Source organism: Camarhynchus parvulus, chromosome 2, assembly GCF_901933205.1.
Source record: "Camarhynchus parvulus chromosome 2, STF_HiC, whole genome shotgun sequence".
NCBI lineage: Eukaryota > Metazoa > Chordata > Aves > Passeriformes > Thraupidae > Camarhynchus > Camarhynchus parvulus.
Window position 1 is genome coordinate 132,270,074 of NC_044572.1, and position 72,089 is coordinate 132,342,162.

At 37.9% G+C, this 72,089-nt stretch overlaps 1 protein-coding gene across 1 annotated transcript; it reads right to left on the reverse strand.

Moving 5' to 3' along the window:
- Positions 1 to 360: 360 nt before the first annotated feature.
- On the reverse strand, positions 361 to 50,256 carry LRP12 (LDL receptor related protein 12). The gene is made up of 7 exons (XM_030966844.1): positions 50,066 to 50,256; positions 21,336 to 21,392; positions 14,288 to 14,423; positions 12,642 to 12,844; positions 6,920 to 8,021; positions 5,961 to 6,093; positions 361 to 3,577 (listed from the first exon to the last, which is right to left on the reverse strand). Exons 1-7 carry the CDS (start codon positions 50,142 to 50,144, stop codon positions 2,714 to 2,716), a joined length of 2,574 nt encoding a protein of 857 aa, XP_030822704.1. The 5' UTR covers positions 50,145 to 50,256; the 3' UTR covers positions 361 to 2,713.
- Between the last annotated feature and the right edge of the window lie 21,833 nt (positions 50,257 to 72,089).

A 72,089-nucleotide genomic window follows, 5' to 3' on the forward strand; every position in this document is an offset into this window, starting at 1 on the left:
CTCTTTCCATGTTTAAATAACTTTACATGAGGAGAAAAATTGCCTCACAATAACCTAGATTCTTCAAAGCTGGCGGATGAAAGTGATTTATTACAGAAAACAAGTTAATTCTACAGTAAATATTTCTGACATTTTTTTCAAACTGCTCTAGTATTGTAGCGCAGCTAAATCAAGAATCAAGTAAACAAAACACTAATTCAAGCTCCCCAGCATTAAAAGAAACAGGGTAATAATGTCTTATTGAAACCCTCAACAAAACCAAACAAAACAAATGCAACCAATCACTCATGCATTACTCAAAAGAAAAATCAATCACTCTTTTTAATATGACTAAGGAAAAAAAATCACTGCAACAAATTCACCTCATACAAATATGAATTTTATTTACAATTTTCAAATTATCAATCAAATCCAACTTCTCAGTTAAATGTGTAGCATTTTTCCTTTAAAACAAATTAAACATTGTGTTCTTTTTACATCTGCAATACGGAGTCCATAGGTACATGCTATTTGGGGCATCTAATGGAACAAATTTAGATCATTATGTGTGTTAAACACTGAAGGTATTCTGTGAAGACTCTTTCTTTAAAATTTATCTGCCTCAGGGACAAGCATTTCCACAACCATTTTCTAATGACAATTAATCAGGAAGGTTTAAAAACCCAGTATTTTATACCAGGACATACTGTTCACATGTACTTCAGGGTATGTTACCATGTTCCTATTGCAAAGCTGCCTGCTCTATAAGCAATGCTACTGAAATCAGACTAGAGATTACCCACAGATTTAGATATTATTCAATGTGAATAAAAATGGCCATTGATGACTTTTACTTGAGTACGTGTAATTATGGGCCAACTTGTACCTGATCTGGTACCAGTGTGATGTGATCTGTTCTGAAACTTGAAACCGCATGGGTTGTTATAATAAAATCTTTTACAATTGTATTGCACATAAGGTTCCTCAAAAGCACAAATCTACGTCATTGCATCCTGAACTCAGAATTTACCTGCTAACCCTCATGAAAAAATCAACCAGATGGTAAAATTGTTTATTTTTCTCATCCCAGTGTCTGTGAATGAAGAGAAGAGGGAGAAGATATATACACTTTGGAATCCATTCAATTGTTCCTTCTGCATGTGATTTGTACTTCAGAGATGAGGATTTAAAAAAAATAAAAAGCCAGACAGACCTTGGATTTATCTTTAAAAGTACCTCAAAAACATAACAAAATTCAATTTAATTTTGATACATATTAAAATTTTAGTCAGTTCTGCCCGACAGCATAACACGACAGAAATGCACAAGACTTTAAACATGCTTTAAAATGACATTCAACAAAGTATTTAAAATTTAATAAATAGCATACAATCACACACAAATACATTTCATACTGGATCTTTAAGCCTACTAAAAACAGACTGGCAAAGAATAAATAAAACAGTAGTTGACAGTTTTGTTTTTAAAAGGTGTAGTTTCTTGTTGTCACACTAGTAGCCACATATTAACCTGCTTATCAGAAAATTGGAAGTTACGAGCTTTTTTCCTCACTGATCTGTTTTGCACCAACATGTAATATCATAAAAAAATACACTAAAAGGGTTTTCTTTTGGTTTTTTTTTAAACAACCAGTCTGCAACTGAGTAAACCAGTTTTTAAATACAATGAATAAATAGGGAATTAGTAAAGCAAATTCAATTGCAACAAAAACGCAACACCCCAAGAAAAGAGCCATGGAAATATATAGCCGTTGCAATATTAGACAATAATAGTACTTAAAGTGATAGTGCTTGTGCACTAAGCTCATTAGAGACCTTAATATGATTTTAGTGCAAATCCCTTGAGACCAAACAAGCTTTATAACCTACAGTATTAGGGAAAGATCTATTACCAGTTGGAACTTATTCTGTAGTGTATTTGTACATATTGGATATTTAAAGAACTAACACATATTGTAATATCTTCGGCCCTTTTTTACTTCAAATCAAAAAGACTAATGACTGGGGATTTTACATACTATTTGGCTTGTACCATAGTAGATTGCAGTTTAGGAAAGTCAGTGCTAAAAAAGCTTTTGCCATCACTTTATCTATTATGCCTAAATTTCATATATCATTACATTTTGTACTTCTGAAAGAAAAAGAATACTCCTGGAGAAAGTTTCTCCTCCCTTTAAGTAAGTTCACATTATGATGAAATTCAAGAATATTTAGACAAAGTGTTGAATAAACTCAAAGAAAAGTACATATTTTACATTAACAATTCTTACCATATTTAGTATATTAAGTTACAAGTATGTTGGCAATAATACAACAGAGTCAGTTCCTAAAGGAAAATAATTCTGTACAAATTCACCTGTTAATATGGGGTTAACAAGGCAGCCACTAAGTCTTGAGCAGCCATGTTTCAGGTTTGAACTATAGTACCAGGATAAACTAAATTTGAAACTAATGGGGAAAACTTCAGTTTAAAGAGTAATCCAATTATACTGGATACACACATTGTGTATTCAGAGCCATTAAAATGTTCACTCTTATAGTTCCATAATGTCATCCAGTATAAGAAAAGTTTAATCAACCACACAGGCTAAAATAGCTTTAACATAATCTTGTCCTGGATTTTTTAAAACTAAAAACTAATTTTAACTGTGAAGTACAAAACAATGACAGATATTGCTCCAACTTGTACACAATCTTTCCTAAACAATCCGTACCTAGCAGAGTAATAATGCCTCATCGTCACTAGTTTCGTTTTTCACTGTTGCCTCTAAGCAAGTGTCGGGTATCTGGGCAGTGTGTACGATGCCACAGCTCTCACAGGGGCCATCTCGACTGCATGACCTTACACTGTGATGTGCTGCACTGTAAGGCTGTCTAAGCCCTGGTCCTTGATCTGAGCTGAGATCAAGTAGAGGTCTTGAACAGTCATTCATGTCAAAGTCTGATGCTACATCAGAGACTGGAATTAACATTTCAACATCATCATCCTCTTCTCTTCCACTTACCCCATTATCAAGCTGTCTCAAAGGACTTTGGTTCTGATTCACTGAGCTTGATCTCCCTAGAGTAAAGCGTACCCAGCGCAAGCCTTGAGTCATACGGCTTAGTGCGCTCGAGAGCTGGTGGCGTGCGGGACTTGTGCTTGGGGGCTCTACACTGGTCACTTCTCTTCCACCATCCGTGCCGCTGCTGCTGCTGTTCTGAGCAGAGGAACTCCCACACGCTCCCACTGTTGCTTCTATTGCTGTTGCAGGAGGGACTTTTTGAGGCAAGGTGGCAGCAACACCACCAACTGCTCCTGCTGTGTCTCTTCTTTCATTTTCTGTGTCTGTATCATCAGATTCAACTGAAAACAAACTTCTGTGAGTATTACTTCTTTCACCTTCTCTACTAGTACTTTGGCTGGCAACATCATCTCCATCCGCTGAGACCAATGCCAACGACCCAGAATGACGTGACCTCGCAAAATTAAAAATTCGATTCCAAATGTTACTTGATCTGCCAGCAATAGGAAGTCTGATTGAGGTAAATCCAAGCTGAGATCGTACTGCCAGCCTGAGGTTTTCCAGAACTGAAGCCTAAATAAGAAGACAAGCAACAATCAAGCATTGACAGTCTGCTGGTATAACTATTAACTATTGTGCAAAACAGCATTTAACAAATCTAAATGTAGAATCTTAAATATTACAAAATGTTGCATCCTTCTTAACAAGGATCTGGTGTATGTAGCAAAAGGCTATTTAAAAAAAAGGCTATTTTAAAAAGTCATGACAAAAGTCTAGATGCTCTAGAGGAAAAAACATTATAAACAGGCAAATTAAGTGGAAATACATATGCAAAGGCAATAGAAGAGCAATGACTTCAATACATGGTATATTTCTACCCTAAAAAAGGATCTCTAAATAAAGACAATGTGAAAACAAGGCACTATAGTCTGGATATGGAACACAGATTAAAGAAAAATACAACCACACGGCCAGTAGAGCACGCATACAAGATCTGTTACAAATAGTCTTACCAAAAAGGTAGTCACTGTGGATTTTAGAGTACAACACATAGAAACATGTCCCAAAAAGTTTAGGATTTGTAAACAAAGTCTTCCAGAAAGATTTAACAAAGGTGGCCACCTTCTTTATCCACTACCATAGGGCTACCTCAAAGGGACTAAATTAAGTATCTTCTCCAGCAGAGGCTTATAGTTTGATTTTTCCCCCCTTTCTGATACAATCAGTTAATTTCAGTTTCAAAATGCTTTAATGCTTCTGTTTAAATAAAATTATCTTATGTGCTCTAAAAATAAATTTCTCAAATTCAGTATACATTTTCTAGTTATCCAGCTACTGAAGAATGCATGCCTGAATTTCCCTGTTTAAAATCCCGTATAACTTTTCAACTGTTAGGTAACATAAACATAAGAACACAAACTCCTTCGTCTTGGAGATCCCTGACTCAAACTTAGAGAAAAACTTTGCCTCATCTAAGTAGCTCCATTCTCAAATAGGGTAGATCATCTTCCAGATGCCCATCATTCTAAAAAATAGTCACAAATGTGTTTAATTAGAGAATAAAGCCCATATTCACAACTTTTCATTAAGATTATGGCAAAAAAAGTAGAATATTCTTCAGAAGAGCCATTCCCTGATTAAACCCTTAACATACATGCATGTATTTCCCTTAATTTATAAAAACTGAAATTCAGTGTTCTCATGCTGTCACCTTCATCTCTCTTCCACCATCCTTCAGACAGTGCTTCTTCAGGAAGCACTGGTTTGTTCCAAGTTACCTGTACTAGAGGACTTACACATCTGGGCATGACAACTGCACTGTCTCCAGAGACTTGTAAACACAGATCCATCATAAACTGGTGAAGGTTAATTTTTTTGGAAAAGAGGAACAGCAAGACAAATTTGTAAAAGTACAGAACTGGTTTGAAACAGGAACATACTGATCTTTATTATAACCACAGTAACCCACTGAAAAAACAAGGGATTATACAGTGTTCACTACAGACCATTATTAGATTCATTAATGAAGTTCAGTGCTAATTTAGCTATCCAAAAAACCTTTACAATGTTTCTTTAAAGCCTCTCATGCCAATTGCAATTTATTTTCCTCTTTTCCTCTTATATTTATGGTAGATCCCAGCTGCTTGTGAACATGTGAGCCATGAAAGAACATGTGATAGTCACGCAATTTTTTCTTACCATAAACTTTGCTGTATTAACTGCAACACAATATAATTAATGCCACCTCAATTGAGCACACCAGGATTCTCAGACTAAGACTTCTATTTCTCACGAGAGCTTTATAACTGAAAGACATTTTTTAACTCCTTGAAAAGTTTTTTGAGAGAAACTCATTTATCAACCAAGTAAGAAATGCACTAATCATCCACCTCTGAATCTGGGTGACTAGAAACTATTGACTGCCATTTACTGGCTTTTGCTTTATTACTCATGATTCTTTATTATTCACGATTTTTTATTACTCATGATTCTTTATTCATTATAATTTTATATTATATGACCCTCTGTCTTTCCCCATCATCTTGTTATGCACAGCAAGCATGAACATACCCATACACCGTACATGTGAACTACCATTCCACATTAGAAGTCTAGGTCTTCTTTCCCAAATTGCAAAGTGCCATCTTGCAATCTTTACTTTCACAAAAGTAACAAAGAACATACACTTAGATCTACCAATCTACTATTTTTCATGCAAGAGGGGGTTCTATAGTATGCATTACTGACATTACCAACATAAGAAAGCCTGCAGAAGAAACTGTGGTGTTACTATACCATTGATTTTGTTCAAGGGCTAATCATTTGTATAACACTATTGACTTGAAAGGAGGAAAAGGAAATGCTAAAGAGGAAAAGAAAGCAGATGAAAGTTAAAATATTTTTATTTCAGTCTCCCTAAAATTTAAGGGGTCTGCCTGCTCGTTTAAAATCTTACCTGATTTGGGGAACAAACAGGGAAATCTTCAACTGGTGGAATTAAACCCTGGGCAATTAATTGTCCATAGGATGGAGGAGCTTCTCTTCTTAACAGCTCAGCCTCAACCCTTGACAAATGAGTTTCAAATGACCTTTCAAAGAGAGAAGAAATTTCTGAATACATAAGACACTGATTTTTACATATATATATATATGAACGAAAGTACATCAGACTATTATAATCTGAAATAAAAAACTTCAGAAGATGTTTTGCTAATTTAATTGAAATTTAATTGGCAAAGAATATAAAGTCATTCCTGTGAATCTGTCCAGCTGAAATGAGAGCAAAAAAACAAACCCAACAATAAATTTCTTAAAAACAAACAAACCAGTCCAAAACTATGAGCTAAATATAAAAAGCACCACAAGTAACACTTATATTATTGTACAAGATTGAAGGATATGTAATCCTGGTATGAACTAGCCTACAAGAGAAGAAACATGCTGTTATATACAGAACTGTGACATAAATTGCAAATTAATTAACTGCAGTTTCCCCACACTTCCTTTTTGGTAACACCACCTGAAAGCTTTAACCCTCTGTAGTGAAGTGATCAGAATACTTCTATCCCCTTTTCTTCACTAGGGAAGTAGTCAGCCACTGAAACAGGCTCCCCAAGAAACTGGGTCACGGCACCCAGCCTTCAGAGTTCAAGAAGCTTCTGGACAATGCTCAGCCATAGGTCTTAGCAAGGCTTAGCTTCAGATGTCCTGCAAGAAGTAGGGAGTTTGACTTGATATTCCTTATGGGTCCCTTCCAATCTGATAAAGTCTATGATTAACAAACTTCTTTTTACTATCAAAGAAAAAGGAGCAGTGTCTTCACAAATCATGGGCAGCAATATCCGTATGGCAACAAAACTACTTCAAGTACAAACGAAAACACCAAAATATTTAATAAAGTTGAGTTCTACTTACCTTCGCTCAAACATCCTGAGTGAGTACAATTTACAAGTACATCCCAGTGCAATGACAAGCAGCAATCCACAAATAAGACTCCCAATGACAGCTGCAGTTATCACTCTAGTGGGCACAATGACTGGGCAGTTCTCTTCGTCACTGCCATCACCACAATCATCTTGAGAATCACAAACCCAGCTCTCAAACACACAGCGGTTATTTTTACAGTGAAAATTGCCTGGCTGACAGAAGAAACAATTCTTTTCATCCGAACCATTAGGGCAATGATTCTGGTAGTTGCAGCGATCTGAACGAGGGTAGCAAACACCATTTCGAGAGCAGGGAAACTCATCTCTTTGGCACATGGTGCAGTTGGTTTCATCCCTTCCATTTGGACAGTGCCAGTAGCCGTCACAGCGTTGCTGCTCTGTGTAGCACCCCCAGTTCCCACCGCATGGGATTTCCCAGGGCAAACAGAAGCCATCAACTTGATACGTTGCATTGAACCCTCTTGCAGCATTCACTTTGTCAGCACAAAAATGCACTCTTATCTGTCCTGAGGATGAAACAACTGTGAGGGGGGCATGAGAGTCAAATGCTGTCAGTACACGCAACAGTCTCCGTGGATTCTCCTCCAACCCATCATATATTTTGACATAGTCTCCATAACCTGTACCATCAAGTTTAAAATCGGTGAATCGCAAAATTACTTTGCGATGATCACCAGTGTCTATCAGCCAGGTGCAGTTGCTGCCAGGTGGATAGAAGTCAGGATAGTTGGGAGAACTGAAAGTACCATAGAAGTATTTTAACCACTGTCCACATGTTGGCACATCACAGTCTATTTCATCTCCCAGGTCAAGACAATCAATGTTACCATCACATTTTAAAGATTCTGGAAGGCAAGTGTAAAGCTTGGTGAAGCGGGAAAGACACTGGAACTGATTGGGTGCACAAGGCTGAAAGGAAGAAGCTGTCGGAGGATTAGCTTTGGCACAGATTTCCTCGTCCGAGTTGTCTCCACATTCATCCATATCATTACATTTCCAACTTTCTGGAATACACTTCCCATTAGCACAATGAAACTGGTCACAATCGCAACTTGGTTCATCCGATTTCCCTGAAAGTTTAAAAAAAAAATTTCTTAGAGTTTAGCACTTTATGGTTTGTGTTGTGTTTTATTTGCTGTGCCAGGTACTTCAGAAGGGCAAAGCAAATGCCTGAAGTGCCTTTAAACCATGGCAACTTTCAGCAAATTTCAAGACAAAACAGGTTTTTCAAGTCAAAATTCCATCAACACATCAGCGTGAACTTTAACCCAAGCAAGAAAACAATGCTCATTTATAGCTATTGAGAAATCTGACATCAAATATGCTAAACATAAGTAAGAAAAACACTCTCTCATCTATCACTCAAAATACAGAAACATTTTTGTGCTGCAGTACTGGTTATCTCCTCATATTCTTTCCCAGAAAAGCAGTCAGACTGTCTCCTGCTTTTGGATGGTCCTACTTTATACCAAAGGATCTAAGGCAAGAGAGAAGCTGACAGCTGAAGACTACATTTTACCACCAAATACAAAAAGAAACCTCTGCCCGCTCCTGTTCCCACTGTTTGTTCCTGTCTCTCCTGCAGCAACTAAGATGGGAGTGCAGCAAATGCAAAAACATATACATGCCTTTACTTATTAAAGTTCCAGCCATGTTGAATACAGAAGCATACCTGAGATCCAAGTTATTTCAGCTCTGCAACAATTCAGCTGAGTCAAACATTGCTGCATAATTTTCAATCAGTTATTTCTACAAACCATAGTACAGACTGTAAAATTTGCTATAAAACAAACTGTCATGGTCAAAATATTTAAAACAAGTCTGCAATGCAGATGGTACTACACAACAGTAATTCAGAAAATAAACTAGACAAAGATACATTCATTCTAAGGAACACTATACCTAAAGTTTTAAAAAGGAAACAGGAAAGGAAGCATGATAAACTCACTGAAATCCTAATGCTCCCAGGAGAAGCATGGTTTATCTTTTTTTACAAGAGAACAATTCAGATTGGAATGGAGGCCATCTAATAAAATCATCTGCTCAAAACAAGGTCAACTGGCGTTTGATTAGGCTCTTCAGGGCCTTCTCCAATCAAGCATTTTTAAAGTTCCAGTGCTTTGCTATACAACATGATAAAAGTTTTCACAGCTAGCTTGAGTTTTTCTTGCTGGAACTAATCTGCTATGATAGGTCAAGTCATATCACAATTTTGTTCTCTTTTTTTTTCTTTCTTTAATACTTAGAAAGCATTGAAAATAAATGCACTAACTTAAAATAATAATTTTTCTTTAGAGAAGTACAACACAATTATAAAATTTCACCAATGCTTAGGCTTTTAAAAAGTGAATGCATGGAAAAATGAAATCATCAAGAGTGATAAATGTTATATGTACTGCTGAAGAATGTTTAAGTCTACAAATTTGCTTTCAGAAACTGAAGAATGAAAGGAGAGCAAAATGTATGTGTTGTCAGTGACTAATTTTCAGAACATGTTCATTTCACACAAAAAAAAAATCCAAAGAACAGATGCAGTATAAATGATACCATCTTCTTGTTCTGTTACAGATATGTAAGTATTTATAGTACACTCAGACAAACATATGGTTGACAATACTAGTATGGCAAAGTTGGAACCTTGGCCTTGAATTTAAAACCTGTAAAACTGAACTGCTAGACTAGTCCTACCTAAATTGAATGACTAAGCTCCATAGGTAGAGGTAATAGAATAGTAGGTAGGAGGTAGTAGAATAAGAGGTAGGAGAATACACATCATTGAACCTGTTCAAGTACTGATTATAATCTAGCTCAGTCCTTATGCATTGCAGAACCTGGAAGAGGTTGAGAAGAAAGCTGTAAGACTGAGTTATAAATACTGGGATGGGAATGTTGCAGTAACAAAACAAGACACAATTTCAACCCAAGCTCTTCCTTCAACAAGCTTTTAAACATCCCAGAAAAGAGCTGTGATACTAGATCCCAATTTAGCATTTTTAATCACCAATCCTGCAATCCTTACATGAAGAAAATTTATCTATGAATCAAAAATCAGTGTCTTAAAATGATAAGAGATGTACTAAATAAGACTAACTTTGGGAGCTGCGCCACAAAAGACTTAAGCACAGCACAAGATCATTAGCAGCACCCATATACAGTTGTAGCCAAAGGACTAACACAATTCTTCCCTGCATTTACAGTCGCCATTGACCTCTGTGCTTTTAGTAACTTTGTTATCCACTCTACATCACCATTAGGAAACTCTGTCTCATTTCAACTCCCATAATTTAAAAGGCTGATAAATAAGTAGTTGGAGGAAGAAAGAGGGAAGAAAGACCAATAAAAGTGGCCCAAAATTGATTTTCTAGTCCAGTACCCTTCCTACCTGTAAAGCTTTTTTCTTTCCTATTACTGGTTTAAGTTAAATATGAATATTTACCTATTATTTTCTTTAAACAAGAATTAATTCAAACAATTCACAAGACCTATCTTCCACAACAGATTTTAAACATGGGGCTCCCTAATGGTCACTTTTGTACTTAGAATCTGTAGTGTTTTGATCATTCCAGCACAGATAGGCCTAACTTGCATCCAAGTAACTGATGTATTACTTTTTTCCCCCCTTTTTCTACGATGACTTGCCAAGTTTGAGAGTAGCCTTAAAAACACTGAATTAAATAATCTATTGAGGTGTTAATCTGAGCACTCCTGCATGATGCTGATGAGAAGAAACCAAACATAATGGCACAGTTGAATGCATAACAAATGCATTAGCATTTCAGGAGCCTTTTTTGACACTCAAAAGCAGAAATGACCAGATGATTATTAAAGCAACTGTCAACTCTTCACCTATATACAGGATAGTTTAAAACATCAGAAGACTACTCTGATCACTGAAACACTACACTTACACCTCAATTGTGCAATACTTCCTAAGTATTGTATCAAATATAGGGAGCAAACTCAAGCCAAAGTTTCAGCAAGGGTTGTTTGTTAAGAAAATGAACAAATCTCCTCAAAATAAAACTTATTTCTTTAAAAAAAGACATTTATAAACATAAGATTAAAGTCTTAAGCACTCTAATCTACAACACAAAATAGAAGAAATCAATTAACAGAAAAAACTGCTTGTTACTGAAAATGTTAGAGCTTCTTCCAAGAGGGGTTACATAATGAAATTGTCTCAAGATTAGAGAAAAAGAGAGGAAAGGATTTGGAAAGAGGAAAAATTCTACAAAGCCCATGGCTTACCTCCCCTACCCATTCCACACTTTCATCCAAGGTATATTTCCTTCTCAAAACCCCTCAGGAAGGAATGCTGCCTTTCCTCTGCACCTACTTCAAGAGGGAGGCAAAAAGGGCAGAAGCTGATGCCTGACACAGGTAGCAGTGCTCACCTGGGCCACTGGCAGAAACGGCAGCACAGGATGACTGACCGGCCAGTGGTTTCTTCCCTGCTCCCTGACATGTTTTTGGTGAGACAGTGCACAAAACCCAGGTAGAACACTGCTCTGAAAGCTGGGCCAGCATCAAATGCAAGGCTGCATTACTTCCCCAAGACCTGCTAAAGTGCAAGGAGATAAACCACAGCAGGAACTTTTTCGTAGACTTGAGAACAGGTGATAGAGAGGGATAAGCCTGCTTGGAAACTTGTTTGTGAGAGACTGACATAGTGGAAGAAGCTACAAGGTAAGAAGAGTGGAGAGTAAAAACCAGGAGCTTAGACTAGAGGAGATCAGGGGTAGATTTACTGAATCTTGTTGAAACAGTTTTGATGGTGGGTAGCACTGGATATATTTACAAGCATGAATTGTTTTATGGAGGAGTCAAAAGTCGGTGTGCACAGAAATCTGGAGCAGGCCAGTGAGTGGATATAGGCACACTTGGAGGGAGTAAGGTAACATGAAATCACTGTGAAAACCAAGAACAATCTAATCCAGTATTTGGGATTATCATGATGTAGAACACCGTAATCATGCTATTACATAAAACTGTAGTATCTCTTAAAGCCAGGAAAAGTTTGGAACTAGTCTTGACCCATGCCTGGTTTCCTCCTCTCTCTTGGCAACCTTTAATAGAACAAGAATGGCTCACAAAACAGTCTCAAACTATTACTACTGATAACTAGTTCTTATCACATCCTGTAATTACAAGAAAAATTTTGCATGTACAGAACCATGTCTGCACTTGGTTGGAATCTATCAATGGGGAGGAGTTTTTATAGATTTATTTTCTTAAAAGATAGTATGCCTTCTGGAGATGGGAAAAATGATGCAAATTCTGTGAGAAATGTCAAAACAAAAAAATCCTGCCATTTATTTCCTCTCTCACTGTATTTATGATACCCAGAAGCTTACCCAATTACTTCAACAAATTAATTTTTTGTCTGGTGAAAACATTTCAAATCTTACTATGTTTAAAGAACTTCCAGGTGCCTACTACTACTGGCTAATCTTTTCTTCCCAAATATTACTCAATTTGCTTATTGTTACTCCTACTTTGAATATTCAGATTGTGCATGGGATCAAAATACATTAGCTAATCCGTATTTTCTCTGATTTCAATAGACCTTGAAGTGACTACAGGAAAGACCCATACTCAGTACTGCACACCCTGTTATGAGGAAGTAATTCTTGAAATGGGAAACAAAAAGTGAAACCATAAAATTATACAAGGTATCACTTGAAACATACCAGCAAAGTAGGCTAATCTGAAGCCTTTTCTGGAGATGCTATCATCTGAATGAAACCTTATCCAAACATGATCCTGTGAAGAGATGTATGGTGAGGGAATGGAAGAGCCACATGCTCTAAAGCCTTCAATGTTCTTGTAGCTTCCAATTGTTAACCAATCTGAGCTGCATCGTCGAGATCCCTGAACATCAAAATCTTGAAAGCTGAAAAAGAGAAAAGGTCAAAATTGCTACTGAACTGAATATAACACAAAAAAGATGCTGAATGAAAATTAGATTGAAGTTCTTTTTGAAATAAATACTTCTTCTTCTGAAATAAAAAGAATAGCTTCTCTCCACCCATGTAGAAATAGGGTTTAACCTTGTGCTGATACTTTTATATTATGAGGACAGCAAAGATCTATTCTGTCTAACAAAATATTGCATCCAACACTTAAGGAAATGCAATTTTGCTACAAAAACACACACTGTCTTAATCTAAAATTCTGGTAATTAAATTATTCTTATGTGTCTTATTTAATGACTTTCATACACTACTAAGGGATTTTAACTCAAATTTCACCAGAATTTTAGCTAATGCTACATTTATGGCAGTAACCTGATTTGACATTATAAATACAGCTAAATTGTTCAGAATTATGTTTTCAGATAAGACTTTCTCCCAGCTACACTACTTGGCTACCCTAGCATTAGGTCATGGACTGCCATGGTATGGCTGCACTCAGTCAAGACAAGCTGCCATGGTAATGACGTGTGAGGGGGAGACTGTGCAGAACAGGTCTGCACAGACAACAGAGCACTATCAGAACTGAAATGTGGGATGTATGAGGGGAAAAAAACAACATGAAAGAAAAAAGAGTTTTATTAAAAATAAACAGTATGATAAGTTTAGAGAGCATTCTAGTAGCTGAACAGTTTTACCTACTTTACGTTGCATTTATGCTAGTCAAATATTTAGTAGAAAGACTGTTTAAATTAAGAGGCAGAATTTAAACAAGTAACTGATGTCAAAGTAAATACTTCATAAAGAAGAGCAGTTCCTTAGGTCAGCAAGTCTGAACTGGAAACTGAAAAAAAAATATGCAGGTAATGCAGTTTCATAATCAAGTCTATGAAGCACTACTAATTTGTATGTTGATACTAAAAGAAATCAGTAGTCAGAAACGAACTGATGAGAACTTGAATCCACAAGTTTTTTACATTACTACTCTAGAAAAGTTACAAGATATGTGAAACTCTGAGGAACTTCCTGCATTAGCCTTTCCTAAGCTGCTATCTATTGACTTGTTATTTGTCTCTAACATTTTTAAGCACACCAAGAGACCTCAGAGCAATGAAGCATTACAGCATTTAGTCACCTTTACTTACACACTTTTTAATGAAAAATTCCTATGTTTCAGACACACAGAAAAAATGCATTTAAATGAGCACACCAAAATTTTTTCTAGTCAGTGACTGTCCAGCTAAAAACAAATCCTACATGACCGTGTGCAAGCAAATCAGATAAAAGGAAAGGCAAAACCCAGACAGAACTGAAATCCTTCACTTACAGGAAGGAAGAGGAAACTGGTATGTGTACAACTGGCAGCTAAAAATGTCTGGTTAGTACTTCTTCCACCCACATGGATATTACAGGAGCACTGTTACCTTATAGTAATGATCTCCCCTGGGTTGGCATGGATGTACCAGCTACAGTTAATTCGGGCAGGATACTCAGAGGGCCACCCTGGACTTGTGATTGTCCCACTTGGTGATCGAATTTGTTCTGGAATATCTCCACAAGCTAAAAAAGACATAAATATTGAAAGCAACTTGATTAATTCAATTTTTTAAAAAGTCAGCAGGACAAAAAACCCCACCCAACCAATCATCACCTAATCAGGGAGAACAGAGTGAGTTAGATGACATACCAATTAAAAAACCCACAGCTTCTAAAGGAGTTTGTAGTGGAACACGCTGGCCAAAAGATGTTTTCCAACACTACCAGTGCAGCAGTTTGCACTTATGTCAATTACTATTACAGATTAAAAAAGATTATTCTATGTGGACTTTTACAACTTTATTAAGTTAAAGATTTTTTCATTTTAAAATTTATTTTTAGTCTTTACAAAGATTCAGTTCAATTTAACCATGTATTAACACCTTTTACTGACAAGTGTATTAGAAGGTGAAAAACAAATTAAAGCTAAATAATCAAGCAGCTGGAATTTCCTGTCTTAGGCAGACCCAGTGTTTGACCATCAATTAAATACCTTCTCCCTTCCGGTTCTTGGCATGGAAATGATCTCCATACACATGATTCCAAATGCTTGAAAGGAAAAGAGCACTTACTGCAGCAGAGAGACCTGCATAACTACATTTCTGATAATGGACTAGAAAGTTTACATTTATGGGTCTAATTATATGCAACTGAAGTAACTCAGTCATTAGTAGTCTTACTTGATTATAGGTGTAGCTTCCTGCACTGGCCTTAACTCAGCTGCTGCTCCTTCCACAGCTGGAGCGTTCTTAATTCTTCTGATTTTATTTGAAGTATGTACTTACACTTATCTTTCTGGATTTTTTTTCCTGTTTTGCCCCCCATCTTAGCAGCCTCATATCCAACACCTGTCATATAGCATATACACAACCTTCACATAAACAGAAAGGCTGGAATACTCTCACCGCAGAGCTTCAAATTATGAGGAAGTCTCAGTGGTGAGAAAACACATTAAAAATAACTATGTGTTTTTATTTTTCAATTTTATCACTAATATTCCAAAATATGCCAAGCTGTCAAAGTTACTGGTAGCCCACTAAGTTACACAGAGTAGTTTGAACACAAAACCTATTACATATAAGGAAGCACTTCCATTATTTTCTGATCATCAAAATCTTTTAGAATTCGAATTTGATGAAAATAGCCATTTAGAACTGATGAATGAACAAATATGAAGAAGAATGAACTGCATTTATAATACAGTGGAAAAGTTGCAATAATGTAATTTGAATGAACTGCATTTATAATACAGTGGAAAAGTTGCAATAATGTAATTTGTTGACAGGTTACTTTTTTCTATTTGTATACACAATCAAGCTTTTAAAATAATTTTGCAATACTATAGGGACCTGAAATGATAAAAAGTTAAAATCTTAAATTATTATTACTTTAAAGTATTTTTATATGGAATAAGAAATACACTTTTAATATTTTAGAAGGACTAAAATACAAAAATGCTGACTTATATCTGAATTTTCTATATTAACTTGAATACCACAGAAAAAATAGAACTCAGGAAATGTTCTATTTTCCTGGATATCTGTAAGAGAACAATGCTTTAAATAGTTTTTCACATGTTTTTAGAGCTTTAGTCATGCTTTGCAGTTAAGTATTAACATACCTTAACTGTAGGACACAGGAGCTGCCCTAATATCTCGGAATGAAAGTCACAACATACAGGAAGATATTATTTCATTTGAATATGCAATCATTCACTTTCTTTTTAATTTTTAAGCAAACCCTATAGGTGGTGCTCTAACACCATGATAATTTGGAACACAGCTCCTGTGTAAGTTATCTTTTGATACTTAACATTTGTTCAGGCAATAAATGTCAGGACTTGAAAGAAAAGCTAGTTATTCAGTTGTAAAAGTAAAATAGCAGTTTTAACAAAAACCAAAAACCATACAGAACAAAGCCATGTAAAAAAGCAGAAGAATCTCTAAGACATTTTGTACCAAGCTTGCAAACGCTGGCAACACATCCATATACTACTTGGTTACTACTGAAATAGTCCCCAACTTCAAAAAAGTTGCCCAGAAGTAAAATTTACGCTACAACATACACCTGCCACCAGATATTTCCAAACTGACAGACAAAATTTTGTAACTGAGAACCTCTAAAGAAGCTATTAAGTTTACCTGACAAAGGAAACTTTGCACTAAAATACATGAAAAAAAAATCCATTCAGCATGGGCTCATTCAGTTTTAAAGTGTTCACCTCCAAAAACATTAATATGCTAAACCCTACAGCAGTACAAACAGTAACGTATTTGTACACAAGCGTGAATGGAAGAAATTCCACATGGAAATCCTGTATAACCAAGGTAGTACTTTCAGAGCACATGAAAGCTTTCAGTTTTACTCAGGATTTTTTTATCCTTTGCAGAATCAACCTTATCCCTGTAGTTTCCACATGCTTTTATTAAAATGTCTTTTTCTCTGTTTCCAGTAAAGCTCACACTACAGAGCTGAGAGCAAAAGACGATCATTTGCAACAGCACCCAACATGGGGAGAGAGAGGCAGACTATGGAAGGCATAAGGAAGCAAGAATGACCACAGGCACAATAATACAGGGTGAACAAAACTGTACAAGTGCTGTAGAGGAGAAAACACTGAAGAAAGTATTCATGTGACAAAGTGGGGAGTCAAAAAAAAGAGAAGTGACTTGAAAAGCAAATTACAGCTTTCTGAACTTCAAGTTGGCTAGACAAGCTAAACACATTTGCACACTTGATATATATTCATGCATTAAAAATCTCTTACTTATTACTCAAGAGACAACAGAAATCTGTTTGCTTAAAAAGTGTATAAAGGTCAAGATAACTGTGCAGAAGCTGCACTTCAGAAGTGCAGTCTTTTTGAGAGAGAATAATTTCTCAGATAAATTTTTAAAATCAAGGATAACCTTTTGAAATAGAACAGCTTTAAAGGGAATATACTTTGTAAAGATAATAGCAAGCCTTTAAAATCAGTTCCTGACCCTCTGCCTAAGGATGTTTCTCCTACATCATAATAGACTATAGTGTAAAATACATTTTATTCACATATTTGTAAATATGCAGAATGTAAGCAACATCACGAAGGATATGGAATTAAAAAATTCCAACTGGCAGTAAAACAGAAATGCATCAATAGAGGCAAACATCCTTACTTTAAGCTGAGGAAAACTTGGACTTTTAATCTCAATTGCTAGCAGCCCTACAAGCATTTGTCATACAGGTCAGTTGTGTCTAGGACAACTTAAAATTAGAGGTAAACTGATTAGGTTTAGAATAATTTATTTAAAGTATTAAAAATACATAAGAGAACAGCAGAATGAAAATTAGATGAGTCAGGATAAAAGGAAATTAATCTGCAATCAAGGCAGACACACAAAAGAAATTGAGAAGGTTGCATTGTAGAGAAGCAAAGACACCCAGTGATGCATGCCCAAGATGTTTTCAAATCTCATGCTGATGGCTGTAATATTTGGAGGGGAGAACAAATTCATCCTGCACAACCATTTCTACATGAGTGTTGTGTCTGCTTACATTCCCTTCAATACCCTAGTATTCTTTGGCACAATTCTGCTCATCCATTTCCTACCTGTTTCAAACTCTTTCCTTCGATAACCTTTATGCTATTAAAAATCTATTTGCAATTTTGTTTGTTACTCTGATATAACTGCTCAGTAAATTGCAAAATACTGCAATTAGGACTGAGGATGTTTCACATCCATACAATTACAGTGTAAAATAATGGTCAAAAGAGCTTGCACATAATTTTCTAGTGTATATGGATTTTCCTGTAGACTTTTTAAAAACAGACACAACAATTCTTATTTCCTTCTTCCTGAATTTTTTTACCATCCCAGATTACAGAACATTATTGTAAACTACAGGATGTTGACTGGTAAACAGAAGAGAGCCAATTAAAAGTTTACTGTACCAAATTCAACTAGAAAGTTGTAAGAAAATAATTAAGAAACCTATGCAAAAATTCTGTAGTAAGATCTTGAGAAGTAAAGTACCTGTAGTAAGAGTGAACAACATGTCAAGGAAAAAAGTCACTTCAGAAAAGCAGGGAGAGGGAGATTAGGGATTTATCTTCACAGTAATGCCAGGAGATTAGTAGAAAAGATAAAAGAATTAGCTTTCAATGTGAACCACAGGATGATAAGGTATGCATTATATTGGACATGGTAAGGACATGAATGCAGCTGGATAAATGATCTAAAGGTGTTTAAAACAGCTTAGAGTAAAAAGAGAATAATGTTGTGATAAAGTCTAAACCGTGAACAGTGAGGATAATTATTGCATTGTAACTCTCAGGAGCCACTGAAAGTCTTATGTGGAGAACTACAGGGGAAGAAGGCATGGGAATCTTTGCCTCCAGGTCAAGCCAAAAGGCTTTAATTTAAAATGCCCTTTGCTCTGCAATACAGAGACATCTGCAGTAAAAAGAAATAATTTTATATATATATGACAGTGCTGCAGTTCTTTAAAATGTAGAGTGAGGGGTTGGGGAAATGGGGAATTGGTTTTGTGATCGTGACAATTATGGCTCAACACACCTCAAAGACAGACATGAAAATATTTCTGAACTCTTCAGATTTTAAAGGCATAAACACTTCCTCTGTAGCGATAGCTTATATGCAAAGAGACAACATTCCACTAATTGCTGGTGGCAGAAAAAACATGCTCATATATAGAGGGGTACCTGTAACTTGGCAATGTAATATCCAGCAGAAGCATAAATACCGAAGGCCACAAAGGTCTGTGCTATTAAAATGTAATTTAGTAAGGTAGTCATGTAGTCTTACAGCAGCAGTGTGACAGGAAATCTACCATCAAGACAAAAGTTTCATTTTAAATCTTGTCTCTGTACAACTGTCCATGACAATCGCTTGCTTGGTTTCAACACCAAATGAAAGCTGGATTTAGAAAGATTAAAAGCCAGATGTCTTTTGTTCTATTTTACAGAAACTCAACTTAAAATTATTCTGCTAAATATAAAGTCGTCCAGGTATGCTTAATGAAACAATAACCTGCAAGTTAGAAAATATGTTTGAGAGACCCAATTTATTTAAAAGGAACTAAAAAAATAATTTTATTCATCACCATCTTTTATACTTGGTCTATGCACTTAAAATTTAAGATGTATATACAAAAAGCAGTAAGGAAAATGCTACTGGGTCAGTCTATATGCTTTCTTGAGGATGCTCTTAACAGATCAACCCTTCCCCATTACCTCAAAATTCCCCAGTGAAGAAGGTGCACTTTGTATTAAGAAAGAAACTTAGGAGTGCAGTACTTTTCCCATCTGGAAAGCTATTTAAAAACACAAGAACATCAGAGATACCTTTTTTGTTTTGGTTTGGAATTTTTTTGGTGTTTTGTTTTGGTTTTTTTTTGTTGTTGTTATTATTATTTATTTCTAAATGGATCTTTCTTCTCAGTAGTTAAAGTTCTATCTACCAGCGACTGTTATCTTGTGTACAAAGTACGTTGTGTTCTGCTCTTCTTGGCACTGTCTATTCAAGCATGCTGGCCAAAGTACTGGAAGCAGAGTCAAAAATTCCATTCACCTCTTGCCCAGCAGATGCTTTTCCCCCTGTATTGTGACTTTTGACACAACCACTGCAGTCAACAAAGGTGTGAGGGGCTGTTAAAACATACTCTGAAAGCTGCATAGCACGATTTTAGGTTGAATTAGCATCTCTCATCCATTCCAATTCCAGCAATAATTGTTCAAAGGGCAAGTAGCTGTGTAGGTATTTATTATTTACAGTGTGCCACAGATGCAGTACATATGATACTTGGTGCACCAGTACTATTAAAAAGCAACAGCATTCTTCATGATGCAGTACAAGAATGGGTAAGAAATATCTTCTATAAACGGACTTTCAACAGTCCTTGAGTGGTGAACAATAAAAGGGAATTAGAAAGCAGTAGGTGTAACAGAGACCACCCACTGACCATAAATTTATCCAAAAACTCAACCATACAAGCATAAGTAGCAATTAGCAACATAATGTTTAAAGCAATACTGGAAGGATAACTACAGTGAGATGTACAAGTTGTTCTCAAAAAGGACAACTTTGCATTCTGACTCTTATTTTAGGAGAAGGAGGTATGAAAATCAGTCTGAATTCTAGGGATTAGAGGCAGCTTTCCTAGGGAAAGAACCAGGCTTGTATTCTGCTACCTGCTGAGGAGCCTTTATCTCCCTGTTTGCACATATTCTGAGTATCTGTATGGTAAACCACGCCCAGCAGCTGCTGACACTGCACAGCATCTGAAGAACAAAGACTGCACGCCAATGCCTCAATGGCCACACAGTCCCATCACTAACACACAACAGACCTGGCTGTGGCTGCTACCCAGAAGAGGCCTAAAACTGACTTATTGGAAGGGAACATAGAAACCTTTCAGCAGTGTGTGCTGCTTTTATACCCCCTCTGCTCCCAGCATCTCATCAGTTTCTCAGTTTCATGAGTTCTAAATTTTTTTCTTGTATTAAAGAAACTGTGCAGCCAAGTGTACAGTCATTTCAGTTAAATCTAATCAGGTGAAATGCATAACTTGGATTTACGTTATTTGATAGTAGCAGTGTCCAAAATTACATTTCAGTAAATTTCATTTCACAAAAACTTCACTGTGGAAAGAAAATATCAATTCAACTTAAACTAACTTTTCTCTTAGTTCAATGTTTGTATGGAAAAATAATTAAGCAGTCCACTTAGAAAGGCATAATCTGTTCATGAGCATGCAGGTATCAGTTTTATCTTATGAGAATTTTTCCATGTTCCAGTTGCTTCATTCCTTATTACATGCTGCAAAAGGCAGTAATAATTTTTATAGCCAAATATCTCTTCATAAGATACCAGGTGGCTTTCAATATTTACTATTTAAGTCATGCATGAAATTTAAACATTACAAAAAATGACTTACCCGTTGACACTCCTGAAATATGCACATTTTCAGAATGTTCTGCAAGAGCACCATTTCCTAAAATTAAACATAATGAATAAGCTAATTTCCAAGATAAAATTTGTAAAAATTCTTCAGATACCTTTTTACAGAACAGAATGAACAAACCTGAAGTTCTTTTAATTAATATTAAACATGAAACGTCCTACATAAGTTTTATCATAAATTAAAGAGAAAAACTAGAGAGAAAGTTACCATACAATAAAAAATACCCCCACCCAAGCATTGTTAGTTTACTAGGAACAATTAGATGTACTAGAAAGTTAAGGAACAAGCAGAGACTGATACTGTCAGTTTTGAGAAACCTTATGCATGTCAGATGGTAGACTCTGTATTTTGCATCAAGTCCTATTTTATTTTCAAGAAAGGTCTCTTTCAATGCATCTTCCTCATCTCCTTCTGGAGCAAGATTTGCTAGTAAATGCTATGCAAATAAAGACATCCAGGGGACTACACCCATCTATTTCAGAAAAATTGCAGCCTACACCCTTTATCCAGACAGTTCAGATACAGCAGGGAACCAGCTACCTTTGAGAGTAACTCTCCCTCAATGTTCATTAAAACGAAGTAGACTTATCAAGAAGAACAAGACCCATGTGGTCATTGAGAGTAAGAGACCAAAAAAGTTATCCCTCCAAACACCATACTACTTTGTACTCTCCAAAGTAAAAGAAGTCTGGTAAAGCCAAGATATTTGCTGGCAGGTGGCAGTCCTGGTACAGGATGCAACACATCAAATTGTATTTGTGTGCATTTCTCCCATCCTTTATTCATTATTTTTTCTTTTAACCTTTACAACAGATTTTTAGTAAAATCTTTCAGAAATTTCAGGAGGAAACAGCTACTTTGATATATAAGTTCCTTTGAACACAGGCAGTGAATCTAAAATGTAAAATACTTCACTAAGCAAAAAACCCACAACTCTTAATCCTTCAAAGTTTTGTAGTACTTAAGATTTGCCATGTCACACAGATTTTCATGCATGTGATATCAGTTGTTCTACCAGCACTGCAATGTCAGTGTACTATGTCGAGGAACAAGAACCTTAAATATATGAAGAAAACACAAATTCCTTTTATACCAATTTAAAGACTATTACAAGTTGACCAAGAACAGAGTATACCCCAGTGCTCCTCTGGTACAGTGACTATACGTAGCATGTTTAAGAAATTGCTCCTCGGGTTGACACCAAATATAGAGAGCTGTAATTTTTATCTTCTTAAAGACACAATACAGTTAGAAACCTGATGATCGTAATTTGTAGAAAAATAGTAAGTTTAATTTTTTTATTTTTAAAAACTAAATTCCTTGGCTCTTTGAAGTGGCATGGTTCCCACTCCATTTTCAACATACTAATTTCACTGCATATATTTACATATCAAGTTGCTTTGTCTCAGTTGTTAAAAAAATTCCACACTGAAACAATTCTCCTCAATGTTCAAAACACTGAAGTATTTTTAAATCAAATGTTATTTCAAATACTGCATTGGTGAGCAACTATTTTTCAATCAAACTATTTTCAAAGTAAAATATACATCTAAGTTTTAAAAAACTGTTCTCCAAATAATTTCTCTGATTTGCATATCACTGTCATGCCAAGGGATGTTGCCACTCTAATTTTGTGTGTACAGTAACACTTACCTCTCAATTTACAAAATAAACATCTTCGCTGGAAAATGATTTTACTTGGAACTAATTCCACAGAAGCATATTTCTGATTGTTTTGTTTTCCATTATTTCCATCAGCATAAAGAAAACATTAACACATTTCAGGACCTCTTGTCTAACCTAAAAATAACTTACTGACATTTCATCTTTAAAGTACACCAGGGATTATTCACCTTTTTACTTGTAAAAAGGGGTATTAGCACATACAGTTATATCTGCAGTTGTTATTGAACACTGAAAATGAGCATCATGACAAAAATGAAGGAACTCACAAACATCTAGAAATATGAAAAACCCAGAAGTTATTACATTGAAGACAGTCATCATGATGCTCCCAGAATCTGAATTCCTGACAAGCTGCCTGTATGCAAAGACCAGTAAAACAAAAACCCCAGAATACTAATGAAATCAGTTCTGATAAAAATACAATGAAACATGAAAAGACTGACATAACACTGACGTGATGGAAAACAAAACAACGTATATATATATCAAAGACTGACAAAAACTATAAATCAGTAATAATGAGAAGCATACTAAAATGGGAACTTGCATCCAAATCCTGTATGTGTTGACTCAGAATTAATGGGCTAAGAAAACTTAAATCTCCCAAATGTTCAAAGGAAGAATTTAATCTTGAATACCTAAAGAGAGAACACTTGAATATTTTCCATCTAAATATGCTTTACAATCGAACAATTAATCTCTTGAGATAAAGAGCTGTCATATTTATTGTCAAACTAACTTCAATGATTAGTCAGAAGTGGCACTAATGTGTGATGATGAAGCTTAAACTCAGATCCAAGTACTACAGTATCAAAATAAGGTCTTTTTAAAAAATAAACTCCCACTAAACTTTCATTACATTAAAGATTAGGAATCTCTCAGATTATTACTTCCTCTTTTATTGAAAACTGTCATTGAAACAGTGTGTTCATATGCCATTTAAGTGTTACTAACTGCTGACAATTTTATGAATTTTTTAGGCAGTGATCCTCGTATGATCTCAACAAATAATCACATGGTTCCTTTTAAAGTTAGCTTTCTAGAAGACCAATATATCATGTAACAGGTAAGTAACTTCCATTAAGATATGGGAACATAATTATCTTTGAAATTCCTGCTAATCTATTTAACACAGCAGAATATGAAAACGTAAAATAACATTTCTTAGGTCATCAGTAAGTTTCTATATTTCTTTATGTCCTAAAGAAATATTTGCTATTTATGCCCATTTCAACCTGAAGTTTTAAACTGAAGCAGGTGTCACCTAAAAAAACTCAGCACTAGGTTGGTCCATATCAGTTATAGGAGTCTTCACAGCACAGCACTGGAAGCTACACACCAAAAAGATCCTGCCTTCTGTGCTGCCTGTGAAAAACTAGGATTGTTTTCTTTAAAACCAACATCTTCCATCACTTGTGTAACCAGGACCCACCTTCTTCACATCCTTCTATAAACACTTAGTACAAACACAAAACACAAATATATGTCAACTTAAGCCCTGAAGCTTAAGATATGGTCAGCAATTGCACGTAAGTTAAAAAATTCAAATGGACAAGGATCAAGATAAAATCAAGCATTTAATATACTTTATTTAAACAAAACAAAACAAATTCATAAACAGAATAAGAAATTTTAAACTACTGGTAGCCTATAGGTTAAGCAAAAGTATGGAAAGTGCTTTTAATGGCTTTCTACTGAGGTGCACATGAGTTTGTTGCCACCATTCGTGGTAGTATCTCTAAAGACGACTTGACTGCAATACAAAAAAACACACTCAACTTGTCGCTAAGTGAGTTGGACTCTTGATAGAATGTTTTACAGCATGGAACAACCTCCAACATTTGAGGTGCCCTTCTGCCTTCAACAAATTTAAAAATCTCCCAAATGTTCAAAGGAAGAATGGTTATGTTCAAAGTTGTTCACTCATTCTTACAGATGTATCCATAAAATTTTATTTTACTTTCACAGCACAAAGCCAGACCTTTTGACCCCCACCCCTTTTTTCTGTTCCACTCAAATCGTCTGGGCTGTAATGCCACCTCATCTAAGGAGCAGGCAGAGACAGACAAGTAGTTTCACTGACACTTGAATTAATTCCTTTTGATTCATGTCTCACAGTTGACTGACCACAGAAGCAAGTAAGATTACACTAGGTCTGCCTTCAGGTTTTCTAGCAGTTGGGGAATTTCTCCCTTACAAATCCAGATGAAACTATGGCAAACATATCATACCGCACCCAGAAAATCCTGGCACTGTCAAAACATCAGTTCCCAATATCCTGGTCCAAGACTCCTACATGTAATCTGGAGAGGTGAACAGAACTATGCAGAAGATAACACCCATAGCCTTGGAAGGTATTTGACTCACTAACTACTTCTGAGTTTCATCACAGGTAGGAGATTAAATACAGGCCTGGGGAGTGGGCTGGCAACAAAGAAAATGTGGCAGCAGCAAACACTTCAACTAAAGAGCAAAGGAAAAGAATGCTTTCACACTATAAAAACATGACATGTTTGGAAAAATCACCCGCCAAGTTCTATATATTTGAAACCCAGATAGTAGCAGTGATGCTGAGCCTCACTCTGGAGGCTAACCACAATGCAGCAGCCTTCATTTTAGGATGTTACACCCCTACTTCCATCTTTCCCCACAGCCTATGCAGCACAGCTCTCTCAAAATGGGATGAGTATCAGACTCAAAGGATTATGTGCATATAACTTCAGAGCATAAAACTAAGCCAACAGTCCTGATATGAGCTACTCCTTTGATTTGTACTCAAATTCATGCATTTACAAAAAGCACAGCCAAACAGACCCCCCACTAACCTCCACCCTCCTATAGTTAAGTCTTCCTTAGTCAAAATATTCAGATTAAACAAGGCAACCTTCTGCTCTCCAGATATATAAATACATATATATATACATATATATATAGGTGAACTTGAAGGATTTGGACAAAGAACAAGTTTACCTAAATGCTGATATATTTGAGACAGCAAATAATGACTCTTAAATAAAGCAGTTTTGATTTCAAATTGACTAAAATTAGTAAATACTAATATAATACACTGAAATGATAAATAGTGCAAAAGTACACACAAAGATTTGGTACATGCAACTTTGTCTGATGTGATTGTAAAATCAAACTCTATAACTTCAGTTTGAAATAACATCATGTACCTTGAGACTGAATTAAATCCAGATGGTGTTTTACAGAAAAATTGATTGTTGAAATGAAAAAATTAAAAGAAAAAAAAAAACCATAGTAGCAAAGGCTATTTAACTCACCTTTACTTCTGCTGTTATACTAAGTAGTTACTGTCCACAAAGAAAAATCACGTACACCTATCTCTGTTGAAGCTAAATTCTTCTGTATCAAGATTAAGCCTGTGCCATTATCCTCAACAGCCAAATTACAAGCCCCTATAAATAGAACTGTATAAATTGAAGAAGTGCTGTAACTGAACAGCTATGAAGAGAGAGCTTTTTCTAAACTACCTTGAGTTAAAAGGTACTCTGGTGCATAATGAATGCTACATAAGCAGTCTGGACAGGGTATTTTTCTTGAATCACAATTATCAAGGGCAAGAGATCAACAACAGTTCCTGTATATTATGTGTTTCTAAACACCCTTTATCATGATACGTGTTCAACTTGCTTTACACTTTAGACAATGTATTTCATGGCCAAACATCCTTTCTTCATCCTACTCCCAAAATTTCTTCTCACCCTGTACCTCACAAAACTGTCCCTTGTCCTGAAGTTACCCTGCATTATTCTTCACTAAGTTTTGATTCTAATTGACCAAAATAAGGTTACTACATGCTTTCAAGAACAAACGACATGCTTTCAAGAACAAAGAACCCATATCACCTCCCTAAAAAACCACTTAGCAATGGTACTTTGATTAATGAGTACAAAAAATAAAAATAAAAATAGCCTTCTTCATCTACAGATACTGGAGCTGGAAAATCCATGATGCCTTCTTGGAATGACCCTTTTTGATAGCACATTTTGTGACAGGCCCAGCCAGTGGCCCATTTCCTGCAAACACCTAAGCACAGCTGAGCAGAAACAGAAACAAGCTTCCACTGAAGATGCCGTGTGTCCTGCTGAGCCACAGTCAGGCTCCTCTGCCAAGCCTGCGGGAGAAAAGTGGCAAAGGCCACTGCCTGCCTCCCATGCCTATGGTTACTCCATGGTTATGATGTTACAGCTCAGAGCAGGGCATGTGGGAGACCAACAGAAAAACAAGTACTACTACTCTTCAGATAAACTAGATGATCTGTAAAGGTTCCTTCCAACACAAACCATTCTAAGATAAAAGCCTTAGTTTGGTATGTAACCCAAAATACTTTACTGAATTACTTACTCATGGGCCACCTGCACTTAATGAGCCAAAAATAAAAATCAGTTAGGAGCCTTCTCAGTCTTTTGACCCATCATTTACAACCTCATCTCTTGAACACTTTCCTTATATTTGTTAAACTAATGTGCATTTAGAATAAAACACATCAGCTGAAGGAATTTAAAGCTGTATCCACAGCCAAGAGCTACACATGCATAGGTAGATGGCCATACTGCTGCCAAGCTGTCCTGCACTGCAGAAGGATCAGTATTCAGTATACTGAAAGTACCAAATGAAAGAAATACTTTCTGTAATCTCAGATGGACGTGAGCGCATAAAAAGGACTAGATGTGCTTTCCCCTCATTTATAACTCAGAGTCTCTAAGGTTTCTCCTGTAGTTTCTTTTCTATCTGTGCACCATGGGCTCTTCAACCACTGCTAAATCAAACTACAGAAATTCAAATTTTCTCTTCCTGAGAAGACAGGAAGAGCCACATGCACTTCAAACTACACAAGTGAAGGAACTGAAAGTGAAGCAAACAGCGGAGCAAAAGGAAAAAAAAATAAGAGCAGTCCAATAGTTTGAAACTTACCTCCCCCACAACAGTCTGTGAAACATGGAGTTATTGCCACCGGGAATGCTTCAAACTAAGGTGGAGCACAGCTCAGAACATACAGTCCACTGAAGTCAGGCAACTATTTGTAATATCTCTACATCCAGTAAAAAAGCAAAGCAGCAGTCTCATTCGCAAATTTCTACAATACCAGTCCCAGCTTTTACAGGTATCACCATTTTACTATTTTCTGCCTTCTGAGAGTCTAGGTTTGCCATCACTACATCCCTTCTATTAGAGATACGCATGAAATAAAATTAGTTCGTGCACTAATATGTATTTGGATCAACTACTTGGAAAAAGACTCACAAATCACAGTAATCTTGTATTTTCCTGTCTTCACTGACTTTTTTTACATAGTGTATTGCACTTTGACCACTAGTTTTTGTCCTACACCCAGCTGCTACTTACTTCCTTGACAAAGGGCAACACGCAACTCATGATAGAAGGCAATTTAAAAAGCATCACGAGAAGAGACGATACTGACTTCTAGGAATTAACTGATCAATAATCTCCAGGGTAGCTGAAGAATCTCTAGAAGAGTTATTGACAAATTTTATATTATTTCTTTTTAAATTACAGTTTGGCATTAACTAGTTAGCCTTACTTTTTTTTTCCTTATTTCCTTAGGGTTAAGTACTGGAGTTATCAGAATTTCAGGTGATCATTTGTAAATCAGATTTCAAATGTGCAACAAGATGCCAAGTATCCTTTATGGGAGGGATGGATTAAACAACCATTTATTTTAATATAAAATTACACATGCAATACACAGAAACACTGCCATACAGGCATCCATCAGGATTTTCTACTGAAGGCATGCAGAGCAACAGTGACAACCTTTACTGCAAGTTCCAGTAACAGAAGAACACCTGCACAAAGAGGATACAGTTAATATATCTAAAATTTCTAAGAGTGAAAGCCAATGTTCAGATGAAATGAGAGTATGTGTATGCAAATACTACAGTGGCATAGGTAATTTCTTTAATTAAGAATAAAAATGACTAACAGATGAAACTATACTGAAATAGTGGCTTATTTAAATGTTTGATAATATACAATCCAGAAATATGCACATGAAATTTCACTGTAAAAGCAGAAAAAGCACAGAATTTGCTTACAATACTCAATGCTGTTAGTTTACATGGCACCATTTTCATTTAAACCAACTGTGATGTAACTTAGGTTTTAGACTTTTTTTTTTACCATGTAGGTTTTAGATCTTTTTTTTTATACCATGTAGGTTTTAGACTTTTTTTTTAACCTTTTGCAACAACCAGTATCCACCATTTCATGCTTAGACAATTATTCTTGGGTATAAAATAATAGGAATGGTGCTGCTGAAAGTCTGCACTGTACATTCAAAACTTGGCTAACACTGTCTTCTATTAATCACTCTCTCACATTGTCCCTCCTCTCAGAGGAACTTTGTGTACAACATCTAGTTGCATGATACTTCTGAAAAACAGGTCTTTATTCATTTCTTGGTGAATAAAACAGTCATGAAGCTTCCAAATCCACATTTGCTCTAAAAAGCCTAAGCTCAAAAGTTAATCAGCACTTGAATGAACATCACACCTACTTTTATTGCCATAAGTAGGCCACAAAGGTGATCAGAGGGCTGGAGCACCTCTCCTGAGCGGAAAGGCTGAGAGCTGTGGTTATTCAGCTGTGGTTATTTCAGTGCCTAACCTATAGGAGAGCTGGAGAGGGCCTGTAGTGACAGGACAAGGGGTGATGACTACATTGACAGAGAGCAGGCTTAGTTTGGATACCAGGAGGAAATTCTTTGCTGTGAGGCTGGTGAAGAACAGAGACGTTTTCTCCCCATAAAAATGCCCCATCCCTGGAAGCGTTCAGGGTCATGTTGGATGGGGCTTAGAGCAACCTGGTCTAATGGAAAGTCCCCTGCCTACAGCAGGTGAAACAGATGGTCCTTTAATAGCACAGGCCATTCTATGATATGTTATAATTTGTAACACTGAATTAAAAATCTCCAAAGACAAATGTCCTCCTACCTTTACGTTTCTTGTAAAAGCATTGTAATTACCTCCAAACCTAAAAAATGTCTGCATTCTTTCTTCAAAAATTGACTATTACAATCCATACTCTAAAAATCTAAGTTTGCTACATCAGTAAATGCTTTGAATTTACAAATTACAAATCTATTAGCTTCTCTACCAAAACCTAATACATTCTTTATTCCTGATAGTTTTATGGCATGAACATGGGATTTGTCTACATTAGTATTTTCTTTCAGGTAAGGGACATGTTTCTGAATGTCCTGATCTGCTCCACTTCCTGTGCGTTCGTGCACATTACACTGGGGCCTTGCAACCAGCAAACTGGATTTCTCATGGAGGATACGCTCCTACTTGTAATGGATACAGAGTTTTCTGGGCCACACTAGACCTAGTCCAAGAAAAACCCTTTAGAAACATATATAGCACAAACTTGTGTCTTCAGCATAACTTGTTTTGCTCCAGGAATCCCCTCTTGCCAGGCTGTGGGATGCACCAACACAAACCCCAAGCACGTCCTCTACTCACCACAGCTCCAGTGCTGCCAGGTAGAAGGAGCTGTGGTCGGGTGAGCTGTGGTGAAGGTGAGGCTCCACCTCAACTTCAGGAATAAGCTCAGCCTCCACAGACATTCCATGTAAATGACACAAGTTCTCATTGTGGATTCACTAGGCACTGCATACATTATTCACCAATATTACACCAGTTGTGAATGCCATTGCAACACACATAAGAAATTGTATAAAATTCCCTATCATCTGAGATGTTAGCATAATACAAATTTCACATACATGCTGCCATCCAGATGACGCTTGAGCCTTAAAACAGAGCCCAAAGCACCATCAGGAAACATCAAGCAAACATTTGGAAGATCTGCAGTCTACAAATGATTCACATTCTTGCACCTAAGTGTGGCTTCCCAGTCACTTTCCACTCTTCTTTGTATTTTGAGTCTGCAACCATTAAAATACATTGTTTTAAAGTAGCAGCTAAACTGATTTGACTGAGGGATTTTTGTGTGAAAGTTTCAGAACAAAAAAACCCAAAACAAAACAGTTAAAGCTTCTCAGTTGTTGTTTTAAAAGGCAGGCACAGAAAAGTACCTGACATTATTTTTTATTCTCAGTCAAAAATTCCACAAACTATTTATAGACAGCTCTAATATACTTGGCAGCAAGCAGTGGAAATTGGAAATCTAGCAGAGACACTGGCTCAGCTTCAACAAGATTCCTGATTTAAAGTACATAAGCAGTTCTATTCATGTCACACCCTATCCTACTTCTGCCCTGCCAGGTATAAAGGAGGTTACCTGACTGACCACTGCCTGAAGGTTGTACATGTTCCCAAGTGGCAATCTAACTTTGCATTAGACAGGATAGAAAAAAAAACCAGATTACTAAACCAAAATCAAACAATTCAAACAGTGAATTCAGTCACCGAAATTACAACTAAATCTCAATGAAAAAAGTGAGGAAATCAGAGGAAAAGGGAGTAGATCCAAACTAGCAGGGGAAGCAAGAGAGACCATACTGCCTACCCATCCTTAAATGAGCTATGTCCATTATGAGGGTTAGAAGCCTATTCTTAACTGATTAGACCCTAACACTAATTTGAATCTAACACTTTGCCCTCCTATTTGGAAACTTCCACTGCTATATTACTTAAAAAACTAGAAAAAACCCAAGTCTAGCTATTTTAAACAGCTATTTAAAGTATTAAAACACAGTTATGAAAGAACTGCTTAGCCCATTTGTACATGTTCAATGGCTATAACTATCCTTTTCTAAAACCTCATTTCAGAACTTAAACTACATCACACTTGAGAAGTGCCAGACTAGGGGAAAATTTTGATGTGTGGGCTGCACAGTGCTTATACAGTAGAGGGAAGAGCAATGCAAATTTGATTCATACTCTTCACATGCTTCGTACTTTTACCTACTGGTTTCTTTAAATTATGGTTGCAGCAAAAAAAATTGCTTCTGTTTTTTTCATCATGCTAAATTATTTCTCATCTTAATTCTCTAAGTACAGGAACAAATGTTAGCACACAACAATCTATGTAGAGCTGGCGTATTGTATATTAAAAAATTAAAATCAAAACCCCATAACCATATACAAACAAAAAGAAGATTTTACTACTCTGTCACAAGTTAGATGGCAACAGCAGGACTTCATCAGGCCATATATTCTTAAAATATAATACTGCTGGTCATCCTCTTTTCCTTTTATGATTTGGGCCTGTGCCATCCTGAAAAAATGCTAACAGAAGAAATTAAATCATTATTCATAAAAAATAACTGCAACCATCAAAAACTTATAAGGTTGAAGAAATGAAAATATAATCTGCTATTACTCCATTAATCTCTACCAGGAACCCAGAAAACATCCAAGCTTCTGGTTCCAGACTACAGTATGACTCACATTTACAACTGATTTTTTTTTCCAAAAAAGACTGAAATAGTGTAGGAGTACTTGATATTGGAGGGTGGGGGAGAATCACGAGGGTTTTTGAAAAGAATGAAAACACTGCTCTACTGCTGCACATTTATTAGTGAGCCTACATGTCATGTGTCAAAAAAAAAGAAAAGGCCTAAGATACATCTAGAGAATAACAGTTTCAATATCCAGAACGCTAACTGGATTAATAAAATAAAGATACAACATCAATTTATTTCAAGCCTTTATTGAGCAGAAGGTCTAAGATGTCACAATCCAGACAGAGATCAAGCAGAAAATTTCATGGTTCTGACTGAAGCAAAAATAGGGGATTGAGAAATTAAACCGTAATTTCCAGATCTGCTATACATATTCTTTTTGGAACATTGGCCTGAGCAAACCAGAGAATACTGGAATCAGTGGTATAGTGCTGCTGAGCTTTAACTCCACCTTTGTGACAATAACAAAAAGTGAGAATTAACTGCAACATATCCCAGCTGAATTATGACATAAGTGACTTGAAAGCAAGCAGTTTACCAGGAAGGGCAATGAAGCAACAGTATATTTACAGCACATTTTGCACATATATCAAATATAAAAATCATAAAAACACTGCATGTTTATTGCATCTAAGAAAAATATCCTCATTTGAAAGATAAAACTGTTTTCTTTCCTTCTTGCTATTATTACTAGAAATAGAACTTTGATTTTGACAACTTTTTATACTTTTTAATGTGTTTTGTTTCCTTACTGATAGAATTAAAAAGCACAGAAAAGTTCCCAAGAAAACTTGTTTCATTTAATGTATGAAAATGTTCACACAAATTACAGACTTTGCAAAGACTTGTGCAGACATGTTTATGCATAGTCTGGTAACTGGAGTTTTTAGACCTCACACACCTATTCACACTGAAACTGAACTTAAACCATGTCACGCTGTCTGCCCAGCTACCTTCCAGTAACACAAGACATATTCTTGGTCCCTTCTTAATGCTTCACTGAGCTAATTAAAGTGTAGAAGTAACCTTGCATAGTGTAACCCTGCACCCATTGTGCACCCACTGTGAAAAAGCACAACCAAAGGGGGAAAGAGCTTCTAAGGCAATGCGCCTTTTTTGCCTGTCCCTTCAACATCTGCGAAACAATACTTTTTGTTAATCACATGCAAACAACCTTGTGCAAAATTAATTACATTATTTATTACGAGCTATTTGATCTACTCTAGTTACAGAAGATAGAAGCGGAGATGTCACCGAGTTTAAAGGCAACCACAGGACCTTCTGTTCTTGCCATGGAAAAGACACTGAATCGACACAGTTCTTGCTCTAACCATGTCAGCTGGGAAATACCAATTGCTACGATAGGAAAGGTTATTAATTAGCTACACTAACTTTCCAGAGTTGTCTAAACAATGCTGCTTATTAAATATCCTCAGGATTTAAGAAGTATAAGAGATGAACTTGCTATAACTTGCTGGTCATAACATACTGCATTCCTCAAAATGTACTGTGAATCGCAACAAGTAAAAAAAGACAAGACATTAATAAAAGATAAGACAGCCTGAAAGACATGATTTTACCCAGATTAGTAGCTTCTTTAAATAAGAATCAGATCTTGAAATTGCTAAAGCATACTCCTAACATTAACATGTGTGCACATACTTGAATGTGTACACTCAGAACCCATGAAAGAATTCTGTGCATGGCAGCCTTGATATTTTCAGATTCTTTTGCTCAAATAGACTTGATTCATCAAAGCACACATGACAAGGGAAATAGCCAATAAAATTTATAATTTAGTAAAAATTATTTTGTCTCCAGTGTTTTATGCAAGATCTATATTCCTGTTTGAGAAAACTCCACTACAGCTACTGCATTGATTCAAGTCATTGATTCAAAATAGGAAAGTCCCAGGAGCCTCATGGATAATTTTTTAAAAGTCTAGAAGCTGTCTATATGTATTCAAAAAATTTTACAACCAATGGACAAATAGATGCATATTGCTAAGACCCAAATTCCCTCTTTCTCTTTGAAAAGATCTTTTCCTTTCTTCCTCCTTCCCTTCCATGCTATTTGCTATAAATCCTGTGATTCTTGTCCTGAAAGAATAATGCTGGTGCTGTACCTCACACATGAGCATGAGTACACCTGTTTTATTTCAAACACCATGGAGTATCTTAGAAATAAATGTTTAAAATAAATTTGTGATAAATTTTTCCTGTAACAGTACAAATAAGCTTTTCTCATTATTATAGCTTTATTGTGTCAGGAACTGTACAAACAAGAAAAACAACTCTTGCTCCACAGAACTCATTGCTTTGTAAAAACTGGAAATCTCAGCCCACCATGTTCCAAAACACAATCAAATGGCAGTGCTTTACAGGAAGCACAGCAGAGATAGGTGGGGTTAAAGAAAGCACATATGACGACTTTGTGTTTCCCATGGACAGAACTACCCAGGTGGTGGGAAGCACAAAGGAAAGAACGACTAGCCTTGAGTAATGTTCGTAAGTGATAAAGCTATCAGTACTAAAGAAACACAGAACAACAGGAGAGTAAAACCAAGTGAAACAGAACTGACATACAGCTATCCTGTACTAACAACTATCTCCTCAGTGCGCTTCACCTTCCCTCTCTCCCCCATGTCACTGAGAAAGTACAAAATTCTGAGCACCAAAGGGAAAGGCTTGTTCCTTTCATGAAACATTTGGAAATCCTGAATTACATTGATTGTCCTGGAGGTAGTACCAGAGACAAGAGAGATTATGTGAAAACACTTCTAATACAGCAATTCTAAGATAAGCACAGTTAACATTACCACCTTTATATGCACTAGAAACAAGCGCACTTCTGACAGCCAGAATACTGTTTCTCTCATTTCACAGGACTGTAGGGTACTACAGCCTCTTGCCATGGGGGTTCCCAGTAGTTAGAAAAGATAAATATAATCTTCTATTATCAGTGACTACAAACATGAGCGTTGGATAGTACTATGACTCCACAATTGCAAAATAAAGAAAAATAAAATCCTTTCTGTAGAGCTAGATAAGCATCTGACTAGACAGACAGTTTAGGCAGCTGCAGTTCAGTAGAGTACAGCACAACCTCAAGACAACCATAGTATACCTAACATTGGTTGAAGAGAACACAACAAAGTCTGTTTCAAAACACTTAAGTATGTAATTTTCCACTACCAAACTACATTCCTGAGACTCACAAATTACCCCTGAAAAACTATAACTGTGTCAAAGTAGACACACAAGTAATTTGCTATATGGATTCTGGTTTTGGCTTTTTACATAGCAAGTATTTGTCACAGAAATGTAAGGATCACAATTACTCACAGATGCCACCATTTACAAATGAAGGCTTGTTGTATGACCCTAAAGGCACTTTCTGTGCCTACTCTCAGTAGTTGGTAAGAGAAAGTCTCACATTTTATGGGTCACAAAACCCCAAATATTATTATATTACAGTAGCTCTAAGCCTTTAAGAATCTTTCATTCTTTTCTGTAACATGAACACAGATATTCCCATCTGTCTGTCATCTACATCCATGTAGTCCGGGCAGCAGAACCATAATTACTATCAAAGTGCTTTACAAAAAATTGGAAACATCTATAAAATTCATGATACATGTTTATCTCAGGGTCAAATTAACTCAAATGTGGTGGTACACTGCACCATCATGTTTTAGATCTAATTTCACTGCAATTCAAAAGAGGAAAGAGGTTTTTAGAAGTTAGGTAGTTGAAATAGGTTTACAGAGGTGTGAATTGACCCACTCTCCCTTTTTCATTCAGTTACCAACCGAAAGAAAAAGCCTATGGAGATGAATGACAAAGAAATAAGCTTCCTCCTTTCACTGAAACACAGTGATCCTTGGAACCATACCATCTCCCTCAGCTTCAACACCACCAGCATGAGGCTGCCCATTTCTAATACTCCTGCTCACAGTCTCACCCACATGCCTATCTCACCAGCAGAACTAGGAAAGGAGGTTCAAAGAAACTTGCCTACTGGGGATGAGCACTGAGAAAACCAAAGAGCATCACACTGCAGTGCTCTGAAAAACCTTACCAAACCATCAGTTCCTCGGGGGGGGAAAGCAGGCAGCCAGGACTAACAAACACACACACACACAAACAAACACGCACACATTTGCTCTAGGGCAGGCTTCCAACGACAAAAGCACAAATAGGAAGAGAGGTTTAAACACAGTAAGAGGAATGAACACCTTGGAGAAGAGAATGCCATCTAACAGGTATTTCCAAAATGCTTATCACCACATACCCTTACATTCATATTTATAATTACCTTCCAGTATGCTATCCCTACACCTAGTACACCTCATCTCTTTGACACAAGCTCTTCACATCTATGCTTTTCTTGATCCAAAAACATTCTCCCTACTTGTTTACACAAGTCATTAAGTTCCTAAGGGTATTTTAAAACAACTATTTCTTTCTGCAATCCAGCTTCCTAAAAAGAATTTATTAAAATATATGGGATAATATTAAAAAAAATTAACTCTCTCTGTGGATAACCCTGACAAGAATAATTCTGATAAACACCAGATGACTGAATGTCAAGTTACATAGTAACTGCTTGCTCCTTTGTCCATCCAGTTCACCTCATATTCCAAAAGCCACTTTAGTTGTTTAATTTGAGTATATTCACTGTTATCCAACAATTTAACTATCAATTCAAGCTTCACTTCCTGTGGATCACTCAGCTGTGCATATCTGCACACTCCCCACAACTTCCAAACACTTTGGACTATTTCTACGTTTGGCAAAACATTTCTGTGTATATTCCAACACAGAGGTTTCATTGCAGATTTGTTACTAAGTGTAACAGATTCCACAAAGAACACAGTAATCCATGATAAAGAATGTTCTACCTCTGCTTCCAAGAAAATGTATGTGGTCTGAAGGAGCCCTTTAAGCGGCAGCAGCAGATCATCACTAAAACTCTTAAAGCACTCTGCATCCACTCACTTAAACACAGCTGAACTATACAATAGACTGTGTTTCTAACGTGCAGATGAGAGGAAATCAGTTGTTAGTAACAATTGTAAAACCAGACAAGGATAAGAACTGCAGTTCTAAATAAAGTAGAACAGACACTGCTCTGAAAGTAACCTATTTCCACTTCCATAACAAAACTCAGCAACTGGGTATTTCCCAGAAGGATGCTGTTGGCATTTAAATAATTTAGGACAACTCTTCATTCTCTATCTTCCCTCTAAGGGCCAGACTAATCTTCCTACACTGAGAATTGAGACTTCTCTGCAGAGGAGTTCAGATCATTAAGTCGTGCTCCTGTTGCCTCGCATTCCTTTAATAAGCCTGTCTTTTCCCACACTGACTGCCTTAAATTACACCAAATCAAGACTCCCCAGTTCACTCGACAGAATCAGTATAGGATCAGAAATGTGGAGTAACAAACTCTATGCACGCACAACCATGAAACAGCTACTTATTTTCTGTGCTTCAGTTTCTACCTTGCTCAACATACTTTACAGGAATACTGTCAGTATTAGTCTATCTTAATAATTAAACCTTATTTAGATAGTAAAGGGCTTTTAGAAGATTATGCAAAGAATATATTAAAACAAAAATATTTACTGAAGGTTTGCTACCAACTGTGTCACATGTAAATTCACAGTAAATTCAGACGTAAGTGAAGTTTATAGCATGCTTTTGGAGTAAGCCTATTTTTGAGAAGAAAGCTCAGTACCAGTAGGTCACCACTAGGTACATACATGCTCCTTTATAAAGAGAGATCACATGAGAAGTTAACAGCCAACTAGGGAAAGAAACAACAGCCATTTGTCGGGACACTCAGATTCAACCTGTGTAAGACTGAAAAAAAAAAAAAAAAGAGTGTTTTTTTGAAGAAAGGGTTGAAGAATGCTTTGGAAAAAGAGCTAAGTGAAAAATACATTACTTTCTTATGTTAATACCATTTACCAAACTTGACAGGCAGTTGTATTCTTTTGGATGTAGATTCTTTTCAATGCACATGAAAAGCATTGTTACACTTTTGCATTGATGAAAGCAGATTACATCCCTTACAATTCCTTACTGGTAACTTTGTCTAATGAATAATAATAGTAAGTCACAGTTTAAGGGCATTGGCTTTGCTGTGTGTTGGCTCTTTGAGACACAAAAAGGGTATCTCAAGAAGAGGTTCAGTTCTGGGAAACAAGTATAAAGAAAACCTGGAATATTTCATTGTACCAGAGTTTTTTATTCTTCATCTGTTACTGATGGTAGATACACGTACAACTTTCTAAAATTAGGGAGAAAAGTCAAGTTGATAGAGATTACATAACTGAAGAGTAAGGCATATTTGTGATAAAGCAGATGTTGTGAAGACAGCATACTTGCAAATTCTTACATTGTTTATACTTCACTCTGATTGTTATCCACTTGACTATTTACTCCCTTTTCTTTCTGGATCATCTACAGAAGTACTCAGAGGCTCAGAACTGACATTACATGGTAACTTTTAGATGGAATCTGCGATCATCAGTGTTAGGGCACCAAAACAATGCGATTTCTCAAGACATTTGTGTATTCACTCAAAGTACTTGAGCTGGTTCAGTCCCCAGAAGGTAACTGATTATGCTTACTGTGGCTAAAGGCAGCCACACAGATGGCATTTCTGTCGGTCTTGTCCTCATCACTATAGAGTGTCCCAAATGCTTTGGGTTTTTTAAATGCCACAACAGGTGATACTTTATTCTGCATCTAAACGGTTCTAAGGTTCCAACAGCTATGGCTTTCCTTTTTCGGAAATGTAGCTGGAAGAGGAGGTTTCAATGCATTAATTCAGCTGTAAAATAAAGGGTAAAAAATACTTTCATTTTACATACATTTCACTCTATTAAAAGCCAACCTGATAACAAAATTCAGCACTTGCTCCTACGGCCTTTTTAAAGGGAGGCACTGTATTTTAAAATAGCAAAAAATGTGACACAGTATGGTGACAAGTACAAGATCAATGTCAGACATAATGCCTACATGTTCAAATTCCTATTTATCTGCCTTTATATAATGAAGTATATTGCTAATTTAAGTACATATCATTCCTGTTTAAGAGCACATTTCCAGATCTGGGAGAAAAGCACTCCCAGGACAGTGGAACTCTATAAAGTGCAAACCAAACTCTGATTACCTGTCTAAATAAATTTAAGTATCATCAAGACACTTCAAAAATACATCAAAGTACGATGTATTTCAGTACAGGCATAAGGGAGTTGCTTAGTAAGAATCTAATGCCATGATCCTTATGTTCATAGCAGTAATTTATACACCACATTCAAACAAGTTTAAGGCTAGTTCAGACCTCCTTGCAACCACAGTAACCCATCTCCCTCAAAACCTCAAAAAAAATTGTTTGATGTGATCATTTTAGTTGAGCAACACACATGCCTGAGAAACTGCACATGTTTATTTCAAATTAGATACTTCCAGCACTTTATTGGCTCTCAAATGTGCAGTATGGTCAGTAAGACCTCAGATTAAAAACTTAAATTCAGCTTTATTTTAATCATCAATAATTTCTGAAAGCTTTTATATTTTATGCTGAATTCCTTCACGACCAACACTTTAAACTGCTATCTCAGACTTCAGATCGACCTCCTTTGTAAAGCTTCAAAATGCAGATGGTTTCAGAAAACTAGTGAAAGGAAGTCAAACACAGACCTATTAACTTAATTTTCACATACATATTCCTGGCTCCCATGCTTTTACTTAACATTTTAAGACTGATGTACAGCTGAATATTTCAAGATATTAATAAAAAAAGTCACTATCAAGCACCAATAAAACTTTCTGTTCTGTAGGAGTGAGGGATGTCTCTCAACTCCCCAGCAATGACTTTAACTTTACTCTCTGGGCAGATTTGATTTGAAGGATGTCATCATTGTGCAGGACAGTTGCACTGCTGCTCCTACTAATCTGCACAATTAGGACTGCTTATTCCAGGAAAACTCCTCATGAACCTTAAAAGCACCTATATTGGGTTTACACAGCCAGGTTTTGGTAGCAGGGGGTTGGTTACAGGAGTTAGCTTCCCACAAGATCTGCTGGAAGCTTCCACTGTGTCCAGGAGAGTCAGGAGATTCCTCAGCAGGTCACGGTGCAGCCAGCCTGTGGTGAGGCAGCTGTGCCCCTGCAGTCCATGGAGGACCACAGGCATGCAGAGATCCACCTGCACCTGTGGAGGAGACCCACACTGCAGCAGGTGGATGTTGAGAGGAGTCTGTAACACCATGGGAGGCCCATGCTGGAGCACGCTCCTGGCAGGGATCTGCAACCCCACTGAGAGAGAAGTCCACACTGGAGAAGGTTTCCTGCTAGGACTTATGACCCTGTGAGGAATCCGGCTGGAGAAGGCTGCTCTTTAAGCACTGCACCCCAAGGAAGAATGGCCCATGATGCAGCAGTTCCCACTACTGCCCATGGAGAAGTGGAGAAGTTCATGGAGAACTGTCTCTCATGCAAGGAACCCTACACTGAAGCAGAAGGACTCCTCTCCCTGAGCAGCAGCAGGGATGAACTGACCTAACCCCTATTCCCTGTCTCCCTGTGCCACTGGTGGAGATGAGGTAGAGCTAAGAAAGAGGGAAGGGTGGGGGATGGTGTTTTAAGGTCTGTTTTTACTTCTCATTTTCCTGCTCTAATTTTGTTAAATCCACTTAATATCTCTAACTCGAGTCTGTTTGGTCTATGACAGTATTTGGTGAATGAGCTCTCTCAAGGACCTTATCTCAACCCACTAGTCCTTTGTTATACATTCTCTACCCTGTCAGGTTGAAGAAGGGAGTTAAAGAGCGGCTTTTGTGGGTGCCTGGTATTCAGTTAGAATCAGCCCACTACAGTTCTACACCCAAGCTTTGCAATTCCAACTGACAGTGGGGAAAGTGGACTGTGCTCCTCATTATGACAAGACACCAAAGGTATAGTTCTTTCCCTCAAGCCTTACTCATCTACAGTGTAAAGGCAAAAGGCCTCTGCATAATCCCACATTTCCACAACAAATGAGGAAAACTGGAAAGCTAGTATTGTGGACCTAAAAAGAGGTTACTAACATTATCACTCAGCTGTGGTATATTGGATTGTCATGTGCATGAGAACTGTGATACCACTGAGGCTTTGTTACCATGTGCATAGATGACAGACACAACAGGTAATTTAAAATCTGGAATTGAAGTGAGACAAACTACATGACACCTAGGCAACAGGCACTGGAAACAGCATTAGCTGGATGAGCAACAACAGGGAGGTAGGTTATTAGTAACTGGACTCTATAAACATGCAGCTCCCAGGCACATCCTGCAGTAAACCTGCTGGAGTGCAGAAATGCCAAATGTCATATCAGCCAGAAAAGGGATCACAAAAAAGGAAGCTTAAAAATATTGACAAAAACCATTTGCTGAATTACAAAATGTATAAAGATCTCTACTAGTTGTTTATTCACGTATTTGCTAAAGTACAGGTCAAATGCAGGAACCTAATGTTCCTATAATACCCCTCTGCCTGAGAATACTCGGATAGCCAGAGATCAAGACCTCAAGCAATTTCCAAGCTCTTTCTGTATTCAAACCCTTTTTTTCCTTGCACATAAGAGTAACCTCTTAGACTGATTAGATGCTCACTCAGCCACCATAATACCCTCAAAATAAAAGGATGGTTCCTTTCCTCCCCTCTATTTGCTCAACCACTTAAAAAACAGCTGTTCTTGTAGACATCTTGGCCTCCCATTCTACTCTCAAAAGCAGTTCTGCCACCTTTAGCTGTGAATGTGCCTTTACAAGACATCCCAATCTTTCCCTCCCTTGCCATTCCAGCTCTCCTGTCATCATGAATCTCTCCAACCACAGACACCAGCTGAACTTTAGCCATGGAACCAACTGCTTGTTCAGTACCTGTAGATAGGAAACATGACAAATGGGAGGTGCCCTGACAAGGGAAGCTATTCCTGCTAATTATACAAACACCCAAATCCATCCCCGTCAGTGCTTCCAGCTGTAAGTTGCTGTGATCAAGAGTCATGTGTCTGATGTCATTCATCTTCCAGACCTAGGAGTAGAAATCTCTCTCAGGTAATTTTAACTGATGTTTAGATCATGGAAAGGACATATGTTCTTCCTCCACATCTTTAAAAAATTAAAAATTGGAAAAAATGAAATATGTATTCTCTCAAGTCCAGTTACAAACATTTCAATGTTGTTTAAACACACATTTTGAGTTAAATTCCTCTGCACTCTCCCTAAGCACTTCTCTAGAAGACAGCAAATGGAAAAATGTAATTCTTTACTAATATGAAGGAGCTTTTTTTGTTTGTAATATTGTTGTATTTATTTATAGTAAACACAACAATATTACAAACAAAAAAAGCACCTTCATTAGGACTCTAAAATTAATCTCTGTTTGAAAATTACTCTGTTGAACTCTATGTGCAGGAAATAAAGAAAGGGAAGGTTAAATTCTCCACTTAATCTATGTCAAAAGAGAAGCACATATATATGGATTTGTTTACTACATGTGATGTATTCATTATCTCAGTCCCAGTTACTACAATATCCCTAATGCAAGCTTTTATTTGAGCTACTCCATACAATTTCATAGAAGGAAAACACCCTAGCAGGGTATACTAATTTATTGAATTATAATACCCTTTGTGAAACATAGGAAAAAAGGTATTAAGCAAAATCTTATGAAAATACATATACACTTAAAATCTAGAAGTCAGAGCATATGAATGTATGTGCCTTCCCCCTACCAGGCACATCAAACAAGATTTCATCTTTCTGTTCTAAACTGCTTGCCTTCAGTTATTGAAAAGTTCTTTCTAAAGAAGCAGCTACTTAAATGAGTAGGATCATTAATTTTTAAGATGCATCATTGACTAGAACAAAATTATTTCTAGTAAAACTAGATATAAATTAGAAGAAAATCTTATTTTTTTTCCACAAAATAACTATTCTCACAATCCTTCTGTACTTACAGAGGGACTTATCTCTATCTTCCAATACATGCATATGAAGCTGGAGTAATAAAACCAAGATACAAGACCCTCCAGCAGACTAATTTTTTCTTAAATTTTAAATACAAGCAACTTCATTACAGACTTTTACCACGCGCCAAAGTGCGCTCACACTGCTTGTTAGAGGATCATTCTACTGTTATATGGCTACAACTGACTTTGCATGTCTGCTCTGGTTACCCACAGCCAGTCCCAGGGGCTTCTACTTAGCAGAGGAAACATCTGCAAGGTTAAGCAAAGGGTAGTCATGAATTACACACAATCACATGGGTGAAACATGCAGTTTTGATATTTTTAGTTCAAATGTACTTTCCCCTCACAGAGAAACACAAGTAGTTCACTTTCATTGCTTTGCGGAATTTATGATTTACTGAGTGTGGCCACGTTGAGCTTTCTCGCTCAACAAAAAATTCCACGACCAAATAAATATAACTGGGAAAGTCCCATAAGTACTAAAACTCACAAGATGCTTAAGTGAGAGACCACCTTGACTCAAGGTACTAAACCAAACGGTTTTGTGTGACTCCCTTCTCCCCTTCAAAACATGTTCTACCTGTAAGCTTTCTTAATTTTGGGGAGACTCTTATTTGTGCTTGCTAACTTCCTGACTAGTTACAAAAAGTTGCACCTCACAAAATAGCTGAGAAAGATATACAGAAATTCCCTCATAACCTAAAATTCAGTGTCAAACAGAATAACAGGGAAAAAAAATCTAGTACATAGCTATTAAATATGCCAGCCTTGATAAGAAGACATCACTACCATGATTACAATGTACCAAAAGTTAACAGTATATCCAAATTTAAAGCAGCTGTTCAGAGAAACAAGTCCGAACCACAACTTAGATTAGGGCGTTTTTGAAGTGTTTGCACTGATCTGCCAATTATGCTGAATTCAGTAGTTTTAACTTAGATACTCACAAGAATCAATAGTGTATATTTCAAAGCAATTGTAAAGCTTTGCATAATGAATCATCAGTGAAGTAACAACTGCAGCAAAAAATCAAGTGTAGGGAACAAAAAAATAACTTAGAAAAACACAAATACTTCACAATACTTCAGAGTATGGTATCATACAGCCTGCTATAAACCACTCTGAGCATTTATTTCTACTGAGGAGATAAACACAGGAACTCAAATCTACAACCAAATTTTTTAGTATCCATGCACTGGTACCCAGTGTTTTCTTAAAACCATGAAAACTATGGAGGCTCAATTTTGCCAACCAACAGACACCTCAAGTAATAACTGGTACTGCAAAAACACCAGAGCTAGTAATTCTGAAATGCATACAGATGTTCTAAAAACATCCCAGGCTGTCAACAAATCTCAATTACTCACACTCTCTCAATTACTGCCTAGCTAGGTATCTCAGCTGTTCCAGTGTTTTAACATAATCATTAACTATCTGGGACAGTATAAATGGAACACTAAAACTAGAAAATGCAGAGACATCTAAGAAAGCAAAACCACACTATTTACACAGTACAAACGGTACCCATGAATTTTTTAAAAACCTGTAAGGAAATTAGTGAATTATACTTAGTAAGTATGGAAATAATGTCTACACCTTGGGAAACTTGAGGAATCTGGTAAAAGGTAGATGATGTGTGAAGGAATGTACCTAATACACCAAAGGCACAAAGTTTAAAAATTTGAGATCTGCTAACAAATCACAATACTGATAATAATTTTAAGTTTTAGCCAGACCAAGTACAAAACAATAAACATTTAGTGCTTAGTTGAAAATAATACTGATACAATTTACATCTCTTTGATATTAAAACAGCAGTGACTGAAGAAAAGGAATCAAATAGATTCACCTGTAGGGTCCTTCCAACACCAATGCAGCAGAGATCTTCCTCTCCTAGCAATGACAGAACAGATGAAAAAGCCATCCTCATTACATACTCTGCTCTGATGACAGGAATGGAGTCAGATGGCTTCTGTCATGATTCTGGTTACAAGTACACCTCTGCTCTTTCTCTGGCTGACAGTATTCTCATTTAGCACATAATAACAATTACATCAACTACCTTATATTCACTTTTCAAACATTTTGCTATGAAGTTGTTTAGGATATGGGGCTTTTTTTCTCCCCTTGAATGAAAGTTGCTTTAAATATTATCCACATGACCTCACAGACATTTTGACTATAGATGCAATATTGGCTATGAACAGTCAGTTGAATGTGTACATACTTGAATAAGTTGACATACAATTAACTTATTAGACAACATAAATTTCTACAGTGTTAAAATTAGGACATGTTCTCTTAAAGGACTACAAAACTGTTCTAATAAATTAAATGCAGTGGTTTTGCCAATAATATAATTTACAGCTTAGCAAAATATATCTGTTCAGTATATCACAAAACATCACTAAAGACTGACATTCAAGAACACAATAATTTACTAAGTCAAGCGATTCCTTTAGGACAGTCTGTTCTGGCTTTAGAGTTCAACTTCTTTAGAAAATTGAATAAACTGGCTGGCAGACTTTAACTGCTTACATGATTCAGGCTGTTATTTCAAACAAGGTGAATGAACCCAAAAAACTATTTATTCTTCCTCATTCATACCGTCATTAACAAACTGACACGCAAGTAAAGTTTGGGTCATGACAAGTGAACTTTCATGACAATTTTACTTGTCTTCCCTTAGAACCAAATGAAGAATGAGTTATATACACAGTATAGTTATCACTTCAGCAACATCTGTAGCACAGAACCTGGAAAGGTTCTAATCCAAAATTAAATGTTTTAAAGCTGACATAAGTGTACTATGTTTTTCTTTAACGGGGCAAAATTATATCAGTAGCACTGTAGTCTCAGTAGTCTAACAATAAAACACTGTTTCAATCACAAGTTTGGGGAATAATCCTTTTATGATCTCCAGTAATGTTCCTCAGTCATTAGTGCTTTCCAAGGGTACCCATCAAACCAAAGACCAACCTAGAGATAAGGATAATTAAGACTGACCTCTGCTGCCATTTCTACCTTGGAACTCTTTTAGTGTCCCTGTCCTACTACTGTAAATATTTTTTTGAAAAACATTTACATCTGGAAGTCAGAAGCAGGGAGATTCATCTACTATACCACTGCACTGACTGCTACCACCTGTACAAAACTTTATAGAAATTGCCTGTAGTCTTCTGCTCAGTGCGACGGAAATTCAAATTAATGTATCTGGGTGACAAATATAGTTAAGATTATATGAAATTTGAATTTCCAGAAAGCTGAAGAAGCCAAATACCCATGTTTCCAGACTCAATTCCAAAGGAAGGTATGTCCTAGCTTCTGCACTATAGCACCTCGGAGACTTTTCATAACTCAGCCTCTGCTCTAAACACCAATCCCTCACAAACTGGTCCTGAAAGTGCTCCATCACAGTACCAATCAGATATGAACCACCATCCTGTCAAGAGTTAAATAAATATCAAACAAAGTGGTAACATTAGAAATTCAATTCTCTAACTGAAGCTCATGTTACAGCAAAAAAAAGAAATAAGATCAGCATCCCTGGAGGTACTTCAAACACATGTAGATTCAGGGATGTGGTTTAATGATGGACTTGGCAGTGCTGGATTTGCAGTTGGATTCTATGATCTTGAAGGTCTATTCTAACCTACATGATTCTGTGATTCCGAGATTTACTTAATTTACAGCGGATCAATCACAGAACTTTGGTTTGAAAAATACTTCCCTCAAGAACAGGACTGATTTCTCAAACAACATTTTTTCCCCTAAAATAATTACTTGCACAACATATGGTTCTGTTTTAAACTCAGGTAACTGTTATGGCCTTTGAGATAAGCAGAAATGTCTTAATATTTGTCCCAGTAAAAGCCAGGCTAGGATTATATAGAGACACATAAAATCAATTACTTCTTGGGTAGAAAACTCTCAAGGCCAACAGGAAGGCTGGAAATATAAACCAAAAAATACTGTTGCCCAATGTCCTACCAAGCTGTAATTCTTGTTAGTCAGTGCTATTCCAATATTTCACTCATCAGTATTCCTCCTTCTCAAATTTTTATAATTACAGTCATCATCAGAAAGAAGGTTTGAAAAATTCACCAACTACAGGGAAACAGAAACATTCTCTGGAGAGCTCAATGCCCACATAACAACCTTGGTGAATTTAGCATTTTAATTAGCAGAAAATTCTAGACATTTTAGCTGTGCAACTACATAATGGAAGGCAACTGAAGTGATGCACCATTGCTTTCCCAGGCAAGCATTTACCTTGGGTACTGCCTACTGTATTCAAAGCCTTAACATAATGATATCTGCAAGGCCCTGCTCAGCATCAACATTACAGTTCAGAGCTATGCTGACAGCAGTCTTGATCAAATTCATGTCAATACTAAATCAGTTTGGAAGAGCTAAAAGCAGTTGTACAGGAAGTTAAAATGCTTTAATAGGACATAGTTCCCAGTCTCACTTTTTTCTCCCAAAATAAATAAATGGGAGAAATCAAAGTGAAAGCTAGAGAAAGCTACACAATAAATGCTCGCTTTTGTTTCAGATTCTATAGCCAGGGGACAATAAAGCTCCTTTCCTTTGAGCAGTGAAACTGGTCAGAACTTCAGACATTTTTAACAAAAACTGTTAAGAGAAACTAATTCCTCATGAGGATGAAGTGATACAGCATGCTGATCAAAATCAGAAGCATCTTCTTCCAGTCAGTGGCACTAATGGATGGTGATGTGTTTCTTAGCAAGGCAGAAGAAACTTATGAAGCCTCCTTGGCTGAACTTTCAAAAGTCTTGATTAGAGGTCTATGAATAGCGTTATCCAGAAACAATTTAATTTGGTTGGTTTTTCTCTAACCAAAGATTATGCTTGTGATTTAAGCTTTTGTAAGGCAAATGCTGACAGTAACACCTAAGTTACAGTATCACAGTCTGAAAAGTTTTACTTAGGTCAGGCTGACGAGGAATATCACAATTATGATTTTGACTTTTAATTTCAATTCTGTGATGAGTATAATAAAACCATAACATTGAGTTTGTTAAAAAACCTTTTCACAGAAATTAATTTTTTAAGTACATTAAGTATGCAAACAGAAAAACAGCTTAATATATCGAAACTTGAGATTTTTGCTACCACTTCCTGCTCCACCATTAGCTAACTCCCTTTCAGTTGCGTTTGTAGTTTACCTTTTGACATGAATTTTTTTTGCTTTACTTAATATGCATTTCAGACTGGTCAGTACCCCACTCTGTTCATGCAAATATACCCACTCAAAAATTAAACTTTACCAGTGTATCTATTTGGTTACGGGTACTGGCATAGTTGTAGCTCTGTCTGAATAAACCTTCCTTACTCTTCTTCTCATGTAAATATGAAATGGGAAACAATCCTACAAGTTTATGTAGTACATCTACATTTTTAGAGTTTGGACTGATTGTTACAGCACAGGCATGTGCTGGACAAAACACTTTGCAAAGGCAAATCTGAAATATCTTAATGTTCCAAATACAAGCTTGCTTTTTGAACAGTGAAAGAGATTCCAGTTTCTTATGTTCAATCGTTTGTTTAGAGCAAAGGCATCTACTTCAGGAACTGCTGAAGCAGGGCCCCTGTCGCTGTCCTCCTCAGGGCAAGGCACATGCCCAGCTCTGTGCCAAAGGCTGCTTCTCCTGCTTGAGGCCCATGGACACAACCTATGCTCGACTTCATAAAACAAACACAACTCCCTGAGAAAACATGAGACGACTCTCTTTGTCAAGCATCTGTGGTTTTGATCTGTCATGTGTTACTGGGCCACCTTTACACTGTAAAAACCAACCTCAGTACATTTACACAAATATTTTTCATTAGCAGCTCTGCTTTAAAGATAGGTTTATATCCAGGAATGAAATCCTATTCGGGTATGAACTGCGGATAGGCTGAGCAGAAGCAAAGGTCTCTGGAAGGTCTTGCAGGCCTGTGCTGATGTGTCACAAACTCATCACCGGTGCCAGCCCCCGACTCCGCGGCCCGGAGGGGCCGCCCTGCCCTCGATACCAGGCCTCGTCCGTCCTGGCCGGACGTGGAACATCTCCCAAGCATCCATCCCTATTATCCACAGGCAGCGATTACTCGTGACTCAGAGGATTTGGGGCTGGCTTGTTTGTGCGGCCCCGCGCCAACTCCGGAGTTCCCGGCACCGCACATCTGCGGGCGAGCAAGCCCAGGGCAGCTGGGCCAAATCCCAGAATCCCGGCCGCAGTTTTAAGGACTTCCCAGAGGAGAATTCCGTCCACCCCCACAAATAATAAATAAATTTACAACACACAAAAAACCCCAAACAAAACAAACAAAAAAAACCCGGAGCGAATTTTGGAGCAGTCGAGTTCGAAGGAGAAGACAGGGCTGAGGGCAGAGAAGGGAAGTACGGGGACACCAGCCGGCCGTGGCGGCGGTCCTGAGAGGCACCAGGGACCCCTCCGCGGCCGGCCGGGAGAGAGGCCGCTTTGTTCCCCCTCCCCCGCGGCCGCCTCCCGGCCCGCGAGCCGGAGGCGGACGGGCGGCGTCACTGCCTGGTACCTACCGCAGCAGGAGACGACGAGGAGCAGGAGTTGCGCTGACCTCCAAGCCGGGGAGCCCTCCGCGCTCCCCCAAGGGGCCATAACACCCGCCTGCGGGGAGGCGGCGCGGAGCCGGAGCTGCCACCGCCGCGCCCCCGACACGGAGCCGGAGCTGCCGCCGCCGCCGCAGGAGGGGCTGGCGGCGCCTCGCCCCCTCGCCCGCCGGAGCCGCCGCCTCGGGGAGCGCTAGCGGCCCGCACGCCTCGGCCGCCCGCCCGCCCGCCGAGCCATGAGCCGCCACCGCCGCCGGCCTCGGCCTCCCTCCCCGCGCGCCGCTTCCTCCTCCCGGCTGGGCTCCGCCGCGGCTGCGCACTGCTGCCACGAGCGCATGGAGCCGCTCCCGGCAGCCGCGGGCCGGGCGGGCGAGCGGGGCGGAGCGGCGGCCCCCAGACGGCGGGGGCGGGCCCGAGCCGCCGCGCTCGGCGCAGCACCGCCCTACCCGCTCCTCCGGCTCCTCCTTCGGCACCTCCTCCCTCCCCTCCCACCCGTCGGGGCAGCAGCCGCCGAGTTTTGGCCCGCCCCGTCCCAGCGAGGCAGCCGCCGCCAGCCGCGGGGGCTGGGGCCGCATCCGGAGGAGGGAGGGTGAGTGTGCTGGCGGCTGAGCAGCCCCGATCCCTGGCCCACACAGGACACCCCAGTGGGTGTTCGAGTGCCCTGGCTCTCCGCCCTGAGTAAAACTGCCTGAATCCAAACGCAGTCTGTAAAGCACAGGGGTACTCTGGCAGCTAGCGGCTGCTGTGCTTCTGACTTCCAAATCTGCATTTCAGCAGGGAGACCGAAAAATTACCGTGGGAGCACAAAAAGCACAACTGCTGTACATGCAAATTTATGGACCCCATAAAAATTTCCTGTGACACTTCCTGTTCGATTACAGTTCCTGTTTTCCTGCTGCATAGTTACCTGTTGTCAAAAGCAAGTGGGATTCACAGCACAATTTTGATATTTTGCTTTAATTTTGCCGTGCCTGTTGCAGACTGTGAGAAGTGTTTATTTACCCTGTTCCACTAGAACCATTTGTTTGGAATAACAAAGTATTGCCATTCCCGAGAAAAGCAAAACTTTGGTAGGGCTTTACAACTACACCTTGAAAGCAGACGTGTTGAGTCAGATCAGAGTTCTTGCTCCACAAATGGTCATTGCTATGGAGAGTACTCTGTGCTATTTCTTCTCATTCATCTCAATTTTTTTATAGAATCATGAAATCATTTTGGTTGGAAAACACCCTTAAAACCATTGAGTCCAACTGTAAATATAGCATTGCCAAGTCCACTACTAAACCATGTCCCCACATGCCACATCTACAGATCCTTTAAATACCTCCACGAATAGGAATGGAGAGTCAATTACTTGCCTGTTACAGTGCCTGACAACCCTTTCTGTGAAGAAATGTTTCCTAGTACACAGTAACTTTTTCTGTCACAACTCGATGTCACTTCCCTTCATTTATTGTTCTGTGATTTCTCCTGCATTTGTTTCCAAATCCCCATCTATTTGGGAAGGAAGAGAAATATATTTGGGGATGTCTCATTTGAAAAGGAGGAGATGTTTGTTTAAGGGTGAGCATCGGGATGAAGATTCAGCATTAAGAATTGTCATGAAAGAAGGAAGGGAAACCAGCCAAGCATAAATTCTTTCCAAGGCTGGGAAGTTGTGGTCCAGAAACATCCTGAGGTGGCATCATTGCATTTAACAGTTCTTAATGGATTGGTCTTCAGTACATGGGCCTTTAGTCACTGTTTGAACCTATGAGTGTTCATCTCTCCAAAGCTGTGAGTTTGCACACAAAATTAACATTTTTTGGAAGAAGAATACACAGCCTATAGTTTTATAAAAATATGTAAAGCATTCACAGCAGCTTGGCCAACAATCTTTTAGGTTTCTTTTTACTCACAAGTCTAACTAACTTTTTCAGTGAAACCTCAGGTAGTCTTTTTTTCATGCACTCTATCCCATTTCTTTTTTATTTTTAATTATTAACAAGGGGGCACTGAAGGAATGCTCAGGAGGTCTGGTCTGTAGCTTCTGAGAGAGGCATTACTGCTTTTATGAACAGACACCACACAAAACCAATGAACATGCAGGGACTTCTAACCCTTGCACAGTAATTACAGCTGAAATACCACATACACCTGTATGTACCACATACAGGTGTGGTATGATTCTCTTTCCATAGATTTGAGTTGCATTAAAAAGAAGACAACACTAATTATTTTTTAAGATTAAATGCAATTCCAAACAACTCAAATATCTCTGTTGGCAAAACTTCTTTCAGCCTACTCCACAAACAAGTGGCTATGCTTTACCATGTACCCAGGTTGATCATTCATGACAGAGAGCAGAGCATCTACTCCTGGCATCAGGGCTTACTAACAACATCCTTCTTAAAGATGCAGAGTGAATACTAATATGCAAAATAGCCTTGCCTCAGTACAGTACTAAATGAGCTTGGCAAATTAATGGTGAGATACCAAAATTATCATCTAAAGAAAAAAAATAACAAAACTGCAGGAGCAGTTTGCCTGCATATGAGATGAGCTGTATCTTCTAAGTCCAGGGAAGAAAATGTGTTAGCAGTCTTGATAAAACACTCAGGATGTCAAGCAACATCTACTCACACAATGCCCTTAGCAGGTCCACCAGATCTACGAACTTCTTTCCTAGCCAAATAAAAAGTCTTATTAATTTTTGGCATTTTTAGCTACTCTTTTTGGTCTCTGCTGAGAGCTTTCTTGATCTCTTTGATGTTTTGGGAGAATATCGTTACTCCTATGCCTGAAAAGTATGTTGTAAATCACAGTCATAATTTTATGTACGTGAAATTCTAATCATGCCTGCATTTTTGTTTGGATTTTTCTCTGTACTGTTATCTGAAGATGACTAATAGAAGTTTATTACTAGGAATAATTTTAAATGCTGGCACAGATGTTGACAGCATCTTTTTTTGTATTTGAAGGCAGGTGAAGATAAAAGAAAGCACACATGCTTCACCTTGAACCAAATCAAGATTGTTGTTACAGGCAGTTATTCTTCTGTCTGATGCTTTAGGTTGGCACATGAAGTTACTGAGGCAGCTTCAGCAAGAATTATCAGGCACTGACAGTATCAGCATATGATTTTTTTTCCTTCTGTACTTTTCTTTGCAACATTATTATGTTTTTACTGATCAGTTAGGTATAGTCACTTCAGTTTCATTTTACTTCCTGCTAAATGCACTTCCTTTTTGCCATCCTTGCTCTTCTTTTTTTTCCTTTTCCTCATCAGTTCTCCCAGTTCAGATTATGGTGTTAGCAAATGCCACCCACAGATTTAACAGCATTTTTATGGCCCATTGTAAAATTACTCCACATTTAATTCCTTTCTCTCTATTCCTGCTCTGACTGTGTGTAAAATTGGAGAAGATCTTACAGTGTCTTCCTAATGCCAATTCCTGGTTGGAATCTCTCAGCACCATTTTAATACACAGTGAGAATGAGGAAAATTTAAGATGTTGACTAGATCTCAGCTAAATAAAGTAATAGTATTCTTCTTTTAGCAATCTCATTATTTTCTGTCCCATAACTTCCCTTTACATGAAGTCAAAAGAAATATTGCTATAATCAGTACCAGTATTTAACTTTTTGCTGAGCCCTGTATCACATCTGAATTTACTTGAATTTACTTCTGTTTTTTGCAGAAGTTTATCATAAGAGGGACAGCAATGGAATTCTAAATATTCTTATTAGTTTTTATAAAACCAATTATTTATAAACAGTAAAGCATAGAAAATAGGCAGCAGAGGAACTGAATTTCTCCTCTAGACTTTTTTATTTTGCAGCACAACATATGAACACTGGGACAAAAGTTATTTGTGCCATCTATTCCGTCATTTATTTTTTCTAACAAATGATTGTTTGCACAGCAGTTGTCTAAAGGGTGCTACTAAACTATATTTTTATACAACTTTAATTTTAACACTAGACCACAGCTACCTCGAATCTAGAGTACCCTACATAACTCCACTGCAAAATGATGAAAGACAGTAGAGATGTTGTCAAAAATGTCTGGAGCAAGGCCATTGTGCTAAAAATATACAGCATACATCAGAATCTGCTTACAGTGTGCTGGTGTACATATTCATATTGCTCTTTCATACTGGAGGAAATACATCTAATGTGTTGAGTCATCATTTATTTCCCTGGTATTTATTATTAGTATCACTGTGCAGTCTAGAGGTCAGTCAAGAGCAGGGTCCCATTTTGCTAAGGACTCTACAAACACAGGACATGCTGTACATTTAGCAGTGAAAGTAGTCCAAATATAGTTCAGCTAACAGCAAATGAAGTGTGCCTGGAGACAGTGACAGTGTAGCTGCATCCTTGTAGCTTGCACCCACCCAAACTAATTTTGTAGGGCACATTAGTTTAAGCACTTATACTCCACTAGCTGCTTCTGGGATTCACGTTTGTTTCTTCAAACCACTGCAGAGCACTTGGAGTAGGTCACTGCTCCTTTTTGATGCTTTCTGGACTGAGGACCTATTTGTAGACAGTTTGTAAGCTCTTTGCCTAGAAGCTAAACAAAGTAACTGTATCTCCGTCAGGAAAAGGAGATTTTTGTACAAACAAGTTTTAAGAACTGTCTACAAAATTTCTTACTTCAGTTAAAAGTACTTCATCTCCCTAACACGACAGTAGTTGGGTTTTCTTTGCTCATCATCCAAATCCAGACTGTCTCTCTTACATGTATCAGATATTATACTTTAAATATTTTTACAACTGGTTTAGGTTCATCTAACTCTGCAGAATAAATCATGAGTTGTGGTTATAAACTCCGTAGTTTCTCTGACAGTTATAGCACTTCTGTCATATGCTGCATGAATTGCAATTGCCTACTTTTGTAGTTTTAAACAGTTCTGGAAATGTTGCCCAAGCTTATTCATTTTTTGAAGTACATTGCTGCTCCTGAAAGGACAATCAAACAGAAGTAACATCAATTTGGAATAAGCCATGTGACAAAGTGTGACCTAATTCAGCCTGCAATTACACCACATAACTTATTGCTTAGATAAGTACAACGTGGTAACACCACTGGTATTAAAACTGCTTTAGTGCATTCCTTACTGTTAAGTAAAGCAGCTTAACTCCTACTGTGGCAATGTGGACCTAGATGATGGGCAAAGATCAACAAGTGTGGTGATATCTTCCTTCTTCTGCCTGCTTCCTTAATAACAGCCCCAGAAGTGCTTTAAGAACAAATATATAAGCACTGTTTCACTACAAAATTTCCAGTGCATTAGATATACAGCAGTGGTTATCTCAAGTGGTTGAATAGTATCAGAAGATAGGAGATAATCAGAGTCTATAGTTACATTGCATCCCAGAAGAAGATTTAGTCTTTCACTCCAGTTGTTAGAGACCTAAGGCTGCTCTTTGCAGCCATTCTCATATTTTGAATTTATCTTCTCAGGATTAAGGAACCAGATCTGCTTGTTGATACCTGGAGAAACTTCTATCACTGAAATCTCTGTTTGATTTTTACACATTACTAAATAAAACATAATAAACCCATAACAAAGGCCTGAATTTAAAGTCTAGTAAAAACAATGTATTTATAGCTGAAGATATTTGTATAAAGATTTCAAATATCTTGTAACAATTATGCAGTCACAGAAAGAGCTCAACTGCTCTGCTGATTCATGGATAAAATTAAGGACTAAACTGTAATTTTAATTTCAGAATAAACCCAAAGACCAAAGGGAAGAAAAAGGCAAAAAATCCTGAATATGCAAAAAAAAAAAAAAAAAAAAAAAAAGAAAGAAAAAGCTAAAGCAAAAGACTTCATGATTGCATAGAAAAAAAAAAAAATCTCTTCAATACTAACAGAACATTTCATGAGCAGTTTTCTAAACCTGAGGCTAATTAGTTGGTGTGAAAAGAAGTATTAAAAAGCCCACAAGTTGTTTTTTGTGAATTTTTTAATTTTCTAAATTAAATTTATTTTTTCTTGCATACCATTTTTGAAGCAATTATCTTTTCAAGCTCCATACTGACACTGGTAATATTCTTGATTTTTAATTAGGTTAAATTAGAACCTTTATCTGGCCTGCACACGCACATTATGTCTCCACTGGTCATTAAAGCAGAAACAGCACAAAGTCTGAAGTAGTGAACTACTTCTGAAGTACAGCAGTTTAAAATTACTGAATTTATTAAAGTTTGAAGAAGCACAATAAATTGTGGTTTTATAGCGGTAGTCATGTTCTGCATGTTGATAGACCCGGAAGAAAAGGCAATAAGCGTAATATGTTCACATTTTGCCCAAACAGATTTTTTAATCTTGTTGAGTGCAGCTAGTATTTAGTCATGGTCCCAGATCATCTGTTTCTACTGTGCACCCATAACCTCCAAGTGGAAGACTTTGAGTCTGAGGGAAGGATCCCAGACACAGGAGTCCTCAGCACAAGAAAACTGTGAAGCTCTTAGGGCAAGTTCAGAGGATGACCATGAAGATGATCCAAGCACTGGAGCACTTCTCCTATGAAGACAGGCTGACAGAAGTAAGAGTGTTCAGCCTGGAAAAGAGAAGGAACCAAGGAGACCCTAGAGCAACCTTTCAGTAGCCAAAGGAGGCTTATAAAAAAGAGGGAGGCCTTTTTACATAGGTGGGTATTGATAGGACAAGGAAGAATTTATCTGAACTGAAAGAGGGCAGGTTTAGATTAGGTATTAGGAGGAAATGCTTTACTATGAGGATGGTGAGGCACTGGAACCATTTGCTCAGAGAAGTTACAGTGGTCCCATCTCTGGAAATATTTAATGCCCGATTGGATGGTGCTTTTAGCAACCTGGTGGAAGGTGTCCTTTCTCATGGCAGGGACCCTGGAACTTGATGATCTTTCAACCCAAACCCCCAACCCACGTCCCTTCCAACCCAACACAATAACCCAATTCTATGATGATCCAGGAACTTAATCTAGTCTCCTTCCTTAGTAGATGCCAGAACTGATGTCTACAATTGTCCAGGACCAAGAATCAAGTGGTTTGTTTTTCTTACATGATGGCAGTTGAAATTATGCTGTTTTAAAATTCTTACCAAATTTTGTTTGACTTAGCCATATCTAATGCCCTTTTATTGATGTGATTTGTGATTTGGAGAAAACCACAGGGTCTAAACATGTAGAGGTGGTGATGAGCACTCTGTAGGATAACTGCTAACTTCAAAGGGAGGAATACCTAGAGGAGCCAGATATTCTGAGTGGGATTACATTACTTCAGTCTTACTCATCCTTCCTATTGTTCCAACCAGTGGAAACTATCCTTCAAAATCATAACTTGGGTCATAAGGCATGACTGAACTGGATTTGGCGAGAGGAGCTACAGTCTTAAATCCAAAAGCAATGGTGTCTCTTACATTCGTGAGAACTATGAGTCAGATAATCTAACTATAGTAAGACCTTAAGATAAGCAACAGGACACCCAGGGTTAGATGAGAGGGTCTTCTAAGAGCTTCTCTCAAGAAAAGCTGTCATCTGTTAAATACAGATGGACCAACTAATAGCTACTGGCTTGAGCAAAAGCATTCCAAGGAGTACCACACTTTTCTGCCTAAACAAATGAACATGACAGTTATTCTGTCAAAAGTCCAAATGTATAGCAAACACATACACACCTCTGTGTGTGTGTATATGTATTACACTAAAATACACTGTTCCACCTTCCATTCTTACTTAGGCACTTTAATCTTAGTACCTACTTCAAAAAATCCTAGGAGTCATTCTAGTTCTCACCTTCCCTTGCCGCACGTTACATGGTTATTAAAAAATTATAAGGCTCTCAATAACACTTTGCCTATGACTTGACTCATAAAACTTGGTGATTCAGTAAAGCTAAAACATAAACCATGTGCTACTATATTAAGAGTGCCAGGGATTTACAAAACATTGGATGTCCTCGAGAGGAATACAAACTTTTTACTTCTGAAGCATGTACAAAATATGCATGTAAATTAGAACTCAAGGCAAATTTAATTTTGTAGTTTGTTTCCATTTACAAAGGTATTTTATAGACCATTCTAGTTCACTCTGACAAGATCACCTTTATTTGAAATGCCACAAACTTTTCCTTATTTCTAAAAGCAAACCCCTATTAGAACACTCATAAGACAGAGCAAGTGCATTTCAAGACCCTGAAGATGTACCTTAGTATATTCAAGTAATATAAATTAAAATAAAATGTCCTAAAAGTAATAATTCAGTATTCTAATTGGACCTTGTGGTAGGGTGATATCTTGTAGTGAAGAAAGATATATTACATTTTTGTTTTAGCATTTCCCCATCTTTTAACTAATATACAAGAAAACGTGAAAGGAAGATTAAGATTATCACATTCACATTCTGTCACCTATTCTTCAGAGAACATATCAACTGTACATTTTACATCTAGTCATTAGAGCTACAGGAGTAAATTAATGCCTGAGTGTCTGAATCCCATTTGCTTCTTTCAATGCATCTCCCATGAGTGACAGTGGGAGATTCACAGCAGAAGGGATGTCCTAATGTTCCTTTTCCCTGTAGCTACAGATATCAGTGGGTTACAATTAGAATGATCATTTGGAGAAGCATTTCAACATACCAAAAATACATTTAGGACTAGACTCAGTTGTTTTACATTTTAGTTCTTCACTGTGCCAGGCAATTTGGCACTTCATTTTTTCCCTTTTAAACTTTAGTCCTGCTATGTTATGCTGCTCATCTATTGATGTGATTTTTTAAAATATATTCCTGTTAGGCTTCTACAATAACACTGAAATGTTTTCATGGCAATATTCAGAGACTTTTGAGTTAGAGGCTGTATCATGAACTGCTGGAATTAGCATTGTTCCTCAAAGTGAATGAAACTCCACTAATACCAGATTTGCCTGAAATCACTCTTGGATCAAGCTTCAGATTTTCTGTTTGTGAAAAATTCAAGCATTTGATGAAGTTTCACTTGTCTGCAAACAGACATCTGGCTTTTTCTCCCCACTGGAAAAAAGTAATAGGGGCTAATAGACAAAGGCTTTTGTTTGTTTGCTACAGAACAGCTGCTCTTAATCGACCTTGGACTCACACTGCTATTGCAGTATCAAGGAGGATGTAAGCAGAAAAGAGGACAGTGAGAGGCTGAAGGGCAGATTTTCAACACTGGTAGTATTGGATTCAGATGCAATTTAAGGCAATATCAATGTAGTTTACTGCAGTCATTTATTACATTGTCCTTTAGCTCCAAATGTGCAGAATAGTTTACTACTGAGCCTGCATAATTGCATTGGAGGAGATATCTGGGACTCCTGGAAATACTGGCAGTAGGGATGGTTTTCATGAGAACTAGCATGTGAGGCTCTTAAAATTCCGAAAGGCATTTTGTTATTTTTCACAGTTACTTGTTTATTGATGACTGCCCAGGTCCAAAGGGTAAAGACACAGGCTCTGTCAGCACTAAACCCTCTGTCACTGTCTGTGATGACTGGCCTTTGTCACAAAAAGCCAGCTAGCTGACACTGCTGCACCCATCTCTCATTTTACTCCCCTGCATGCCCTCCTCCCCCTCCTTATTCATCACAGATCTAGAGCTGGAAGGATAAAAATTGAGGGGAAGCCAGTATTTCCTCACACTTTGTCTGTGTGTCCAGAGAAGTATACGCTCTGGCCATGCCGTTAATCTCTATGTGCCCTGAACAGATACAGCTTTCTAGAGAAGTTTCTGTTGACACCAAGGAGAAAATAAAACTCCCTTGGTTGCTTCCTTGGAAGACTTCAACTTCCTAGCCTGAATGTGGACTTAAGTGCAAGAACAAATTCTGGCAATTTCTTCCCGTAGGAGGAGATTAAAATCTGATGAAAAGAGGGACAGAACTATAAAACTTCATTCCAGCAATCTGAGGCATCAAGAAACCTGTCAAGACAACCTCTCATTCAGCTGCTTTTGGGCTGTTTGCAGGCAACATTCTGGCTTTTCCTGACCAGGCCCAGTACAGACATGGCACTTGCTGTTCTAAGGATTGAAGGGTTCTTGACAAAGGAAAGATCACTGAAAGCTCCCCATATTGCTGCAATTTTTCTGTAGACTCTTAGTTACTCATTTCTTGCTCTTCTAACTAGTAGTGCAGAGAAGTGGAACTTTCATATTTCGCTTTGCTGACTCCTTCAACTGCCCATTAAACAAACCTAGACTAAAGTATCACCTTCAGTACAGACAGCTCTGCATAGGATAATCTAGCCTACCTGTAAGATCTACTTAGCTCTGTGACAACTTGTGACATTTAGGCTTTGCCAGAAAAGAAAAAAGAAAGCCAAGAGTAATAGAAGATTGGAGTGCTGCTGACAGGACATCCATGGAAGCTGGCACAAAGTGGCACTAAATCAAGAGATAAAGTTTTTGCTTCAGTATCCTCACTGACCTTGTAAAAAACAAGATTTTTCTGAGTTTCCAAGGTAAAGAATGAGGTAATACTCTTTTACCCACCATTTTCTTTAAACTGGGGATTTTGATGGTGGATGTGTTACTGCAACAATGTACAGTGCCCATAGTTCAAGGATTCTGGTTTTAGGCATTCTGCGGTGTGTTTAGGAAACTGAATTGAAAAACTGTCTTTGTAAAACATAACTATAATTCATGACATGTATGTCTGGAAATCCAGCAGCCTCTTAATATAACTCATTACTAAAAAGCCCGTTCATCTGCCTTTGAAAAAACAAGGACAGTACAAAAGCAAAAGACAGATCCATGAAGCAGAAATTCACAGAGAGTTGAGATGCAAAGGTAAAGCTCTGATACATTTTACTGCAGCCATTAAGGTTAATTTCTTGGGAAATTCTTCCTATGTGTAGATGTGCACCAAACACCTGGAAATGTCTTGAGTGAAATTTATAGTTGCAAATTGCTTGCAAATTAGATTTCACTGGAATATCAAGCAGCCCTCCCCTCTTATTTTAATTCCTCCAAGAAATGCGATAGCCCACATAAGGAATATACAAATATTTTTGCTATATGTCTATATATATATGCATAATTCATATGTTGCATGAAAAACTACTTTAAACTGCAGTGCATTCAAAAGTGAATAAATTTTAGTAGTGGATGCACCAACAGCCTTTATTCTGTATTTGTACTTGCTCATTATACAGGACTCTTCAAATATTAAAGTAGTATTTATTCTACTGTTCTTCTTAGGTGGCTAGCAGATAATATTCCCATCATTAAATGGTTTATTTTTTAAACCTGTTGCTAATCTGTTCAACAGACTGCTCAAAAGCTGCATGTCTGGGGTAGAAACCCCTTGACTAATAACTATAATTAAGTAATGAAGATAATGCCACTATATCTGGTGATTTGGCAGGTAAGGGAATACATGAAGAAACAGAATATATAAGGATGAGCCAGTGTAGAAGATATGCATCCTGTAGTCTTCAGGGTATTCACTATAAAATTACTGTATGACTTGTAATTATACTTTGTAAGTTAAAGGAGAGCCAGAATTATATCTAAGGGATTGGAAATGAAAAGATAGAATGATTAATTTTTTGGTTATATATAAAGAAATAGTAGTAATTACAATTTGCTAAACATACCTTGAACTATCATAAATTTAATTCAGATCATAAATAAGAACATCTATAAGTATCTGCTCCAGTGAGGACTAATAACATTTCAAAGGATGCAGATGCAAAGGCAATATGGCACCTTAATGTTTTAGGTCAGAATTTCATTAGATTATTAAATACAACTATAAAACCTGATGGGACTTGAGGAGTTATGGAAAGAGGAGAAATTCCATAGTCAACCACAATATGAGTTTGAGATCAGAGATTCACAGAATATTCTGAGTTGGAAGGGACCTACAAGGATTAAGTCCAACTCTTAAGTAAATAGCTCATATGGGGATTGAACCTACAACCTTACTGTTATTAGCACCATACTCTAACAAGCTGAGCCTAGTTAAATACAGAGAAAGCCTTCATTAAAAAAAAGGAGAAGAAAAATAAGAAATATTTTATTCCAAATTTGACAGAAATTTTCAAGAAAACTTTCCAGTTAGCTTGAAAAAGCATGGGTAGAATTCTACATGAATTTGAAGTCAACAACAAAAGACCCATGAACTCCTGTGGGAAGCAGAAAATATTTTGTACCATTTTATTCAACCTAAAGTTTTTACACTGCATTTATTGCTGTGGTCTCTGAGTATTTTGCAGGGCATTAGGGTGATGACTGACATCTATCTGCCACTCAGCTGCTCCCTTGGGGCAGAAGTGAAGGTGTGCTGGGTGGTGTGCTTTTCTCCAGAGGTGGAATGGATAGATCCCACTAGGTTACTGCAGTGCAAGTATGTGAAAACTGCAGTGGATGTGGATGCAGGGGGTGAAGTATATCTGGAATCAGACACATATGCTCTGTGGCTACCACGCAGATTTGGCCACTGAAAGGAGCTCTGTAATGATGCCAGAGTAGAGGGGCTGCCAGGATGAAGGTCTAAGCCCATGTCTGTACATCTTCTCACCAGCCTGGCTGTGTGGCTCTTGCACTAATGTCTGAGAAGTGCTAGCAATGAGGAGCTGCAGGGGTAAGAGAATTTGCAATGACATTTCACTTTCACAGCATTATACTGCCAGTCTTTCATCTGCTGAGTTATCTGACCTATATTTTATCCTGTCCAAAGTAGCTTAATTTCTAAGAATCTTTCTCTTTGTACATTTTTAATTCAGAAGAGTAGCTTGTACTGATTATCATGCAGGACCTCTGAGTTTTACCAGAGGTGGAATACTATCTACGTTTATTTAGCTGGCTCAGCAAACAGTCCTTTAAGAGTAATTATTGACAAATTAAAGTAGTCAAGTTAACTGCTGCAGGGATACAAAGGGATCACACAGAATGTCTTAAACAGAAATATACTGTTTGAAACAAAATGTCATCAAAGACTGGTAAATTGAAAAATGTGAAACATCTGTTAGATAACCCATTTACCATTTGATCTACTGTCATAATTTTTAAAAAAAAAAAACTGAAACAAAACAACAAACCCAAAATGCTGCTGTAGCTGGTCACTGGTGGAATACAGAAGATAGAATTTCACTAATCATATGATACAAAATTATGGAAATAAAAAAATAAAATAAAATGTCCATTTCTTAATTTGAGTCTAATGGTATCCAAATGACAATGTCTGAAATTACATCTTTCTAATTAATATTGAGTTTAAATAGTGTACTTAGAGATTATATTGCTAACTCTAGGGAACACCTAAATAACAGATCAGTCATCTGCTATTTTATTTGAAGAGTACTGATTATAAATCTGATGTAGTATTTCCTCAAACACTGTTCTTCCTTGATCTGAAAACAAAGAAAACAGATGTGATTTTTTTCCAGTGTAACAGGCAACATTTCATAAAAGAATTCAAGGCTGAACAATCAACAAAGTCCCATTACAAATGCAAGGAAATTAAACACCATCATATTTTGTTCTTACATTTATGAAAACGTGCAGCTCGTGTGTCATGCACTCCCTACAGGAAAAAACAAGTTCAGCATTATGTAAACAACAGCAATGTCCTTACCTGGGGGAAAGCTAGGGAAAGTCACACCATGAAAATTTTCAATGTAAAGGAGCTATTGAGGTTGTCTCCTCCCCTCTAGTCATACACTGTATTTTAAAAGTCAACATTTTAAAAACTGGCAGCTAGAGTTAAATCTTAATTACTACATTAGAATAATTCATAACTTCAGTATCAAAGCTATAATGCAGTCTTTTGACTACTCCTAAATATTGATATTTTAGTTGCGAAATAAGGTCTGGGTTTCTTTGGATAGCTCTTCAAATTACAAAAATTTCTATTCATTATAAATGCACGTAATGGCAACAGTCTCAGAATTAAAACAGTATCAAAGGAACACCACAGTTGGGATTTTAACTTAAAATTTTTAACTTCCTTCTATAAACAGTAAAATGTTACATGCTACCACTTAAAATTAATAAAATAAAATTTTTGTTACTATAGGTCATTGATACTATTACCAAGCAAGATATTTACGTCAATTCTCTTGTTGAAATTTTCCCATATACTGACCAGCAGAAGTCTGTTTGCTTCCCTAGGAATTTCCACATTCACACTTGCTTTAAACTCTTCAGTATTTTCTCTGAAATGATCCAATTGCGTTTTTTAAAAATCTGAATCTATAATACTTTTGCATAAAATGAAATAGCCCCCACTGGTATATTCTGAATGCTGGGGAACTCAGAACTGTTAGCAGTGATGATCCATACCAAAACTTCATCTGTAACACTGGGACATGCACATTCCTTCCTAAACATGGTATTCGTATTCCCTTCTAAATTCACATGTGAACAGGGTCTCCCTATTCATTTTGAAGGGATGCTTTGTATAATGTGAGCGTGAACATATATGAAGAAATTCCATTAAAAAATCGACTGGAACAGGCAGTATCATACTTATAGTTTCTGCAGGTGCTAGACATAATATGCACAAAATGAAACAAATATTCACAGGGCCAGATGGCAGGATGGCAGGGCCAGAGCACAGCTAAGCCTCATGGACCAGCAGATGGACTGACAGCATCTTTTATCCAAGGCCATAGGGAAGAAGGGCAGGAGGGCAGAGCCATCACCCCAAGGACCCATGTCTGCGGTTGTGTGGGGAAGGAGAATGCTGAGCTCCCAAGGTGAAAGGACAGCTTGGAAAATGTGAGGAAGTGAACTGGATATTTGGTCTCAGTAAGTCCATAGAAGTAGGACACTGTGTAAATTCCTTTGTAAATAAACTGAATTTATCTAAAGAAAGATCTTATTGTAAAAATCAATTCCCCTTACCAGAAGACTAATTGAGCACAGCTCTGAATACTGGCTAAACACTTGAGTCAAAAAACAACAAGATAAAGCTTTGAGCATAGTAGAAATGTTACTAAAAGAATCTTTTCAAGCCTATTCTGGAACATTACACAACTTATTTCTTCTTCAGCCTTATCCCCAATGCTCTCTGTCACTGTTCTCAGAGGTTCTTTCTTACTACCAGTATTGAAAAGAATAAACACTAGAAATAGTCTGCCTTTCTACACCAAATTTCTTTCATGCCTCTTCAGGTTTCAAAGCAAAGTCCAAATACAGATGATGTGGGAAAATCACCTCTACCAAATGGGAAATTGATGGCAAATAAATCAGTGGAGGCATAAAAAGAAAGGTTATCTCTTACAGAACTTTATTTATCTTTGCTTCAGTGTGGAGTCATGTACCAGTCCTCACTTTAAAGGAGAGGCATTCAAAAGCCTGTGTTAGCACAGAAGGGTGAATAATCAGGAGAGATTCCTGCTAAGAAGTGGCTGGACTCATTATCAACTTGCTTCCTCCAGCTCACAAACCCCAGAATTGTCCCTCCGTATCTCATTATGCAAAAGCAAAAGAATGTCTTCTGTAACGCCCCAATACACAATAAGGCTGGGGAACTTAGAAGATGCTAGGTACATAAATGTACATATGCCTTTTTGATAAAGTCTTGAAGAAATATTATTATTAAATAAGCCTATGTGTCCTTGTGCTTTATGCCAAAATTAAGCAGACTATCATATAATAGTCAAAAGAGTGCAACAACGCACATAGGGATTTAAAAGGAACTAAAGATCTCCCTCATACAGGTGTGAACACTAAGCAACTTCACCAAGTGTAGTGAAATTAATCTGTGTAATTTAGGCAGTTTATGTCTTTTAGTGTTTAAATCTATAGATCAATCTTGAGACAATTGTATAAAATTTCATTTGTAATTAATGTTGTTCATTTGACTACATGAGAATACATTTCATTAATGAATAGCTTCTTCTTATTCAGACTCACATATTTTGAGTTTGGGGCCATAGATAAATAACAGAAACTAAATGAAAGTAACATTTGCCCTGTGAATGATTGTCTTTTCCCTCTTGCTGGAAACATTTCCTCCCTCCCTGCTAGTAACCATAAATCTTTCTCTGTACTGCTCTGTTAACTTTAATAAGAAGTATGGCACAGTAGCCAGTGCTGGCTTTTACTTACTGTAGCTGAATGTTAAGCAGCATTGCAAAATGTTAAGTTGCAAGATAACTGAATAGTTTTCTTAGGTCTTTGTATTGGGTTTCCATGGTAAGATTTTGGAAGTGGGAAGGCTATAGGGTTGGCTTCTATGAGAAGCTGTAAGAAGATTCCTCTATGTCCAATGGAGGCAATGCCAAGCAGCTACAAGATGGACCTGCAACTGGCCAGGCCAAGGCCATCAGTAACAGTGGCAGCACCTCTAGGGTAATGGATTTAAGGGGAAAAACCTGTACAGCTATGGATGGAGCCTGAAGGAGACTGTGACCCTGTGAGACACTTATGCTGGAGCAGCCTTCTGACAGGACTTGTGTCCTCGGGAGGAACCCACACTGGACCAGCATATTCCTGAAGAACTGCATGCCATGGAAGGGACCCACACTGGAGGCTGTGGGAAAGACCCTCTTTGGAGAAGTTAATGGAGGACTGTCTGCCATGGGAGCGACCCCACACTGGCACAGAGAAAGTGAGGAGTCCTCTAGGGAAAGAACACCAGCAGACATAATCTGTAGTGAACTGACCGCAGCTTCCATTCACTGGGGGAGACTGAGAATTAACAATACTTCTCACCTCCCTCTAGACACTCCAATAGGAAAATACTAATTTACTAGTAACCTCACCACAGCTGCCTTGCTTTCCATTTTCTCTGTTTCATACAGGAACATATACACTGACACCATACATTGTTAATGGAAAAGTATTTGGGATTTCTTTCAGCAAAGATTCTGCTCATGAAACTTCAACCAAGAGAGGGAGAAAACTTGCCTTCTTTAGGGCATGAAACCCATGTAACAGAATTTCATAGCTTTTTAATATGATTTTGTTAGTAATGTTCCAGTGCTTTGTGGCTAAGTTCCTAATCATAGATATCTATAGCCTGACTTCTGAAAAACAAAATATTACTTTAGTACTTTTAACATTGTCAGCAGTAATGTGTAATGAGATAATGTGTTTATACTGTTGGACTGAATTTCTCACAGGGGCTCTAGTCCACTGTCATCCATACTGCCTATGTGTTGATCTGTCTGCAAGGAAAAGTTTGGAGGCAGGCAGATGGTTTCAAAGCAACTGCAAATGGTCACAGCTGACAAGATTCCAGTTGGGATTCTGGTTTACCCATGTACTCTGCCCCCTCCTTGCTCCATGCCACCAAGCACAAGGCACCATAACTGTGCCCAATGCTGTGACATGCAGTGGTGCAGTGAGCAGCTCTCATCTACTCACTTCTGCTGTAACAGCAGCAAAGGTGGTGAGGATGAGCATTGTTTTCCCATAAGTATTGATTTGGTTTCACTAATCTGTCCCAGGCCTGGTACACACGGATCAGGAAACCATGAAATAGAAAATTCACTTAGAAATAAAACCCCAGAGTGGAACATCCTTGTTCCCCCAAAACAAGTCTTCAGTCTTGAGTAGCTCACTAGATTTACCTTTGCTACTAAGCTGGTCCTCATCCTTTACAAAGTGTCTATGACCAAATCAGATCATCCATCCTGTCTATACTCGTTTCCAACACACAGAAGAAGTTTGTTCCCAAGCCCAGTCTGTAGCCATGGCAGCGACACTGTTCCTCCAGTTCAGCATAAGTCAAAGCTAAGCTGCCTGACCTAGCCAGCATTATGGCATTACTCTGCAAGTGAGCTGCTGCTGGTATGCTTGCTGTTGGTGAGGGGAGCAAGGTGGAAGGGCAAACAATGCCATCTTTATAGAGAGGACATGCTCATGCTCTGCACACACTTGCTTATGGAGGGTATGCTGACAGCCAGTGGCCAGAGCTGAGTGCCTGGGATTAGGAAGATTCTCCAAAGACTACCCCCTCTCCCAGTCTCTCTTCATATATGCATTTTTGCTGTTCTTCCTTCATCCACTCAGCAATAAAGCAAGCACTGTGAAGGGGTTCTGCTCTACTAGTCACACTTGCAGCTCCTCAGACCTGTACTGCAAATCTAGCCCTCATCTATCAGCCATGTAAATAGGCAAATTTCAAGCCTTGTTAGTTGCAGGCTGTGGTTAACAGCCTGTAGTAGTTATAACATTCCAGACTAGATCACATTTTTGTCCAGTGTGGTAAATGTGGCATTAAGCAGCGGTACCATAATCAGAATACACCACCATTTCACTAATCACAAATGTCCATTTTGCTTTCCAAGGACTCATGAAGGAGCCATGGGTTCTCTAACCACATCGCTAGATGTAGGTCAAGCATTAAAACAGACAGACAGACAGTAGGGTAGTACCATTAGCATGGTGCCTTCAGGGAGACAGCTGGGTCTGCCAGGAAAGCAGGTATTGCAACCTGGGGCCAGAGATCTTTTCCAGGCAATTCCCCTGGATCAAAGCCTGCAGAGAAATGAGCCCAGCCTCGACAAAGGAATGTGAGTAGTGACCTGGCAGGAGCCTAACTTCTAATATAGAGTCTGCCTTCTTCTCTTTTCCAACATTAGGAGGCCGAGGAAAGTGAAGATTTTTTTCCTGGGAGTCTTTGTGGCTTTAAGTACATGCCCCAAATTAAAAATGGGACACAAAAATTATGAAAATCAGCAGTAAGTTTCTGTGCCTGATTTTTGCCCATTGCTGTTAAACTGCCCATAATCAGAGAAGATATGTTACAGCATATCTGCAGGTTCTGCAGCACCCAGCTGCCACAGCCATGCAGCAGTCTCTGTCATGGAGAGCATGCAAACCCATAGGATGGGAAGGAAGGCAGCATTTGGACCTGTTAAAATCTGAAAGAGGAACAGGACACACTAAGCATATGTTCTGGAAAACACAGACCTAATTTCCAGAGGGAATATTTAAAAATATTTCCAGGCCAAGATGGACAGAGAAGGATAATGAGATTTTTGCCTTTGGGGTACAGGTACCTCAAAAAGAAAAGTAAAAAGCAGTGCTTCCTGTGGATAGGGCTATTCCCTGAAGAGGGACAGATGCATCTTCTCTGTGATGTAAAAGACAGAGGTTTTTCTTTTGCTGCTCTGTAGCAGAGCTGCCATAGAGCAACACAACTGTTTTGCTGAATTGAAAATATCTGCTCTTTGGTTTTGCATGGGAGTCAACTCCAGGCAGAAGGAGAGAATGCTTTCCTCTCCTTGAGGTTTTGTGCACATTGTGGGCTATGTTAGATGTGGCAGGGCAAGTGATCTCACTGATGCATTTTGGTTTCCCTATTTTAAAACTGCAAAGAACAGATGAGTCCATCCTTGACTGGAAATTTTGGCCAGATATTTCTTAAACTCTGTTTTCAGAACTGTAAAATATGTTAGGACTGTTCCAAAACCAAATAACTCTTGTGCCTGTCTTGTTGATCTAAGTGGCCAATAAAGTTGTGGCAATAGCTAAAGAAAAAGATGCAGGTGCTGACATTTATTGGCAGAGGGGAAAACATTCTTTATGAGTCTAATGGTATGCATTTGCTTCTGCTGTTTGTGCACTCAGAAACAAACCAAAAAAGCAAATACATGATGATGGTTGTTCCTGAGGTAGAGATATGGGCAGTCAAGTGCATGGTCATAGCAGTGGCTGGCAGTGCCTCATTACCCAGCGGAGTTCCACCCAGGGATGGCTCTCCAGAGCTGCTGACTGTGTAGAGAAGGCATAAGCAGGTTATCAGGTGGCATAACCTGCATTTATTCAATTTGATATTGAGGAAAAGGTAAGTATTGGAGAGTTGGGAGCAGGTGTCTTGTGGCCTTTCAGTCACAGGTCTCATGGGACTTGCTGTCAGCTGTGGGAGCACTAGGCATCATGGTCATGCAGATGCCTAACAGTTCAGTGAGGGCTGAAATTATATATTGATCATATTTCACAAGTTACACTTTAATCTGATTATTACATTTAAAATGCCTACTTTACATATCTTGGACTGCTAGATAACTGAAGCCAACAACAACTTTTAACCAACAACAGAATAATTTTAAGAACACAATAAGAAAAAAATGAAATTACAGCAGGGCTTCTGCTGTGCCTGAAATTCAATTTCTCACTGAGCATGATCAGCTCTTTCTCTCCTGGTGAAGACCTGCCCCTTGCTCTGTGAACAGAAGAAGGGCTGGTGGGGCAAATTGTTTCTGGTGACAACTTCTTTAGTTCACCAAAGATAGTCAGATTCAGAAATCTTCTAATTACATAAATGGTGAATTGGAGCACTGGTAGTCCTTCCAGCGTTAGAGAGGGTGTCAGTGTCACCACCTCTTGCTAATTCCCTGCATTACACAGTACATGTAGATGAAGGCAGTAAAGCATTTCCTTTGCCTCAAGCTATGAAATAATTGGAAGTATGACAATTTAAATCCCTTGGTACTGGATGGAGGGGTAAAGACAGTGGAAGGGCTAAAGGTGGGCAAGAGGTGGAAAAGAGACTGGCAGTCTCTTCTCAGTCTCAAAACTCATTCAGTTGTAAATCAGATGACCTTTGTGTTACTTTTCAATTTACTTTTCATGGAGACATTCAGAAAACCCAGTAGCCTAAAGCAAAAACTTCTCAAACCAGGCTGCAAGTCAAGGCTTGCTTATTATGACCTTTACTCATGAAGACTGTCTTCATTTTCTGAAATGGTTTTCTTTTCCCAGTAGTCAGAGACTGAAATGTTATGGTTCATGGCTGAAACATTGTTATGAAGGATCTTTTCCCCATGATGACAAAACTGTATAAAGAAGGTGTAATCACCAAAGCCCTCCCCTCCCTGAAGATGCATCCTAAGGGGAACTTTGGATTGTGAGCTAAGCCACCTAAGGCAACTTGAGATAAAATAGAGGTGACACTATTGTTCAGTGATCTCAAAAAGCAAACAAGGCTTAGGGAGAAGAATACATCCACAAGAAAGCCAAACCCAGCAGCTGTCCCGAAAATCATCCCTGTCTGGGTTCCATGGCGTGGGGGAAGCCATAGCCCTCAGGCTCTCTGTTGAGGGCAGGTTTGCGCAGACTTTCTCCCCCCTCTCCCCACCCCAGGAAGGCCATATCCATGGGACTTTCATGTGAGGAGCAGCTGAGGGGGTGTCATAGCCCATCAAAGACCTCCCAAAGTGCTCCCCAGACTTATTCCTGAGGCCTTGCACCACAGCACAGCACATGATGCAAAGCAATTCGACAGATCCAAAGTCTGTTACAAGACCCAGTGTCAAAATTACCTGCCCTCCTCCAGAGTGCTCCCTGGGCATTCCCACCTTGCTTAAATGTGTATTAACCCATCAGACTCTATATTTTTGGGGGGACCCTCACCACCAAGAAGACTGGATGGAGAGGATCAATAGGACATTGCTGGGAGTGGTGATATTTTCTACTTTATCTGTCTCTTTCACTCTCTTTCTGTCCCCCCACCTCTTTTCTCTTTTCCTTTCTCTTTTTCTCTCTCTTTCATTTACTTTTAAATAAAATCCATACTATTGACTTTGGCATATGGTCTTGTTTGCACCTCAATTTGGGCAGAGACATTTCTAATAATTTAAAGAACTGGATCATAACACCCATGCAGTATGTATTTTCCAAGCAGTGGAGAAAATGCAAAACTTGTCACAAAAAGCATAAAATTAATGAACAGTAATTGAAAGGATGCAGCTTACAATAGGCTGCATTTTGGTGCCTGAGCTTGACAGGAAAATTTACTTCTGTTAAGTAGTAGCTTCTGGTTCATGAAACACTCTGATTATATAATTTTCTGGACTTAAGTGAGATTCAAGTTATAGAGGGAGGTATGGTATAAAATGTGACAGGCATTGTACATGGAAGCCTTTGTTGTAAATGCCATGAATGGGATGATGCAAAAAGAAGGTAAACACAGAAATTGTTAGAAAGGTTTCATAAGGGAAAACTCAGAGTGATAGGATGAAAAGGGAGGTCAGCTGCAGATGGATGCAGAGATGGCTGCATTTAGTCTGTGCCAGGGGGAAGACAAGGCTCAAGG

Excerpts from the sequence above, each read along its gene's own strand:
- LRP12 (XM_030966844.1), bottom strand. The coding sequence starts at position 50,144 with ATGGCCCCTTGGGGGAGCGCGGAGGGCTCCCCGGCTTGGAGGTCAGCG. Across the intron at positions 12,845-14,287 it reads GGGGAGATCATTACTATAAG|CTTTCAAGATTTTGATGTTC; the intron begins GTAACAGTGCTC and ends TCTCTTTTTCAG. Across the intron at positions 6,094-6,919 it reads CTCAGGATGTTTGAGCGAAG|GTCATTTGAAACTCATTTGT; the intron begins GTAAGTAGAACT and ends TCTCTTTGAAAG.